This window comes from Oncorhynchus mykiss, chromosome 16 (genome assembly GCF_057628025.1).
Source record: "Oncorhynchus mykiss isolate SJ-2025 chromosome 16, ASM5762802v1, whole genome shotgun sequence".
NCBI lineage: Eukaryota > Metazoa > Chordata > Actinopteri > Salmoniformes > Salmonidae > Oncorhynchus > Oncorhynchus mykiss.
In genome coordinates, this window is record NC_143037.1 from 33659988 (window position 1) to 33720935 (window position 60948).

The 60948-nt window shown below is 42.3% G+C and overlaps 1 protein-coding gene and 1 long non-coding RNA gene across 3 annotated transcripts; both read right to left on the minus strand.

The window, feature by feature from the left end:
* Positions 1 to 20413: 20413 nt before the first annotated feature.
* Positions 20414 to 59703, minus strand: LOC110491822 (beta-citrylglutamate synthase B-like). 2 transcript variants are annotated; one of them, XM_021565612.3, is made up of 5 exons: positions 58179 to 59703; positions 50341 to 50571; positions 42498 to 42584; positions 27418 to 27621; positions 20414 to 25477 (listed from the first exon to the last, which is right to left on the minus strand). In XM_021565612.3, the coding sequence occupies exons 1-5, from the start codon at positions 58339 to 58341 to the stop codon at positions 24966 to 24968; spliced, it is 1197 nt and encodes a 398-aa protein (XP_021421287.2). In that variant the 5' UTR covers positions 58342 to 59703; the 3' UTR covers positions 20414 to 24965. The 2 variants fall into 2 exon arrangements, with proteins under 2 accessions (XP_021421287.2, XP_090058694.1); XM_090202568.1 differs by lacking the exon at positions 58179 to 59703 and adding an exon at positions 57740 to 57908.
* Positions 45254 to 49968, minus strand: LOC110491823 (uncharacterized). The gene is made up of 3 exons (XR_016487224.1): positions 47951 to 49968; positions 47379 to 47481; positions 45254 to 45875 (listed from the first exon to the last, which is right to left on the minus strand). It is a non-coding gene; the product is annotated as an uncharacterized LOC110491823 (long non-coding RNA).
* Positions 59704 to 60948: the final 1245 nt, after the last annotated feature.

The following is a 60948-nucleotide window of genomic DNA, read 5'->3' on the forward strand; positions in this document are numbered from 1 at the left end:
CTTTCTTTGTTTGATAAATCTCTCACTTTTGGGAGAGTAGGCTACTTTCTAATACATGTCCTAGTGCTTGTTGACAGGCTTCCACTTGGCCTGGCCTAAGCTTTAAAGGGATGAGCCATTAAAGCAAGTTATATCCCCCGGCTCTGCCTTTTTAAAATGCATTCCTCCCATGTGATGCAAATGTTATGAATCAATGGAGCATTCTACACATCCTGCAAGTATGCTTCAAAACAAGATAAAAACTAACTCTAGGGCCAGCTGTCTGACTGTCCGGATTAATAGACTTGTTTCCCTGCCAAGTGGTTGCATATGAATGAGAAAGTACAGGTCTGTGTCCTTAGGAGCCCCTTGACTCTTGTGTGAGTGCAGAGTCAGTGCGCCTCGTGAGCCAACCCATACACTGTGTTATTGCCATGACGTAGCTGCACTGCCTTGAATCCAGACCAGTAAAAAAACTGTGGAATGAACAAGCGCCACAGAAATAAACCACGGGGAAACTCAGACAGTTCCAATGCATCGGGAAAATAGCAAGATGCACAAAATTATAGACCTGTTATGTAATGACATACAATTTAGGATGCTTTTAGATGAATTGAAAGATATTGCACATGGCAGAATTCAAGTCATAGGCCTTATTAAAATGTTAGAGATGGCAATGTGACTTTATACATGCACACTGATGTGCATGAGCCTAATATAATCCAGTGTCCCAAAAAAAACGAATCTGTAGACAGACCAACTGAAAGCAAGTAATATGAGCTACTACATTCTGTGTGATTTGCACAGTGGGGTCAGCTAGGACAAAGGGAAGGGAGCCCATTTTTTGAATTGGAATGCAGCCTATATATATTTTTTTCTTCCAGCGACACAGAGCACCAGCAGGCAGACTGGGTACAGATCCATGAGAAGATCTTCCAGCTGCTCATCTCCATCCGCAGCCCAATGCCCTTCCACAGCCTGCAGGTGGACAGAGACCACCACCACGCCCAGATACTGCACAGACAAGTGAGGAACAGACACTCACCGGGGTCTTATTCATTATGGCACTCCGCAGCAATAATTATTTTGTTGTTGTTGAGAAAACGAAAACCAACGGGTCTTATTGGACAAGTCCAGTTTGTCGGAGTCTCTCCCTGTTTCAGTCATTTTCTACTGTTTGCTGTCTAATATGAACCTGGAGATAGTTGGCCCCTTAACCTGTAGTGACGCCCAGCCCGTGAACGGGACCGTTATCATCATCTGACACTAATTAGCATAACGCAACGGACAAAAATCTTCCTAGAAAATATTCCTATTCATGAAAATCACAAGTGAAATATATTGGAACACAGCCTTTTGTTAATCACCCTGTCATCTCAGATTTTCAAAATATGCTTTACAGCCAACGCTAGACAAGCATTTGTGTAAGTTTATCATAGCCTAGCATAGCATTATGCCTTGCTAGCAGCAGGCAAACTTGTCACGGAAATCAGAAAAGCAATCAAATTAAATTGTTTACCTTTGATGAACTTCGGATGTTTTCACTCACGAGACTCTCAGGTAGACAGCCAAAGTTCATTTTTTCCCAAAATATTATTTTTGTTAGCGAAATAGCTCCGTTTGTTCTTCACGTTTGGCTGAGAAATCGCCCGAAAATTGCGGTCACCACAACTCCGAAAAATATTCCAAATTAGCTCCATAATATCGACAGAAACATGGCGAACGTTGTTTAGAATCCATCCTCAAGGTGTTTTTCTAATATCTATTCGATAATATATCAGTCGGGACAATTCGTTTTTCACTCTGACCGATTGGAGTAATGGCTACCTCTGTATTTTACGAGAATCTCTCTCGGAGCCACCATGTGACCACTTACGCAATGTGGCTGCCTACGGCTATTCTTCAACAGAAATGCGTAAAACTACGTCACAATGCTGTAGACACCTTGGGGAATACGTAGAAAGCTTGTTGATGGTACATTCACAGCTGAATAGGGAGTCATTGGAACGCAGCGCTTTCAAAACCTGGGGCACTTCCGGATTGGATTTTTCTCAGGCTTTCGCCTGCAACATCAGTTCTGTTATACTTACAGACAATATCTTTAGAGTTTTGGAAACGTTAGAGTGTTTTCTATCCAAATCTGTCAATTATATGCATATTCTAGCATCTTTTCCTGACAAAATATCCCGTTTAAAACGGGAACGTTTTTTTTCCAAAAATGAAAATACTGCCCCCTAACACCAAGAGTTAATCAAAGTTTTGTCAGAAGAAAGAAAATCAGTATCCCTCGATCTCAAATGATGTTTGAAAAAATGGCTGACCAATGTGATTTTGGGTGGGAACAACTCAAAGAGAATCTGTTTGAGGGGAAGTACCAGCAGTACCAGACTGTCCGCCACCAGCTTCACCGCAACCTGGGTCGCCTCTACACCGCCACGAGGGAGCGCTGTTGCACTTTGCCAATGACATGAGTGTCAAATCAAATCAAAGTTTGTCACATGCGCCTGTTACGTTCCCCAGTTTATGTGTTGTAGTTTGTGTATTTGCATGTGTTTTATTTCAGGAAATGGCTTCCTGAAATCCCTCAAGCAGCTGATTGGTCGACTCCAGGGCTAATTGGAGAGCTGACCCCGCCCCCTCGTCAAGACACAGCTGTCTCCAATTACCCATTCGTTCTGAAGCTATATAAAAGCGAGTGTTCTGTTCAGGAGAGAGAGATTTTGGAGGTAGGGATTACTAAGAGAGATTTGCTTGGAGGTCATTGCAGAGATTTTGCTAGAGGTTGATTTTGCTGGGAGTTCATTGCTGAGAGCTGGTATGTTCTGTGAGTTTGTTGCTCAGGTAGAGCTTATTTGATGTCCTTTGTTTCTTAGTTTGTTTGTGAAATTGTTTAATATTCTGTTTCATTTGTTCCCAGGGGGGAAGGGGAAGGCACCTTGGGAGTGTTTAGGCAAGAGGCCCGCGGGCATACATATACCCGTAGTATATTCATTGTCTAGGCACACTAGGTAAGACCTGGGTGGACCACTCCCTGTATTTTGGTTAGGGCACCAGGTGGTGCTAAATTAGGTAAGTAGTGGGTAGGCAGGTAAGATAGGAGAGGGGGGCGCTTTGAGATTTACTTTCTTTGCTTTGGTTCCGTCCAGCCCCTTTCCCCCATATTATCGTGTAAAGGAATAAAGTCCTTGTAAACGGTACCACATTCTGTCTGTTGTCATTCTTACTCGCACCTACAGTCCATACCTTTTTCACTTCACGGAGAGTTTAGTTGTAGCAGGGTGTTGCGTTCCCTTTTCATAGAGGCATGCGTAACAGCGCCAAATACAATAGATAGACCTTACAGTGAAATGCTTACTACAAAGCCCTAACCAACAGAGAAATTTTTAAGTAATGCAATGCAAATAGTCCGGGTAGCCATTTGAGTACCTGTTCAGGAGTCTTATGGCTTGGGGGTAAAAGCTGTTGAGAAGCCTTTTAGTCTTAGACTTGGCACTCCGGTACTGCTTGCAATGCGGTAGCAGAGAGAACAGTCTGACTAGAGTGGCTGGGGTCTTTGACAATTTCTAGGGCCTTCCTCTGTCACTGGGCTGTACACACTACCCTCTGTAGTGCCTTGCGGTCGGAGGCCGAGCAGTGTCCATACCAGGCAGTGATGCAACCCGTCAGGATGCTCTCGATGGTGCAGCTGTAGAACCTTTTTGAGGATCTGAGGACCATGCCAAATCTTTTCAGTCTCCTGAGGGGGAATAGGTTTTGTCGTGCTCTCTTCACAACCTTCTTGGTGTGCTTAGACCATGTTAGTTTGTTGGTGATGTGGACACCAAGGAACATGAAGCTCAACAACCTGAGGTTGTTGTCCTGGCACAACACGGCCAGGTCTCTGACCTCCTCCCTATAGGCTGTCTCGTCATTGTCGGTGATCAGGCCTACCACTGTTGTGTCATCGGCAAACTTAATGATGGTGTTGGAGTCATGCCTGGCCATGCAGTCATGAGTGAACAGGGAGGACAGGAGGGGACTGAGCACGGGCCCCTGTGTTGAGGATCAGCGTGGCCGATGTGTTGTTACCTACCCTTATCACCTGGGGGTGGCCGGTCAGGAAGTCCAGGATCCAGTTGCAGAGGGAGGTGTTTAGTCCCAGGGTCCTTAGCTTATTGATGAGCTTTGAGGGCACTATGGTGTTGAACTCTGAGCTGTAGTCAATTAATAGCATTCTCACATAGGTGTTCCTTTTATTCAGGTGGGAAAGGGCAGTGTGGAGTGCAATAGAGATTGAATCATCTGTGGCTCTGTTAGGGCGGTAGGCAAATTGGAGTGGGTGTAGGGTTTCTTGGATAATGGTGTTGATGTGAGCCATGACCAGCCTTTCAAAGCACTTCATGGCTAAAGACGTGAGTTCTACGGGTTACCTTACTTTTGTTGGGTACAGGGACTATGGTGGTCTGCTTAAAACATGTTGGTATTACAGACTTGGACAGGGAGAGGTTGAACATGTCAGTGAAGACATTTGCCCGCAGCGTATGCCCGCAGTACACGTCCTGGTAAGCCGTCTGGCCCTGCGGCCTTGTGAAAGTTGACTTGTTTGAAGGTCTTACTCACATCAGCTGCGGAGAGTGTGATCACATAGTCGTTCAGAACAGCTGGTGCTCTCATGCATGTTTCAGTGTTATTTGCCTCGAAGCAAGCATAGAAGTGTCACTGGGCAGCTCTCAGCTGTGCTTCCCTTTTGTAGTCTGTAATGGTTTGCAATCCCTGCCACATCCGACGAGAGTCGGAGCCGGTGTACTACAATTCGATCTTAGTTCTGTATTGACGCTACGCCTGTTTGGTGGTTCATCGGAGGACACAGCGGGATTTCTTCTAAGCTTCGGGTTAGAGTCCCACTCCTTTAAAGCGGTAGCTCAAGCAGTTAGCTCAGTGCGGATGTTGCCTGTAATCCATGGCTTCTAGTTGGGTTATGTACGTACGGTTACGATGGGTACAACTTCATCGATGCACTTATTGATGAAGACAATGACTGATGTGGTGTACTCAATGCCATCGGAAGAATCCCGGAACATATTCCAATCTGTGCTAGCAAAACAGTCATGTAGCTTAGCATCTGCTTCATCTGACCACTTTTTTATTGACCAAGTCACTGGTACTTCCTGCTTTAATTTTGGCTTGTAAGCAGGAATCAGGAGGATAGAATTATGGTCAAATTTGCCAAATGGAGGGCGAGGGAGAACTTTGTATGCTTCTCTGTGTGTGGAGTAAAGGTGGTCTAGTGTTTTCCCCCTCTGGTTCCCTCTGGTTGCTGATAGAAATTTGGGAAACAGATTTAAGTTTCCCTGAATTAAAGACCCTGGCCACTAGGCCACTAGGAGTGCAGCCTCTGTTCTATCCTGCCGGTACAGCGTATAACCAGCCAGCTGTATGTTGCTAATGTCGTGGTTCAGCCACGACTCCGTGAAACATAAGATATTACAGTTTTTAATGTCCCGTTGGTAGTTTAATCTTTCTCGTAGGTCGTCGATTTTTTTATTATCCTATGATTGCTTGTTAGCTAGTAGAATGGAAGGCAGTGGGGGTTTATTTGATCGCCTACGAATTCTCAGAAGGCAGCCCGATATCCGTGCTCTTTTTCTCCGTCTCTTCACGCAAATGACGGGGATTCAGTTCTGTTCCCGGGAAAGCAGTATGTCCTTCACATCGGGCTCGTCGGATTAGTTAAAGGGAAAAAAAGCTTCTGCGAGTTTGTGGTAAGTAATCGCTGTTCTGATGTCCAGAAGTGATTTTCAGTCATAAGAGACGGTAGCAGCAACATTATGTACAGAATAATAAAAAAACAAGTTACAAAAAACACATTTGGTTAGGAGCACGTAAAACGTCAGCCATCTTCTCCGGTGCTATGATACAGTGAGTGTGCATGTGGGTGTGCTTGTGTGTGGTTTGTTTTGACCCCCATGCAGATGAAGCTCAGCATATGAAGCGGGCCAGATGCTTGGGGCCATGCTGGAGGTTCAGGAGAGCAGCCTCAGGCAGGATATGGCCCAGAACGCCCTAGTGGCCCACTCTCTGGCAATGCTGTGGTTCCTGGGTTGATCCCCAGACAAGGTGAGGTGTGATGATGACAAGTGCACTGGATCTGGTGGTAACTGGTGACACCCTGACATTTCCCTGTTTCCCTCCACTGTGTGCTACCAATGAAGCGCTGTCTAGAGATGGGATTTGCTTCTAATTTGTAAAGCCTTAAACACTATAGCTCTTGCGGGATTTATCAGGACTTGATGCCACTGCCCTGATACTCTAATTCCCCTCCCCGGGGAAATTCTCTCTGATCTCGCAAAATAATAGGGCTTAGTGGGGGAATTTGGGTGTTTGCTCCTGTAATTTTGGGCAGGCCTGGCCATGTAGTGCCCATATCTATGAGAAAGGAGAAAGGGCATACGAATGGAGAGAATTATTTTCAAGGTGGAGTTTAATTGGTGACCTAGTGAAGGGTGTGTGTGTGTGTGTGTGTGCGTGTGTATGTGTGGCTCTGTCATACAGTACACTTGACATTTTTCTTGTCATAGGCTATCTAGCTAAAATGCTTGCTAGCCTGACTTCCTCGAATGAGAAACACTGAACCAGCTAAGTTAGATAGCTAGTTGATGTGAACCTACTAGGCTCCATCTAGGCTACTTGAACTTCAATTGTCTCATATTCGCTGATGGTTAGATCAGAATCGCCGTCATAATCATTGGACTGTACAGAGAATTAAGTCAAAACCCCTGTCTCCATCCATGGTTTAGGAAAGGACTGATTTAAGCAAGAATAGCTACTGCAGGACATCAACACAAGCACACCATAAACAGACAGGTTATTCTGAAAATAATTTTTTGGAAAGGAAGTGATTTGATTGGTCTGAAGCCAAATCAAAACTGGCCTCCCTTGGGGGATGTTTTGCTGCACCAGGATGACCCACAGTTGAGCTTAGATCAACATTGATTGTCCAGTTATTTTATAGAAAAATACTTAAGGGAGGCCAAATGCTTGCTGACATCAGTCAATCAAACACTACGACAGCGACATGTTTGGACTCTTTTGGTCCAGACAGCATCAGATACATGGGCTACACATACCGTGCATTCGGAAAGTATTCAGACCTCTTGGCTTTTTCCACATTTTTTTACGTTACAGCCTTATTCTAAAATTGATTAAATCGTTTTTTTTCTTCATCAATCTAAACACAATACACAATTATTTTTTATTTTTTTTGCAAATGTGTAAAAAATAATAAACTGAAATATTACATTTGCATAAGTATTCAGACCCTTTACTCAGTACTTTGAAGCACCTGTGGCGTACAGCAGGTCAGCCACCAGGGGGAGAATCATTGAGGCCTGGTGACAGATGAAGTCGACATCACGAGGCGATGGCTCCCTCTGCTGGACGTGCCAGGTCTCGACGGCCTCTCCGGCCAGGACTAATTGGATCTGATTGTGGTTGGTGAGTAATCAAGGGGCTGATTGCTCACCAGCTGGACGAGTCCCATAAAGCTGCCAGAAGGGCAGCACACAGAGAGGGGACTGGGGGAAGAGAGGTTACTCCCGTGTAGTCGTGCTCAGTCCCAGGGATAACGGAGGGAGTTCAGTTTTGTTCCCCACAGGATACAGCAAGACCCGGAGCCAAGAAGATGGTATCCCGGAGAGGGACTCCTGGGGGAGACCTATTCTTTTTGTGGGTTATTTAAATAAACATCCTTGGATCCGAGCTAATCCAACCCTGCCCGTGTCTGATCTGTGTAAAACGTTTTGACCAAACCCTCTGGTCTGCCACACACCTTTGGAGCACCTTTGCCTCGAGTCTTCTTGGGTATGACGCTTCAAGTTTCTCCCATTCCTCTCAAGCTCTGTCAGGTTGAATAGGGAGTATTGTTGCACAGCTATTTTCAGGTGTCTCCAAAAATGTTTGAATGGGTTCAAGTCCGGGCTCTGGCTGGGCCACTCAAGGACATTCAGAGACTTGTCCCAAAGCCACTCCTGCGTTGTCTTGGCTGTGTGCTTAGGGTTGTTGTCCTGTTGGAAGGTGAACCTTCGCCCCCAGTCTGAGGTCCTGAGTGCTCTGGAGCAGGTTTTCATCATGGATCTCTCTGTACTTTGCTCCGTTCATCTTTCCCTCTATCGTGACTAGTCTCCCAGTCCCTGCCGCTGAAAAACATCCCCACAGTATGATGCTGCCACCACCATGCGTAAACCTTAGGGATGGTGCTAGGTTTCATCACTTTCATGGTCAGAGTCCTTTAGGTGCTTTAGGTTTACCAAGGAGTGGCTTCTGTCTGGCCACTCTTCCATTAAGGCCTAATTGGTGGAGTGCTGTATTGATGGTTGTCCTTTTTTATTTTTTTTATTTTTTTATTTCACCTTTATTTAACCAGGTAGGCTAGTTGAGAACAAGTTCTCATTTGCAACTGCGACCTGGCCAAGATAAAGCATAGCAGTATGAGCAGACAACACAGAGTTACACATGGAGTAAACAATTAACAAGTCAATAACACAGTAGAAAACAAAGGGGGAGTCTATATACAATGTGTGCAAAAGGCATGAGGTAGGCGAATAATTACAATTTTGCAGATTAACACTGGAGTGATAAATGATCAGATGGTCATGTACAGGTAGAGATATTGGTGTGCAAAAGAGCAGAAAAGTAAATAAATAAATAAAAACAGTATGGGGATGAGGTAGGTGAAAATGGGTGGGCTATTTACCAATAGACTATGTACAGCTGCAGCGATCGGTTAGCTGCTCAGATAGCTGATGTTTGAAGTTGGTGAGGGAGATAAAAGTCTCCAACTTCAGCGATTTTTGCAATTCGTTCCAGTCACAGGCAGCAGAGTACTGGAACGAAAGGCGGCCAAATGAGGTGTTGGCTTTAGGGATGATCAGTGAGATACACCTGCTGGAGCGCGTGCTACGGATGGGTGTTGCCATCGTGACCAGTGAGCTGAGATAAGGCGGAGCTTTACCTAGCATGGACTTGTAGATGACCTGGAGCCAGTGGGTCTGGCGACGAATATGTAGCGAGGGCCAGCCGACTAGAGCATACAAGTCGCAGTGGTGGGTGGTATAAGGTGCTTTAGTGACAAAACGGATGGCACTGTGATAGACTGCATCCAGTTTGCTGAGTAGAGTGTTGGAGGCCATTTTGTAGATGACATCGCCGAAGTCGAGGATCGGTAGGATAGTCAGTTTTACTAGGGTAAGCTTGGCGGCGTGAGTGAAGGAGGCTTTGTTGCGGAATAGAAAGCCGACTGATTTGATTTTCGATTGGAGATGTTTGATATGAGTCTGGAAGGAGAGTTTGCAGTCTAGCCAGACACCTAGGTACTTATAGATGTCCACATATTCTAGGTCGGAACCATCCAGGGTGGTGATGCTAGGCGGGCATGCGGGTGCAGGCAGCGATCGGTTGAAAAGCATGCATTTGGTTTTACTAGCGTTTAAGAGCAGTCGGAGGCCACGGAAGGAGTGTTGTATGGCATTGAAGCTTGTTTGGAGGTTAGATAGCACAGTGTCCAATGACGGGCCGAAAGTATATAGAATGGTGTCGTCTGCGTAGAGGTGGATCAGGGAATCGCCCGCAGCAAGAGCAACATCATTGATGTATACAGAGAAAAGAGTCGGCCCGAGAATTGAACCCTGTGGCACCCCCATAGAGACTGCCAGAGGACCGGACAGCATGCCCTCCGATTTGACACACTGAACTCTGTCTGCAAAGTAATTGGTGAACCAGGCAAGGCAGTCATCCGAAAAACCGAGGCTACTGAGTCTGCCGATAAGAATATGGTGATTGACAGAGTCGAAAGCCTTGGCAAGGTCGATGAAGACGGCTGCACAGTACTGTCTTTTATCGATGGCGGTCATGATATCGTTTAGTACCTTGAGTGTGGCTGAGGTGCACCCGTGACAGGCTCGGAAACCAGATTGCACAGCGGAGAAGGTACAGTGGGATTCGAGATGGTCAGTGACCTGTTTGTTGACTTGGCTTTCGAAGACCTTAGATAGGCAGGGCAGGATGTATATAGGTCTGTAACAGTTTGGGTCCAGGGTGTCTCCCCCTTTGAAGAGGGGGATGACTGCGGCAGCTTTCCAATCCTTGGGGATCTCAGACGATATGAAAGAGAGGTTGAACAGGCTGGTAATAGGGGTTGCGACAATGGTGGCGGATAGTTTCAGAAATAGAGGGTCCAGATTGTCAAGCCCAGCTGATTTGTACGGGTCCAGGTTTTGCAGCTCTTTCAGAACATCTGCTATCTGGATTTGGGTAAAGGAGAACCTGGAGAGGCTTGGGCGAGGAGCAGCGGGGGGGGCGGGGCTGTTGGCCGAGGTTGAAGTAGCCAGGCTACTGGCCAGCCGTTGAGAAATGCTTATTGAAGTTTTCGATAATCATGGATTTATCGGTGGTGACCGTGTTACTTAGCCTCAGTGCAGTGGGCAGCTGGGAGGAGGTGCTCTTGTTCTCCATTGACTTCACAGTGTCCCAGAACTTTTTGGAGTTGGAGCTACAGGATGCAAACTTCTGCCTGAAGAAGCTGGCCTTAGCTTTCCTGACTGACTGCGTGTATTGGTTCCGGACTTCCCTGAACAGTTGCATATCACGGGGACTATTCGATGCTATTGCAGTCCGCCACAGGATGTTTTTGTGCTGGTCGAGGGCAGTCAGGTCTGGGGTGAACCAAGGGCTGTATCTGTTCTTAGTTCTGCATTTTTTGAACGGAGCATGCTTATCTAAAATGGTGAGGAAGTTACTTTTAAAGAATGACCAGGCATCCTCAACTGACGGGATGAGGTCAATGTCCTTCCAGGATACCCGGGCCAGGTCGATTAGAAAGGCCTGCTCACAGAAGTGTTTTAGGGAGCGTTTGACAGTGATGAGGGGTGGTCGTTTGACTGCGGCTCCGTAGCGGATACAGGCAATGAGGCAGTGATCGCTGAGATCCTGGTTGAAGACAGCGGAGGTGTATTTGGAGGGCCAGTTGGTCAGGATGACGTCTATGAGGGTGCCCTTGTTTACAGAGTTAGGGTTGTACCTGGTGGGTTCCTTGATGATTTGTGTGAGATTGAGGGCATCTAGCTTTGATTGTAGGACTGCCGGGGTGTTAAGCATATCCCAGTTTAGGTCACCTAACAGAACAAACTCTGAAGCTAGATGGGGGGGCGATCAATTCACAAATGGTGTCCAGGGCACAGCTGGGAGCTGAGGGAGGTCGGTAGCAGGCGGCAACAGTGAGAGACTTATTTCTGGAGAGAGTAATTTTCAAAATTAGTAGCTCGAACTGTTTGGGTATGGACCTGGAAAGTATGACATTACTTTGCAGGCTATCTCTGCAGTAGACTGCAACTCCTCCCCCTTTGGCAGTTCTATCTTGACGGAAGATGTTATAGTTGGGTATGGAAATCTCTGAATTTTTGGTGGCCTTCCTGAGCCAGGATTCAGACACAGCAAGGACATCAGGGTTAGCAGAGTGTGCTAAAGCAGTGAGTAAAACAAACTTAGGGAGGAGGCTTCTGATGTTGACATGCATGAAACCAAGGCTTTTTCGATCACAGAAGTCAACAAATGAGGGTGCCTGGGGACATCCAGGGCCTGGGTTTACCTCCACATCACCCGCGGAACAGAGAAGGAGTAGTATGAGAGTGCGGCTAAAGGCTATCAAAACTGGTCGCCTAGAGCGTTGGGGACAGAGAATAAGAGGAGCAGGTTTCTGGGCATGGTAGAATATATTCAGGGCATAATGCGCAGACAGGGGTATGGTGGGGTGCGGGTACAGCGGAGGTAAGCCCAGGCACTGGGTGATGATGAGAGAGGTTGTATCTCTGGACATGCTGGTTGTAATGGGTGAGGTCACCGCATGTGTGGGAGGTGGGACAAAGGAGTTATCAGGGGTATGAAGAGTGGAACTAGGGGCTCCATTGTGAACTAAAACAATGATAACTAACCTGAACAACAGTATACAAGGCATATTGACACTTGAGAGAGACATACAGCGAGGCATACAGTAATCACAGGTGTTGAGTTGGGAAAGCTAGCTAAAACAGTAGGTGAGACAACAGCTAATCAGCTAGCACAACAACAGCAGGTAAAATGGCGTTGACTAGGCAACGGGGCCAACAGATAAAACAAACAAGCAGAATGGAGTACCGTGATTAATGGACAGTCCAGCGTGCATCAGCTATGTAGCCAAGAGATCAGTGTCCAGGGGGCAGCGGTGGATGGGGCAGGGAAGCTGGACTGGCGAGTGTTATCCAGGTTAAAAAAAAAAAACTAACAATGACTAAATAGCTTGTAGCTGGTTAGCTTCTGGGGGTTCTTGAGTGTGTACTAAAAATTAAAAATAATAGTGATTCCGTATCACATTGGGTGAGGCAGGTTTCCGGAAGGTATAAACAAGTTAAAAATCAAAAAGAGATAGAAAGTAAATATGGATCCAGTGAGTGTTTGGGACGCGGCGATTCAGACGGTTAGCCTGTGCTAACAAGCTAACAGTTTGTAGGCCCGGGCTAAACAAGGTAGCAGTTAGCGGACCGGAGCTGGACAAGCTAGCAGTTAGCAGGCCGAATTAGCAAGCAGGGAGATAGCGAGGGCTAGAGAGTTAGCCTTTGGGGGACGTCGCGATGGGGTGAGTCTGTTTATTCCTCTTCATGCGGTGACATCGATAGACCGGTCGTGGGCCCGGGTATTGTAGCCCAGGAGTATGCTACCTTCTGGAAAGTTATCCCATCTCCTTGAGGAACTCTGGCGCTCTGTCAGAGTGACCATTGGGTTCTTGGTCACCTCCCTGACCAAGTCCCTTCTCCCCTGATTGCTCAGTTTGGCCTGGTGGCCAGCTCTAGGAAGCGTCTTGGTGGTTCCAAACTTCTTCCATTTAAGAATGATGGAGGCCACTGTGTTCTTGGGAACCTTCAATGCTTCAGAAATGTTTTGGTACCCTTCCGCAGATCTGTGCCTCGACACAATCCTGTCTTGGAGCTCTATGAACAATTCCTTCAACCTTATTGCTTGGTTTTTGCTCTGACATGCACTGTCAACTATGGGACCTTATATAGACAAGTGTGTGCCTTTCTAAATCACGTCCAATCAATTGAATTTACCACAGGTAGACACCAAGTTGTAGTAACATCTCGAAGATGATCAATGGAAACAGGATGCACCTGAGCTCAATTTCGAGTCTCATAGCAGAGGGACTGAACATTTATGTAAATAGGGTATTTCAGTTTTTTATTTTCGTACATTTGCAAAAAAAAATCAAAAACCTGTTTTCGCTTTGTCGTTAGGGGGTATTATGTGTAGATTACGATAAAAAAAAAAAATCAATTTTAGAATTAGGCTGTAACGTAACAAAATGTGGAAAAAGTCAAAGGTTGTGAATACTTTCTGAATGCGCTATAGCGTAATATAATATTAACTCCTGCAGAATTATACAAACATTTTAATTTTGTATAATTTTGGAGAAATAATTTTGGATTTTTTTTTTTTTGAAAATGTAAGGTTCAGTGTAATGTGTTAACTTTGAACACTGTTCTGCAAGCAGACAGTATTTCAACCACATAAAATATGCACCTAAGATGAACTGAAGTCTTCATGCTTTCAAACCACTTGAGCCATGGACTACAAATAAGTGTCATTATGTTGGAAAAATTGCACACAACATTGCACAGGTCTTAATTTCACGATCTGGACATTAATTTGCTTTCCAGATCTAATAAACATGTGGAAATGTGAGCAGCATTTTGTATTCCTAGTTGAATTAGTTAGGGAGTGTAATCAAAGTACAAACTTTTTTTACATTTGAATTTCAATAGCTCATTGGTCATGTGACCTACTTGTCTCAAACAAGGTCCATAATGTCCACTGACTACCCTACTATATTGCACACCCTTTAGTTTGTCCATTTTCATCTCACAAGATTTTACATGATTTTTAAAAAATGTACAATTTCAATAGCTACTTGGTCATGTGACCTAGTGACTTCAAAAAAGGCTCAGAATGTCCACTGAGTGGGCCTACATATTGCACCCCTTTAGTTTGTCCATTTTCATCTCACAAGATTTTACGTGAATTTTTCAAAATGTAAAATTTCAATAGCTCCTTGGTCATGTGACCTAGGGACGTCAAGGTTCAGAATGTCCACTGAGTGGGCCTACACATTGCACACCCTTTAGTTTTTCTACTTTCATATCATATGCTATTAGACTTCAATCTGTAAGTTTTGCAGGCCTTCATTTCACATGGGTGTTAAAAAATGTTTTTGAAGTTAACAAATGTTCCAGCCTCGCAATAACTATCTTTCACATGGACACTGAAAAGATCCGCAAATGGCTGTATGTGGTATGGATCAAGGACAGGAGAGGTGTTCGAACAGAGGTGCTTAAAGGAAGGCGCACATGTAGGCCTCATGAAAAACAATGTTTCATATGTTCTTTTTAATCACAGTAATAGCCAGGGATTTGTCAGTCAGAATGAGCTTGATGAAGGTGAAAGAATCCTTTTCACAGCATCACCTTCATATACTGTACATTAAGACAAATCCTTCTACGTTGAGTTTTAGAACTCAGTTTCCATAACCTGATAATGACTTGATATTTGAGTGCGTTCACAACAAGCCACCTACAGGCAATAGTGCATTTGAGGGTTTGTCTTTCTGATGAAAATAGTTATTTGATGCATGGACTACTATTTCTAACTGGGAAAATAAATTCCTACGTCTTTTGTGAGTAAAATCCTTTTTCTAAAATTGATTTAGGTAAATTTTTGTGAAGAGGTATGAGGGTTGTGATATGGGTCATTTAATAGCAAAACCATTTAATGGATCAATACATTTCTATATTGCTTCCCCAGTATCTGCATGAACCATCAGGCCAAGTGTTTTTGGTTGACCCTGCTGGACAGAAAGAGGAGGAGGAATCGGAACACGCTGCATTCAAATTCAGGTCTTAGTTATTCCATTGTACTGGATCTAATATATATTAGCATTCATAGGTGTAATAATATTTTATGACATACTGTCAAATCTCTTGGCTCTGTCACTTTCAGACATGCATAGAGCAGACTGAAAGGGGAAGGGTAGCTCTTGACTTGAACTACAGGGGTTCTCTGTAAAGAGAGAGTAATCCAAAAGGCACAGACACACCCCTTGATTTTCAATTGGCACCCTTGACCTGTATGTATTCTCTCCTGATTGACAGAATGTGCACCACAGAGCCAGTCTGACTAAAGTGCCAGAGGTATGAGGAGAGACATCCTCCTTTGTATTTATGGAACCAAATATTTCCTAACAGTTTGGATCCTATTCTTGGACAGTTGGAAGACACAATGCATCAATGCAAAAAATATACAGTATATACTAATTACTGTCCATGAGCGACCAACCTGTCCTCTAAATACACCTCTGCTGTCTTCAACTAGGATCTCAGCAATCACTGCCTCATTGCCTGAGTCCGTAATGGGTCCGTGGTCAAACGACCACCCCTCATCACAGTCAAACGCTCCCTAAAACACTTCAGCCAGTAAGCCTTTCTAATCAACCTGGCCCGGCTATCCTGGAAAGGTATTGTCCTCGTTCCGTCAGTAGAGGATGCCTGGTTATCTTTAAATAAGCATGCCCTGTTCAAAAAATGTAGGACCAGGAACAGATATAGCCCTTGGTTCACTCCAGAACTGCCTGCCCTTGACCAGCACAAAAACATCCTGTGGTGTACTGCATTAGCATCAAATAGCCCCCGCGATATGCAACTTTTCTGGGAAGTTAGGAACTTACCGGCAGTCTCAACAGCCTTGGTTTCTCAAATGACTGTCTCGCCTGGTTCACCAACTACTTCTCAGATAGAGTTCAGTGTGTCAAATTGGAAGGCCTGTTGTCTGGACCTCTGGCAGTCTCTAGGTGGGTGCCACAGGGTTCAATTCTCGGGTCGACTCCTTTCTCTGTATATATCAAAGATGTTGCTCTTGCGGCTGGTGATTCTCTGATCCACTTATACGCAGACGACACCATTCTGTATACCTCTGGCCCTTCTTTGGACACTGTGTTAATTAACTAACCATACAATTCTCCTTCCGTGGCCTCCAACTGCTCTTAAATGCAAGTAAAACTAAATGCATACTCTTCAACTGATCGCTGCCTGCACCTGCCCGCCCGCCTAGCATCACTACACTGGACGGTTCTGACTTAGGATATGTGGACAACTACAAATACCTAGGTGTCTGGCTAGACTGTAAACTCTCCTTCCAGACTCATATTAAGCATCTCCAATCCAAAATTAAATCTAGAATCGGCATCCTTCACTCATGCTGACAAACATACCCTCGTAAAACTGACTATCCTACCGATCCTTGACTTCGTCAATGTCATTTACAAAATAGCCTCCAACACTCTACTCAGCAAATTGGATGCAGTCTATCACAGTGTCATCCGTTTCGTCACCAAAGCCCCATATACTACCCACCACTGCGACCTGTATGCTCTCGTTGGCTGGCCCTTGATTCATATTCGTCGCCAAACCCACTGGCTCCAGTTCATCTATAAGTCATTGCTAGGTAAAGCCCTGCCTTATCTCAGCTCACTGGTCACCATAGCAATACCCCCCCGAAGTACGTGCTCCAGCAGGTATATTTCACTGGTTACCCCAAAGCCAACACCTCCTTTGGCCGCCTTTCCTTCCAGTTCTCTGCTGCCAATGACTGGAACGAATTGCAAAAATCACTGAAGCTGGAGTCTCATATCTCCCTCACTATCTTTAAGCATCACCTATCAGAGCATCTTACAGATCATTGCACCTGTACACAGCCCATCTGTAAATAGCCCATCCAACTACCTCATCCCAATATTATTCATTTTATTTATATATATATATTTTTTGCTCCTTTGCACCGCAGGATCTCCACTTGCACATTAATCTTCTGCACATCTATTACTCCAGTGTTTATTTGTGAAATTGTTATTATTTCGTCACTACGGCCTATTTATTTATTGCCTTATCTCCCTAATCTTTCTCAATTTGCACACACTGTACACACCTTTCTATTGTGTTATTGACTGTATGTTTGTTTATTCCGTGTGTTACTCTGTTGTTTGTGTCACACAGCTTTGCTTTATATTGGCTAGGTCGCAGTTGTAAATGAGAACTTGTTCTCAACTGGCTTACCTGGTTGAATAAGGTGAAGTAAAAATAAAATAAATAAAAAAAATACTGTATGTGGGAATGTCTTATGTTCTACATGTAGTGTTGGTACATGTACTATTACTCAACTGCACATATCATAAATTGCTATTGCAAATCGAAGTATTATGTTCAACAACTGACATTTTCAGATATTATTTTGACAAACACACTTTGGTGCTTACAATTCATTGGTGCTTACACACTTTGGTGCTTACAACTCTATTGTCATAGATTTGGTGGGCATTGTCATCTGTGAACTTTGTGATATGACTTTCTTAAAGCACGTACTGATGAAACTGTCACTTAATATTTATTTCTTAAAGTCTACAAATGCTCGACATTTATTCACTCTTTGGATCCTATATGCTACTTTTATTATTGTCCTGTAAATGGTTCAGTGCCTATAATTTACGCTGTGTGTAGAATGGGGCATAAAGGAATTTACCTCTACTACCAGATTATAGTGATAAGGAAAACAGCATACCAATTTGGCTTGTGTATTCATTTGCCTATAACTAATCAGAATTCCATTATGTTTACATAAAAAAGAGAATACTTCAAAATGTGAAGATCCTGCCATGGAAAAGACTAGTTGGACATAAAGTGGAAAGGAGGGGAAATAACTCACACCATGCAGCAGGACACCTTCAGCTGCGGGGTCTTTGATAGCAGGTTTGATAGTTATATTTTCAATAATTAATGGTTAGCTGTTATGTGACAATTAGGTCAAAAATATATATTTTTGGTGTAGATGGTCAAGGCCATAGAACTTCCCCAACATCCCCTACCAAATTGATATGGAACCTTCAAAAACACATGGAGCAACTGCAAAAAGAAATGGCTGAGGATATAATAAAAATGTCTGGTATGTAATGACATTTAATTCAAAGCAAATGTAGATTCTTTATTTTTATGTAGTGTCGGACAGCCATATGTTCAGTTCATGCCTATGATTTCAGAGTTCAACAAAGCCAATAACTGGGTTAGTAACTTTATTTAACATGTTTATATTCTTTTGACAACAGTGACGGCATGCAAGACAATTTATGATATAACACAATGGATGGCTAATTCGTCATTCTGCATTGATATTTGATATAATTTATAACGTGTTATGCTTTGTTTTGTTTAAGATTGAATGTTTTGCATGCCAACGGTGGTTCCATGTGCTGTAACTGGGAATTAAGACAAAATAATTCAACTAACTGGAAGTGCAGTCTTTGTTGTTGAAAATGCATGCTATACCCCATCCACACTGAAGAGGCTCTGAAATGTACATCAACCATGGATAAAGAGAAAGTTAACACTGTGAAATGTTTCATACTTATCTGAAGTGTCTGTTGACATGTTGGAAAAGATTAAAGGTCTACAATTTCTGTTTAATTTGTCAATATTACATTTTTATTAATTGATTTACTGGCCACCATTACTGTGGTTAAATGTTCAGTATATGTATTGACCAGCAAACCCACTGCAGCCTACCTCACTAGCTCACTCTCCATCCCTGCTTTGGACAATTAATAGCATGACTCTCGTACTTTGCCGTTTTCCTTTATGGTTGATATTAACGACGAAAGGAGATACCATCTGTCTCTCTCCTATTGTGTACCGCTGTTAAATACTGTAGAAAAATAAAAAAACAGGGACAATAAGTACTTAGAACTACCAATTATTATAGATAAATATTAAAGAAAAGGGTAAACACAACACTGGACTGAACCCCCTAATTGTCAAATTAATCTTAATGTACAACAATATAGAGGTTATGCAATATGGGTGTATATCCACTGCACGCTTCTTAGGTGTGTAATTGACATGACCAAGGAGCTATTGAAATGTGAAACTATGAAGAAATGTACATTACACCGCATGATTTTACAGTACACAAACAAGAGTGTGCAATATAGAAGGGTACATTCTGCACCATGTTTGAAATCAGGTCACATGTAAAATCTTGTGAGATGAAAATGGACAAATTAAAGGGTGTGCAATGTGTAGGCCCACTGAGTGAACATTCTGAACCTTGTTTGAAGTCACTAGGTCACATGAGCAAGGAGCTATTGTCATTCTAAATTTAGAAAAATTCATGTGAGATGAAAATGGACAAACTAAAGGGTGTGCAATATAGAAGGGTAGTCAGTGGACATTCTGTACCTTGTTTGAAGTCCCTAGGTCACATGACCATACAACTATTGAAATTTTACATTTTGAATGATTCATGTAAAATCATGTGAGATGAAAATGGACGATCTAATGTGTAGGCCCACTCAGTGGACATGCTAAACCTTGTTTGAAGTCCCTAGGTTACATGATCAAGGAGCTATTGAAATTTTACATTTAGAAAAATTCATGTAAAATCATGTGAGATGAAAATGGACAAGCTAAAGGGTGTGCAATGTGTAGGCCCACTGAGTGGACATTCTGAGCCTTGTTTGAAGTCATTAGGTCACATGACCATGGAGCTATTGAAATGTTACAATTTCAAAAATGAATGTAAATCTTGTGAGATGAAAATGGACCTAACTAAAGGGTGTGCAATATAGAAGGTTAGTCAGTGGACATTCTGAACCTTGTTTGAGTCCCGTAGGTCACATGACCAATGAGCTATTGAAATTAAAAATAATAATAATTTAAAATAGTGCGAGATGTAAATCGACAAAAAATAAATGTGTGCAATGTGTGTCTATGCCATCGGGTTAGCTAGAACCCATTTTGAAAGTTTTAGGAGTAATGGTTAAATAGCAATTGAAATTTGAAAAATGTGATTTGTCATTATGTTGACGGTCCCTAACTGCTGTTGGTGGACGTAAGGAAGACTACAGGCGAATATCCATCGAATTTCCAACCTGAAACTGTATTTACCTCTGTGCGGAAACCACGAAAAATAACAGTAAACGGGATAAGATGTTTACATGTCACAGTATCCCATCTAAGATCAGCATATCCCAGACATCTTATCCTGGTTTCGTATAACCGGGATACATGCTTTTTCGGGTTATTGTAAACGGGATATGATGTTTATATGCCTCAACTCAAAAACAGAATACTTGAGTATCCCGAACAATAATGGGATATTAGTGTGCATGTAAACGTGGTCACCGATTGACCCTGTTTCTTCAAACTAAATTCTTGCATGACTGTAGCCTGCAGACTAGGGGCATGACATTAGCATTCCATAACGTCATATCCTTTTAGATTCTTTCATTTAAGTTTTTAATATTTCATCACACACAGATGGTTTGAAGGGGACATTTCTTGTGTTATGGAATATATTTAATTAGTATTTTAACCCACAAAGTTGAATTAGATCATGAACAAATGTGGTATAACAGAAGCAGTTTTTTTATTGATCAATTTAATATATCAATCAATATTGTAAACCTTAGAGCAAACATCAGGTTCATTTCTGAACACATTGATGGATGAAATGAAGGACTCTTTCAAGTCCTACATATGTACAAGTCATGTCTTTATATCAAAACACAAAGAATCAATGTTCATAATTTCACTACTAGTATTATTAGTGTTGATTTTTACATCCATGATTGTTTTTGGCATTCAGATTAATTACCAGGTGTTGAGAGACTGATAAACTCAGAAACACATTGGATTCCTTAATTGAGCCAAATATACATTAGCAGCAATTCAGAAATAAATAGTAACTTTGAATTGTGTTGTTGTTGTGTATGGTCACAGACCCTTCACTCACCACAGGTGAACTAGGAAACTCGGAAATGTATGATTTGCTAACTGGTTTAACACGGCATATGTATAACTACAACTAGTTAGCAAGTCGGAAGTTTACGAGTTTCCTTGTTCCGACTAGCACGTTAACATCAGTACAGAACAGGCTGGAGTGCTACATCATCAAACCAGGACCATGTCATTACTTACCAATTACTAGCTTTAGCCATGTCATATATAGAATAGGCAGTGTAACCTGTTCTCGTCAATTGGTTCTTTGTCTCCTTCCTATGGTGGACACTGATCAGAAAAGACCAGATAGATGAAATCAAAGCTAAAAACATTTTTCATGCCTTACAACGCCAACCACATTTTTCAAAGAAGTTTCCAATTCTGTGCATATTTGTGAATAAAAAGAGTGTGTAGGGGGGGCTGTTTTTGTCAGTCAAATTTGAATCATTCAGTGTTTCCCTATCAGTTTCCACAAAGTAAATGGGATAAGGCATTTAAAGTTATTTTGGACACACATACTAAACCATAGAGTAAATTAACCTAGATATGCTTTGTAGGTTATATGAATGTAGTAATTAGGACTATTATTATTATTTCAACAATGCATATGTTGGAGAAAATGGTAATCCCTTCATTCTTTCCAATGGCTGGTAATTAAGGTCTAGACCAGGGGTGCGCAAACTTTTTGGCTCAAGGGCCACATCGGGATTTTGAATTTCAATGGAGGGACGCATTTCTTGTGGGACCAATTGTTTGTTAAAATCAAATTGCGGTGGCTTCCCAAGAGTGTTGCAGCGGTCTAAGGCACTGCATTGCTGTGCATTAGACGTCACTACAGACCCGGGTTCGATCCCAGGCTGTGTCACAGCATGCCGTGACTGGGAGACCCATGAGGCGGAACACAATTGGCCCAGCATCGTCCGGGTTAGGAGAGGGTTTGGCAGGCCGAGATTCCTTGTCCCATCGTGCTCTAGAGACTCCTATGGTGGGCCGGGCGCATGCACGCTGACGAGGTCGGCAGGTGTTCGGCGTTTCCTCTGATACATTGGTGCAGCTGGCTTCCGGGTTAAGCGGGCATTGTGTCAAGAAGCAGTGCAGCTTGGCTGGGTCGTGTTTCGGAGAGCGCACGGCTCTCGACCTTTGCCACTCCCTGTACGGGAGTCTGTACCGGAATTGCAGCGATGTAACTACCAATTGGATACCACGAAATTGGGGAGAAAAAAGGGGTCTCGCGGGACGGATTGAAGTGCCCGGCGGGCCGTACTTTGCCCCCTGGTCTAGACTCTAGGATGTCTTCTCTTTACATTATTTAAAAAAAAAGTATACATGTGGAATGACACAGGCTTGATATACAGGACAACACATCAAACGTAACCTTTGGGAAAATAAAAGGGACAACAACAATTGTAGACCAGTCACCCAGAAACTGTGGAAGCAGGGTGACTTAGACTTATTGATGATCAGACCCCCTGGCCCTATTTCAAGTACAGGGGATTCAGTTTACTCAAATAGATATTTCATAATGTTGGACAAATCACAGTACTGTAAATGGTGTTACCTCCCGGTTGAGCTTGCTGAAATACTTGACTGCATTGTCCCTAAAACTTTCCCAAAAATGATTTGCCGTGTTCACATTTGGCATACTCGTGATATCTTCCCCATGGAGACCCATTAGATTCCAGCTGGTTAGTAAATCGCCCCCCACAAAAACCATGCTTCACAGCGGCCTCACTTTATTTGAGACGAGATAAGTGCACACAAACCACATCCTTAAAAAATACCAGAAATGAATTAGTGGAAAAAACACTGAACATTATAAAACAAGTAAGGAAAAAAAGTGAGTGTTAACCTTAATGGCACAACGCATCTTTTAATAGTTACAAATCCTTTTTTGTTTGTCATCAATACACATTTTAGGCAGATCTGTAGCTAGGATGGATATGTCACATGCCTTAGGAGTGGGGATGAGATCAAGGCTGCTTCCCTGAGTTATGTTAGAGTCAACGGTTTGACATCGAAGCCTTTTACATATGGGTTATTCGCCTCAACACTATGCTGTAGCTAGTCACTAAGTGGCACAAAGTAGAGTGGCTTGTGCTTTGGATGATTACAGCGAATGCTTTTTGGTTGATGATGGATGCCCCAAAGTTAATACCTAGAGGATAGGTATTTTTTGAAGGCTGAGTGGTAGATTTACCGCAAGTAACCAACAGATATCCCTGGAGAAGTTTTCCTTTTGAGGAATAAAAAAAGTAACATTCTATCAAACACACTGTAAAAAAAAGTAAGTATTGTTTTGCATTTTATTTGTACAACAGGTTTATGAAGATTACCTCACTTGAGTTGAATAAACAGTAATTCATCACCGGCCAAAACGTTGGGCTGATTAAACACATTTAGCCAAATCCACAGAAACGTTAGCACTTGTGTTTTTTGTAAAACATTTATTTCTGACATTGCAGTTCTGTACAAACCAATCTTTTCTACACAAGTTTACCAAAATGTTTAAGTTGAGAAAGTTATTTCAGCCCTTATGGTTTTCATATCAGCCAGACTAGTAAGCATGAACACTTCTAAAATTATTATTTACAAAAAATGTACTTGACTACAGTATATCTACACCCTATGTATCAAGGGAGGGACATCTTGTAAAGTCAAGGATGCTGGCTGATATGTATGACTCAAAGTAGTTTATTCTATGGCAGTGAGAAGTTTTCTGTATTGAGGTATATTTTTCTTGTAGGTGTAGTGACAGCTTCCGCACTGTTTCTAGACGGATTGAACTTGCCTCCAAAGTATCAGGTTAGAGTTTTTCGTCATGAATATTGTTCTGGAGGCAGCTCTGCAGAATGGTCACTAGCTAGCACAGCCACAAAATCATAACATCTCTAATCCTAAATTGAGACCAAAAAGCACATTTTACTTTTCATGAATTTTTACAATATTGACAAATTTGACTTTGCAGCTAGCCTATCTAAGGGGAAATAACTCAGTTCTGCCTCCAGGACAACCCTCATGACAATAAACGTCAACCTGCTCCCGAGTATGCAGTTCCACCACGCAATTCATCGGTTTATCTTAAAGTGCTTTATTTCAGATGAAGAGAAAGAGTCGCTGTTTGACTATTGTTCTTGTAAAATCCTAATAAAAACAAGCCGCTAAAAACATTAACTTGAAAACCAAGTGACAGTAGCGCTCGATTTTAGAGTTTCAGGGTCAATTGTGCTTGACCTATGCTTATGCATTTCTAGATGGAATCTCTTGAGAGGGTATCGTGTAGTGTTGTTACTATACAAGGTGCCTCTTGGCAATGGTGCTAGGTCAGTTTTGTTATTCTAATGATCCCGTGTTTAGGGGCTCCTTGTCAGCATTGGGTGGTAAGTCCCATTTTGATTACAGACAATTTGTGAATTTAATACGAATGAAATGTGACAGTGATTTTTTTATTTGTCAATTTCAATCATCCCATTTCCAGATTTAACTGAGGTAGAAAATGGAATTGACCCCAATCTGCACTTAATAGTCCCTGTGACGGTGAACCAGGTCTGTCCTCTGCTACATGGAGCTGGTGGGCAGTCTAACTAGTCCTCTGTATGTACCCCTCGCCCAGTTATGGAGAAAATCACTTGAAAAACACTTCATTTCACCACCAGTAAATCAAGCCTGGCTACTTCCTCAGTGGTTGATCTATAACGACGACCACGCATCATTCTCATTCTCCAAAATACACAATGCAATTGAAAACAAAAAGATTCAGTAATTCATCTAACCTTCTGTATCCCACTTCTGCCACCACCTGCGGTTGTAAAACTGGGTTGTTCGCAGTTGGGGAGAAGAGCAGTAGAGTCAGGGGAGCAGCCTCAGATCTCTATGTGTTTATGGGGGGAGTTAGTAAGAGAATGTTCGTAATGTCAGTTTCTGTGGTCATGGCATTTTTCATTTCATTTTTGTTTGTTCAGCTCATGCTTTTGCATGTAACATCCTGCCTGTATAATGTGTATAGGAGTTTGTGTGTGTGCTCTGTAACAGGAATGTCCATCGCCATGTGTTCAGGTGTGTGTGTGTCTGTGTGTGTAAGTGTGCATGTGTGCCGTGGCTGTATTCGGCTCACTCAGTCAATAGTTTGATCTCGTTGGCGAGGAGGGTGTTGAAGTTGTAGGCCGGGTCAGGGAGGTTGGGCAGGACCGGGCTGGGGCCAACTTGGCGGCTCGTGGGCTGCGGGGTGGTATCGGCCAGCTCGGGGTCGCTCTCACTAGAAGTGGACCCCACGCTCATGTTGCACACGGCCTCGGGCAGTACGTTACTGGGCGCCGGGCACACCTCAGGCTCGCTGCTAGTCTCGCTGGCACTGGACACCACCGAGAGCAGCGACATCTTGCGTGTCAGGCGGCTAGGCAGCAGTGAGAGGGCGTAGTCAGCCACGATGCCCGCCACGTCCATGCCGCACGCCTGATCGAAGGCAATGAAGCCCACATTGGCGTTGGCCTCGCACACCACAAACGAGCCGTCGTTGAGCTGCAGCAGGTCAATGCCGCACACGTCCATGCCAAGGATGTTGGACACCTGAACCGCCAGCTGCTTGCCCTGCTCACTCAGTGGGCACATCATCCCCACGCCACCTGCGGGAGAGGAGGGCACAATGGAAAGACCGGTATGTCAGTACCACAGACACGCCTGTAACTGCGATCTGTGGACTGTTCACTGTGTGCCTTACATTCACATTCTCTGCGGTCTCTATGGCAAGGAATGACAGGACAGAGAAAACAGCGACCAACTCCCAGGGCAACTATTTCTTAATGTATTGTGAAATGTGGAATTATTTGTATTTATTTTAGAACAATAGATAGAAATAGGATGGACAAACAAATAAATCATATACAGTGCCTTGCGAAAGTATTCGGCCCCCTTGAACTTTGCGACCTTTTGCCACATTTCAGGCTTCAAACATAAAGATAAAACTGTATTTTTTTGTGAAGAATCAACAACAAGTGGGACACAATCATGAAGTGGAACGACATTTATTGGATATTTCAAACTTTTTTAACAAATCAAAAACTGAAAAATTGGGTGTGCAAAATTATTCAGCCCCCTTAAGTTAATACTTTGTAGCGCCACCTTTTCCTGCGATTACAGCTGTAAGTCGCTTGGGGTATGTCTCTATCAGTTTTGCACATCGAGAGACTGAATTTTTTTCCCATTCCTCCTTGCAAAACAGCTCGAGCTCAGTGAGGTTGGATGGAGAGCATTTGTGAACAGCAGTTTTCAGTTCTTTCCACAGATTGTCGATTGGATTCAGGTCTGGACTTTGACTTGGCCATTCTAACACCTGGATATGTTTATTTTTGAACCATTCCATTGTAGATTTTGCTTTATGTTTTGGATCATTGTCTTGTTGGATGACAAATCTCCGTCCCAGTCTCAGGTCTTTTGCAGACTCCATCAGGTTTTTTCCAGAATGGTCCTGTATTTGGCTCCATCCATCTTCCCATCAATTTTAACCATCTTCCCTGTCCCTGCTGAAGAAAAGCAGGCCCAAACCATGATGCTGCCACCACCATGTTTGACAGTGGGGATGGTGTGTTCAGCTGTGTTGCTTTTACGCCAAACATAAGGTTTTGCATTGTTGCCAAAAAGTTCAATTTTGGTTTCATCTGACCAGAGCACCTTCTTCCACATGTTTGGTGTGTCTCCCAGGTGGCTTGTGGCAAACTTTAACTGACACTTTTTATGGATATCTTTAAGAAATGGCTTTCTTCTTGCCACTCTTCCATAAAGGCTAGATTTGTGCAATATACGACTGATTGTTGTCCTATGGACAGAGTCTCCCACCTCAGCTGTAGATCTCTGCAGTTCATCCAGAGTGATCCTGGGCCTCTTGGCTGCATCTCTGATCAGTCTTCTCCTTGTATGAGCTGAAAATTTAGAGGGACGGCCAGGTCTTGGTAGATTTGCAGTGGTCTGATACTCCTTCCATTTCAATATTATCGCTTGCACAGTGCTCCTTGGGATGTTTAAAGCTTGGGAAATCTTTTTGTATCCAAATCCGGCTTTAAACTTCTTCACAACAGTATCTCGGACCTGCCTGGTGTGTTCCTTGTTCTTCATGATGCTCTCTGCGCTTTTAACGGACCTCTGATACTATCACAGTGCAGGTGCATTTATACGGAGACTTGATTACACACAGGTGGATTGTATTTATCATCATTAGTCATTTAGGTCAACATTGGATCATTCAGAGATCCTCACTGAACTTCTGGAGAGAGTTTGCTGCACTGAAAGTAAAGGGGCTGAATAATTTTGCACGCCCAATTTTTCAGTTTTTGATTTGTTAAAAAAGTTTGAAATATCCAATAAATGTCGTTCCACTTCATGATTGTGTCCCACTTGTTGTTGATTCTTCACAAAAAAATACAGTTTTATATCTTTATGTTTGAAGCCTGAAATGTGGCAAAAGGTCGCAAAGTTCAAGGGGGCCGAATACTTTCGCAAGGCACTGTATATCCTATTGTCCTCCAAGAGTGACCAAATATCCTCCTCTCCTCTTTCCAGCATCACTCACCCAGGGAGCAGTTGCTTTGCATGCGTCCATCGGTGGAGCAGCGCAGCATGGAGCCAATGACGCGGCCGCCCACCAGCACCACCCGGACGTCGCGGCCGTGAGACTCCTTCACGTACTCCTGGAAGAGGTAGGGAGCGTCGTGGCGAATCAGGTGGCTCAGGTCGGCCAGGTGGTGCTTGTCCCTGGCCAGGAACACCGCCTTTCCTGTGGGTGAGACAGAGTGAAGAGAATGATTTCATTTATACATAATTTTTCATTACATGAAGACGCGTTAAAAATAAAAAGAAACTTTGGCTATTGATGGTTCGTGGCATGGAGAGTGAATGAGAAAAGCAGAATGAGGAAAATCACGTGAACAATAAAAAAATTCACATGTTTATTTTTCACGTTGTTTTTCCCTCGTGAATGTTATTTTTTCTTTTCACATTATTATTTTTTACCACTTCCAGCTACATCTGAACTTCCATCAGAGGCAAAGCAGCAGTGGGATGTAAGGTGCTATGTTGCTGGAATGAATGTGCCAAAACTTCCCACTTAACCAAAGACAAGGAAAATTGCAGGAAAGAGGGAGGCGTTTTATTTAATTGCGTTATCATTTATTTTTATCACTGATTTTGTTGTATCCATTTACAATTGATTTGCTCTGCATAAAAAAACAATCTGTGCAATATTTTGTTTTGCTATCAATAATTTTGAATTTGTTTTGCTTTCAATATCATATTTTTTGTTCTCGACTTCAGAAGTTTTGCATGATATTAAAGCAGTGCTTCTCAATTATTTTCTGTTATGCCCCCCATAGGAAGAAGTAAACATTTCGCGCCCCCCAACTCTCCGCCACGACTGTAAATAGTATAATTTGTCTATAAAATTGTTACAAGTACACCTCTGCATAACATTGTATCCTTATTAACATTAAAGAAAAAAGAAAGAAATATAGATCAAAGAATAACTTTATTAACATTGTTTTTTAGTCTGTAACAGAAAAGACTTAAAGTGCATCAATTTGCCTGAAATTTCAAAAAAAAATTAAATCCTTATTTAAACTGTAAATTTTTTTGACCATTTGATACTGAAAAATAAAATAAAATATTATCAATAAATAATAAAAACATTCAAATTGATCAGCAACATTAACTCAGGAGCACAATATATGAAACACTTTGACCAATAAAACAAAAATTAATAAAACAATTTGTGCTGATTTTTTTTTTTATCAAAATGAGGAAGTCAGGATTAATGGCTACAATGAGCACGTTTTGCAGAGCACAGCTTTTCGAAGCGGGGTTTGAAGCATAATACTGCAACTCTCAGCTCCTGCTCAATGTTTAGCTGGGACCTGTACTTGGTCTTCAGTGCAGCAACAGCAGAGAAGCCAGTCTCACAAAGATAAGAAGAATGCCCATGGCCCTCTGCCCTAAGAGTGGATACTGCCTCTCACTCAGCCAGAATTCACTCAGTGTCTGTGATGTGAACCTCAGTCTCAATGTGGAGTCAGACGTCATATCAATGAACTGGTCCTCCTCTGCAGAGCTGAAACCAGTTGGAGCTGGTGCATTGAAAGGATCTCTCACCCAGTCATATTGGGAACTGCTTTCAGGGAAGTACTTTTTAAAGAATCCCATCAGTGATGAAATATGCTCCTTAATCATAGTCAGTAGTGTCAACAAATTCATGCAGGTTCTCGAATGAATCAGTATTACCTTCATCAAGTGGCCTGCCCCACATTGCAAGCTTTTGAGTGAAAGAGCTGATCTTGTCTGTGACCTGAGGGAGGTGTTTATCTTTCCCTTGAAGCTGTAGATTTAGTTAATTTAGCTTTCCAAATATGTCACTCAGGTAGGCCAGTTTTGCCAGGAAGTTCTCATCACTACATTTTTCTGCGAGGTCATACTTGTGCTCCTGCTCCGAAAACATTCTTATCTGCTCTCTGAGCTCAAAAACTCAGGACAAGACTTTTCCTCATGACAGCCACCTTGCTTCACTGTGAAACAGCACAGTCTGTCTGTAAACAATTGTTGGAAAAATTACTTGTCATGCACAAAGTAGATATCCTATCCGACTTGCCAAAATTATAGTTTGTTAACAAGACGAAAAACGAGTTTTAATGACTCCAACCTAAGTGTATGTAAACTTCCGACTTCAACTGTATATATATATTTTTAAATAGTTATGTTTAGATAGAGTCAAGGATATGTTTTGCAAAATTCTACAAAGTCCTGGAAAAACACTTAGGCCTATAGCCTATTCTCGTTTCCCTCACAATAAAAACATTACAGTGTAATCCATTTGATCATCTTTGTAGATTCGATTAGTAATTAATAAAGTCCAGCTTCATTTGAAAAAGTAGAAATGAAAAATATAATAAAACCAGCTAGGTGAAATAATTTGCAGCATTCCTAAACAAAAGCACCAGTGCATGAACAATTGTAAAGGATGAAATGCATAAATAAAAAACGTAAAATTAAAATATGCTAATATTACAAGTTTTTGCTTCGTAGCCAGAGCAACGCTGCCGCGCGATTGGTCATGTGCTGAATGCATGGACAGCACGGATATTCTTGGAAAAAGTTCAATCTGCACCTCTTGAATTATGAGAGTTATTTGACAAAGGTAAGTGTAATAGAAACTGGAAATATGCTCTTTCTGATACTATATAGAAATCACAATGTTTTACCTGCATAATGCCTATGAAGGATGATTTGATGAAGTGATGATCCTTTCCATGCATCTGTAAATTACAAGTAAGCCCATCTCTTCATGTACAATTTGACCGTTGGCCTAATATTGTCACTCATCAGATTATTGTCAACTTAAATATTGTCTATAAGCTAACTCTTATTATGTGTGAAATTAGTTTCGGTATAGTTTAGGTGTAGTTTCAGGCTGTGCAGGCTGACCGGCATTGTTTGTTTCCTGCTCATCAAGTTCGATAGAGTCAAGGATATGTTTTGCATTATTCTAAAGGCCTACTGCAACACATAGCATGTTTTCCTTTCTCTTACAATATATTCAATTAGTAATAAAGTAAGTAAAACAGTCCCATAACTGCTTCTTTATACAATGTAAAAGAGAATGGTATCAACCTGCAAGGTCAAATGATTAAACATGAGCACCAACGGTGATAAATAGGCATAACACAAACTCATCTTTACACTATTGTCTTTCTGAATTAAGTCAACCTCTTCACCCTCATTTCACCCTCCAGTTTGGCTTAATTTAAATTTGATTGTGAATTATTGCCCATTCCATCCATTTGTCATTCATTCAGTGGGCTGGCATTGTTTGGTTCAATGGATAGAGTCGAGGATATGTTTTGCATTATTCTAAAGGCCTACTGCAATATGTAGAATGTTTTCGTTTTAATAAATTATGACATATGAGCAGTGTAAAATACAAACATTTAGTAAAAGTCAGGGAAGGAGCAGGACATACAGTGCCTTCGGAAAGAATTCAGACCCCTTGAATTTTTCAAAATGTTATGTTACAGCCTTATTCTAAAATGGATTACATATGATATTTTTCTCAGCAATCTACACACAATATCCCGTAATGATAAATAAAAAACATAAATACCTTATAGACATAAGTTTTCTGAGAGTCAAAATTGAGCTCAGGCGCATCCTGTTTCCATTCATCATTCTTGAGATATTTCTACAACTTTATTGGAGTCCACCTGTGGTAAATTCAATTGACTGGACATTATTTGGAAAGGCACATACCTGCCTATTAGAAGGTCCCACAGCTGACTGTGCATGTCAGAGCAAAAACCAAGCCATGAGTTCGAAGGAATTGTCCGTAGTGCTCTGAGACAAGATTGTGTCGAGGAATAGATCTGGGGAAGGGCACCAAAATATTTCTACATCATTGAAGGTCCCCAAGAACATAGTGGAACATCATTCTTAAATGGAACATCATTCTTAAATGGAAGAAGTTTGAAACCACCAAGACTCTTCCTAGAGCTGGCCGCCCGGCCAACTGAGCAATCGGGGGAGAAGGGCCTTGGTCAGGGAAGTGACCAAAAACCCAATGGTCACTCTGACAGAGCTTTAGAGTTCCTCTGTGGAGATGGGAGAACCTTCCAGAAGGACAACCATCTCCACAGCACTCCACCAATCAGGCCATAGTAGAGTGGCCAGACGGAAGCCACTCCTCAGTTAAAGGCACATGACAGCCCGCTTGGAGTTTGCCAAAAGGCACCTAAAGACTCTCAAACCATGAAAAACAAAAGTCTCTGGTCTGATGAAACCAAGATTGAACTACTGTCATTATTGAAAAAGATTGTGATATCTCACATTTCAAAATAGGGCTACTTAATGTTAGACCCCTCACGGCAGTTATAGTCAATGAACTAATCACTGATCATAATCTTGATGTGATTGGTCTGACTGAAACATGACTTAAGCCTGTCCTCCTGGTTACACCAGTGACCATATCCCCCGCGCATCCTGCAAAGGCGGAGGTGTTGCTAACATTTACGACGACAAATTTCAATTTACAAAAAAAAAGACTGCGTTTGTCTTTTGAGCTTTTAGTCATCTATGCAGCCTACTCAATCACTTTTTATAGCTACTGTTTATAGGCCTCCTGGGCCGTATACAGCGTTCCTTACTGAGTTCCCTGAATTCCTATCGGACCTTGTAGTCATGACAGATAATATTCACATGGAAAAGTCCACAGACCTACTCCAAAAGGCTTTCGGAGCCATCATCGACTTTTCATCGGGTTTTGTCTAACATGTCTCCGGAATCACTGCCACAGTCATACTCTGGACCAGTTTTGTCCCGTGGAATAAATATTGTGGATCTTAATGTTTCCTCATAATCCTGGACTATCGGACCACCAATTTATTACGTTTGCAATCACAACAAATAATCTGCTTAAAACCCAACCAAGGATCATCAAAAGCAGTGCTAGAAATTCCCAGACAACTCAAAGATTCCTGATTCCCTTCTAGACTCCCTCCACCTACCCAAGGACATCGGAGTATAACAATTGGTTAACCACCTAACTAAGGAACTAAAGTCTACTTGCGTAATACCCTAGATGCAGTCGCACCCCTAAAAACAAAAAACATTTGTCATAAGAAACTTGCTACCTGGTATACAGAAAATACCCGAGCCCTGAAGATAGCTTCCAGAAAATTGGAACGGAAATGTTGATCCTGTCACGCCCTGGTCTTAGTATTTTGTGTTTTCTTTATTATTTTGGTCAGGCCAGGGTGTGACATGGGTTATTTATATGGTGTGTTTTGTCTAGGGTTTTTCTGTAGATTATGGGATTGTGGTGTAGTATAGTTGTCTAGAAGTCTATGGTTGCCTGGAGTGGTTCTCAATCAGAGGCAGGTGTTTATCGTTGTCTCTGATTGGGAACCATATTAAGGCAGCCATATTCTTTGAGTGTTTCGTGGGTGATTGTTCCTGTCTCTGTGTTTGTTTGCACCAGATAGGGCTGTTTCGGGTTTTTCACGTTACGTTTATTGTTTTTGTATTGTTCGTTATCATCTTTATTAAAGATGTATAAAGATAACCAAGCTGCATTTTGGTCCTCCTCTCTTTCGACAGAAGAAAACCTTAACAGATCCACCCGACTAGCTTGGAAAGACAGTAACGCACAATGTTGAAGAGCCCTCACTGCTGCTCGATTATCCTATTTTTCCAACTTAATTGAGGCGAATAAGAACAATCCCAAATTTATTTTTGATACTGTCGCTAAATAAAAAGCATTTCCATGAGAGGATGGCGTCCACATCACCAACAAACTAACATGAACAAACTAACATGGTCCAAGGCCACCAAGACAGTCGTAAAGAGGGCACGACAAAACCTATTCCCTCTCCAGAGACTGAAAAGATTTGTCATGGGTCCTCAGATCCTCAAAACGTTTTACAGCTGCACCATCGAGAGCATCCTGACGGGTTGCATCACTGCCTGGTATGGCAACTGCTTGGCCTCCGTCTGCAAGGCACAACAGAGGGTAGTGCGTAAGGCCCAAGACATCACCGGGCCAAGCTTCCTGCCATCCAGGACCTCTATACCAGGCAGTGTCAGAGGAAGATCCTAAAAATCCTCAAAGGCTCCAGCCACCCTAGTCCTAGACTGTTCTCTCTGCTACCGCATGGCAAGCAGTAGCAAGTGCCAAGTCTAGGTCCATGAGGCTTCTATAAACAGCTTCTACCACCAAGCTATAAGACTCCTGAACAGCTAAACAAATGGCAACCCAAACTATTTGCCCCCCCCCAAACACCCTCTTTTACGTTGCTGCTACTATCTGTTATCTATGCATAGTCACTTAGTCACTTGCATAGTCACTAATAACTACACCTACAGTGGGGCAAAAAAGTATTTAGTCAGCCACCAATTGTGCAAGTTCCTCCACTGAAAAAGATGAGGCCTGTAATTTTCATCATAGGTACACTTCAACTATGACAGACAGAATGAGGAAAAAAATCCAGAAAATCACATTGTAGGATTTTTAATGAATTTATTTGCAAATTATGGTGGAAAATAAGTATTTGGTCGATTTTATTTTATCTTTATTTAACTAGGCAAGTCAGTTAAGAACAAATTCTTATTTTCAATGACTGCCTAGGAACAGTGGGTTTAACTGCCTGTTCAGGGGCAGAACGACAGATTTGTACCTTGTCAGCTCGGGGGTTTGAACTTGCAACCTTCCGGTTACTAGTCTAACACTCTAACCACTAGGCTACCCTGTTTATCTCAATACTTTGTTATATACCCTTTGTTGGCAATGACAGAGGTCAAACGTTTTCTGTAAGTCTTCACAAGGTTTTCACAAACTGTTATTTTTTGCCCATTCCTCCATGCAGATCTCCTCTAGAGCAGTGATGTTTTGGGGCTGTTGCTGGGCATCCCGGACTTTCAACTCCCTCCAAAGATTTTCTATGGGGTTGAGATTTGGAGACTGGCTAGGCCACTCCAGGACCTTGAAATGCTTCTTACGAAGCCACTCCTTCGTTGCCCGGGCGGTGTGTTTGGGATCATTGTCATGCTGAAAGACCCAGCCACGTTTCAACTCTCAATGCCTTTGCTGATGGAAGGAGGTTTTCACTCAAAATCTCACGATACACGATACGTATCGATACATACGTTGAGTTTTTACCAAAAAGTTATATTTTGGTTTCATCTGACCATATGACATTCTCCCAATCTTCTTCTGGATCATCCAAATGCTCTCTAGCAAACTTCAGACGAGCCTGGACATGTACTGGCTTAAGCAGGGGGACACGTCTGGCACTGCAAGATTTGAGTCCCTGGCGGCGTAGTGTGTTTCTGATGGTAGTCTTTGTTACTTTGGTCCCAGCTCTCTGCAGGTCATTCACTAGGTCCCACCGTGTGGTTCTGAGATTTTTGCTCACCGTTCTTGTGATCATTTTGACCCCACGGGGTGAGATCGAGGGAGATTATCAGTGGTCTTGTATGTCTTCCATTTCCTAATAATTGCTCCCACAGTTGATTTCTTCAAACCAAGCTGCTTACCTATTGCAGATGCAGTCATCCCAGCCTGGTGCAGGTCTACAATTTTGTTTCTGGTGTCCTTTGACAGCTCTTTGGTCTTGGCCATAGTGGAGTTTGGAGTGTGACTGTTTGAGGTTGTGGACAGGTGTCTTTTATACGGATAACAAGTTCAAACATTAATACAGGAGTGGAAGACAGAGGAGCCTCTTAAAGAAGAAGTTACAGGTCTGTGAGAGCCAGAAATCTTGCTTGTTTGTAGGTGACCAAATACTTATTTTCCATCATAATTTGCAAATAAATTCATAAAAAATCCTACAATGTGATTTTCTGGATTTTGTCTGTCATAGTTGAAGTGTACCTATGATGAAAATTACAGGCCTCTCTCATCTTTTTAAGTGGGAGAACTTGCACAATTGGTGGCTGACTAAATACTTTTTTGCCCCACTGTGTATGATGTGTGTGTGTGTGTGTGTGTGTGTATATATATATATATATATATATATATATATATATATATATATATATATATATTCCATGTCAGATATATATATATATTTACCATTTTTTTATTCAAATGGAATGGAGTAGAACAGCAAACACACACATGGCCACTGCGCCTGCTACTCCTCTCTATTTCCATATGAAATAGCTGTTGGGTGCTGTTCGGGGGAGGGCAGGCCCACAATAATGGCCGGAGTTGAATGGAACAGCACTTCACCTTATTGACTGTTCCCTCTGCTCTATACAATACATATCTGTTTATTTTAGGTGATGATAAAAGGCTCATACAATACAATTTTTTTTTAAATGTTTTCTTTCACAGTGATAGCGACTCCGACTGGGAGCCCCCGGTGCCAAGCTGCCCGCTCTACCTCTGCCCCCTCTACTCCTGCCTCCAGTGGTGTTCATATGCCACAGTTCATTACTGCAGGCATGACTGTGCCTCAGGGCCAAAAGGGCACAGCATGGAGGCGTCGTTGTGTTCTGTGTCGCATGACCTGCACCACTGTTCAGTTTGCCTCTGCTTTACATCAGAAAGAGACTGCTATGGGACATGGCACAGGCAGCAAAATATTGTGTAGAGGACTTTCAAAGGGTCTACTGTTTTTTTTTTATATTTATTTTCTAATATATTTTTTTTAATATTTCTATATTTTTTGGTGTGTGTTAGAATTGCTTTTTCATATGTTGTACATAGTTATAGGTAATTTCACCAATTCGGCCACTTGAGTACATTTGGGCAACTTGTGTGGAACACCTGGGTGACTTCATGCTAAATGTCATGTAGCTCACCCATTCCTGAAGTTATCAGTCTGAAACGTTGCACACCTACAGTTGCCCTGTTGTGTTATCCATCAAAATTATCTCCAGCATCCTATCTGACTGTGTGGCTATTCTAGTACATGTGAAAGATGATGCTACAACAATAAAAAACAGAAAACGTATGCTCTTTCTTTCTCTTTTCTTCCACCAGATCTACTGTTAAATTCTCCTACATTCAATTAAGATTTCGATACACTTCAGAATGTTTCCATTCAAATGATATCAAGAATATGCATATCCTTGCCTCTGGGGCTGAGCTACAGGCAGTTAGATTAGGGTATGTCTTTAGGCTGAAATTGAGAACAAGGGATGCAGCCATAAGAGGTTAAACTCGGACAAAACAGAGATGCTAGCTCTAGGTCCCAAAAAACAAAGAGATCTTCTGTTGGATCTGATCTAATCTTGATGGTTGTACAGTCGTCTCAAATAAAACTGTGAAGGACCTCTGCGTTACTCTGGAACCTGATCTCTCTTTTGACAAACATACAGTTGAAGTCGAAAGTTTACATACATCTAGGTTGGAGTCATTAAAACGTGTTTTTCAACCACTCTACATATTTCTTGTTAACAAACTAGTGTCGGCAAGTCGGTTAGGATATCTACTTTGTGCATGACACAAAAAAATGTTTCCAACAATTGTTTACAAACAGATTATTTCACTTATGATTCACTGTATCACAATTCTAGTGGGTCAGAAGTTTACATACACTAAGTTGACTGTGCCTTTAAACAACTTGGAAAATTCCAGAAAATGATGTCATGACTTTAGAAGCTTCTGATAGGCTAATTTACATAATTTGAGTCAATTGGAGGTGTACCTGTGGATGTATTTCAAGGCCTACCTTCAAACTCAGTGCCTCTTTGCTTGACATCATGGGAAAATCAAAAGAAATCAGCCAAAGACTTCAGAAAAAAATTGTAGACCTCCACAAGTCTGGTTCCAAAAGCCTGAAGGTACCATGTTCATCTGTACAAACAATAATACGCAAGTATAAACACCATGGGACCACACAGAAGTCATAACGCTCAGGAAGGAGACGCGTTCTGTCTCCTAGATATTAATGTACTTTGGTTCGAAAAGTGCAAATCAATCCCAGAACAACAGCAAAGGACCTTGTGAAGATGCTGGAGGAAAAAGGTACAAAAGCATCTATATCCACAGTAAAATGAGTCCTATATCAACATAACCTGAAAGGCCGCTCAGCATGGAAGAAGCCACTGCTCCAAAACCACCATAAAAAAGCCAGACTACGGTTTGCAACAGCATGTGGGGAAAAAGATTGTACTTTTCGGAGAAATGTCCTCTGGTCTGATCTGGTCTGGTCTGATGAAACAAAAATAGAACTGTTTGGCCATAATGACCATCATTATGTTTGGAGGAAAAAGGGGGAGGCTACCCGAAATGTTTGGCCCAAGTTAAACAATTTAAAGCAATGCTGCCAAACACTAATTGAGTGTATGTAAACTTTTGACCCCCTGGGAATGTAATGAAAGAAATAAAAGCTGAAATAAATAATTCTCCCTACTATTATTCTGACATTTCACATTCTTAAAATAAAGTGGTGATCCTAACTGACCTAAAACAGGGAATTTATACTAGGATTAAATGTCAGGAACTGTGAAAAAACGGAGTTTAAATGTATTTGGCTAAGGTGTATGTAAACTTCCGATTTCAAATGTATCAAGACTATTTCAATGACAGCTTTTTTCCATGATGCAGAAAAGCTAATCCATGCTTTGTCACTTCTAGATTAGACTACTGCAACGCTCTACTTTCCGGCTACCCGGTTAAAGCAGTAAATAAACTTCAGTTAGTGCTAAACACGGCTGCTAGAATCTTGACTAGAACCCAAAAATGTGATCATATTACTCCAGTGCTAGCCACTCTACACTGGCTTCCTGTAAAGGCTAGGGCTGATTTCAATGTTTTACTGATAACCTACAAAGCATTACATGGGCTTGCTCCTACCTGTCTATCCGATTTGATCCGGCCGTACATACTAGAGGTCGACCGATTAATCGGAATGGCCGATTACATTTGGGCGATTTAAAGTTTTCCTAACAATCGGAAATCGGTATTTTTGGACACCGATTTGGCCAATTTTTTTAAAACACCTTTATTTAACTAGGCAAGTCAGTTAAGAACACATTATTATTTTCAATGACGGCCTAGGAACAGTGGGTTACCTGCCTTTTTCAGGGGCAGAACGACAGATTTTTACTCTGTCAGCTCGGGGATTCAATCTTGCAACCTTCCAGTTAACTAGTCCAAAGCTCTAACCACCTGCCTCTCATTTCACTCCACGAGGAGCCTGCCTGTTACGCGAATGCAGTAAGTCAAGGTAAGTTGCTAGCTAGCATTAAACTTGTCTTATAAAAAAACAATCAATCAATCATAACTAGTGATTAACTACAGATGGTTAATAATATTACTAGTTTATCTAGCGTGTCCTGCGTTGCATATAATCGATGCGGTGCGTATTCGCGAAAAAGGACTGTCCTTGCTCCAATGTGTACCTAACCATAAACATCAATGCCTTTCTTTAAAATCAATATACATTTTTAAACCTGCATATTTAGCTAAAAGAAAACCAAGTTAGCAGGCAATATTAACCAGGTGAAATTGTCACTTCTCTTGCGTTCATTGCACGCAGGGTATATGCAACAGTTTGGGCCGCCTAATTTGCCAGAATTTTACGTAATTATGACAACATTGAAGGTTGTGCAATGTAACAGGAATATTTAGACTTATGGATGCCACCCATTAGATAAAATACGGAACGGTTCCGTATTTCACTGAAAGAATAAACGTCTTGTTTTCGAGATGATAGTTTCCGGATTCGACTATATTAATGACCTAAGGCTCGTATTTCTGTGTGTTATTCTGTTATAATTAAGTCTATGATTTGATAGAGCAGTCTGACTGAGCGATGGTAGGAACCAGCAGGCTCGTAAGCATTCATTCAAACAGCACTTTTGTGTGTTTTGCCAGCAGCTCTTCGTTGTGCTTCAAGCATTGTGCTGTTTATGACTTCAAGCCTATCAACTCCCGAGATTAGGCTTGTGTAATCGATGTGAAATGGCTAGCTAGTTAGCGGGGTGCGCGCTAATAGCGTTTCAAACGTCACTCGCTCTGAGACTTGGAGTAGTTATTCCCCTTGCTCTGCATGGGTAACGATGCTTCGAGGATGGCTGTTGTCGATGTGTTCCTGGTTCGAGCCCAGGTAGAGGCGAGGAGAGGGACGGAAGCTATACTGTTACACTGGCAATACTAAAGTGCCTATAAGAACATCAATAGTCAAAGGTTAATGAAATACAAATGATATAGAGAGAAATAGTCCTATAATAACTACAACCAAAAACTTCTTACCTGGGAATATTGAAGACTCATGTTAAAAAGGAACCACCAGCTTTCATATGTTCTGAGCAAGGAACTTAAACGTTAGCTTTCTTACATGGCACATATTGCACTTTTACTTTTTTTACTTTTACTCCAACACTTTGTTTTTGCATTATTTAAACCAAATTGAACATGTTACATTATTTATTTGAGGCTAAATTGATTTTATTGGTGTAATATATTAAGTTAAAATAAGTGTTCATTCAGTATTGTTGTAATTGTCATTATTACAAATACATTTTTTTTTTTTAAATCGTCCGATTAATCGGTATCGGCTTTTTTTGGTCCTTCAATAATCGGTATTGGCATTGAAAAATCATAATCGGTCGACCTCTAGTACATACCTACACGTATGCTACGGTCACAAGACACAGGCCTCCTTATTGTCCCTAGAATTTCTAAGCAAACAGCTGGAGGCAGGTCTTTCTCCTATAGAGCTCAATTTTTATGGATTGGTCTGCCTATCCATGTGAGAGACGCAGACTCGACCTTTAAGTCTTTATTGAAGACTCATCTCTTTTGTAGGTCCTATGATTGAGTGTATTCTGGTCCAGGGGTGTGAAGGTGAACGGAAAGGCACTGGAGCAATGAACCGCCCTTGCGGTTCCCCTCTCTCCACCAGGATTCTCTGCCTCTAACCCTATTACGGGAGCTGAGCCACTTGCTTACTGGTGCTCTTCCATCCCGTCCCTAGCAGGGGTGCATCACTTGAGTGGGTTGAGTCACTGACATGATCTTCCTGTCCGGGGTTGGCGCCCCCCTCGGGTTCGTGCCGTGGGGGAGATCTTTGTGGGCTATACTCAGCCTTGTCTCGGGTAGTAAGTGATGGTTTGAAGATATTCCTCTAGTGGAGTGGGGGCTGAGCTTTGGCAAAGTGGGTGGGGTTATATCCTGCCTGGTTGGCCCTGTCCAGGGGTATCGTCAGACGGGGCCAGTGTCTCCCGTCCCCTCTTGTCTCAGCCTCCAGTATTTATGCTGCAATAGTTTGTGACTGGGGGCTATGGTCAGTCTGTTATTTTTGGAGTATTTCTTCTGTCTTATCCGGTGTCATGTAGGAATTTAAGTATGCTCCCTCTAATTCTCTCGCTCTCCCTCTCCCTCCCGGAGGACCTGAGCCCTGGGACCATGCTTCAGGACTACCTGGTCTGACGACTCGTTGCTGTTCCCAGTTCACCTGGTCGTGCTGCTGCTCCAGTTTCAACTGTTTTACCTGCGGCTATGGAACCCTGATCTATTCACCGAACGTGCTGTTTTCGACACTCTCTCTCTACCACACCTGCTGTCTCTAACTCTTAATGCTCAACTATGAAAAGCCAACTGACATTTACTCCTGAGGTGCTGACCTGTTGCACCCTCTACAATCACTGTGATTATTATTTGACCCTGCTGGTCATCTATGAACGGTTGAACATCTTGACCATGTACTGTTATAATCTCAACCCGGCACCGCCAGAAAAAGACTGGCCACCCCCTCAGAGCCTGGTTCCTCTCTAGGTTTCATCCTAGGTTCCTGTCTTTCTAGGGAGTTTTTCCTAGCCACCGTGCTTCTACATCTGCATTGCTTGCTGTTTGGGATTTTAGGCTGGGTTTATAGCTCTTTGTGACATTGGCTGATGTAAAAAGGGCTTTATAAATACATTTGATTGATACATTTGATTGATTTAGCCCAAATGCCAAGCGTCACATCTAGAGGAAACCTGGCACCATCCCTACGGTGAAGCAGGATGGTGGCAGCATCATGCTGCGGGGATGTTTTTCAGCGGCAGGGACTGGGAGACTAGTCAGGGTCGAGGCAAAGATTAACGATGAAAACCTGCTCCAGAGTGCTCAGGACCTCAGACTCGGGCGAAGATTCATCTAACAGGACAACGACCCTAAGCACAAAGACAACATAGAACTGGCTACAGGACAAGTCGCTGAATGTCCTTGAGTGGCCCAGCTAGAGCCTGGACTTGAACCCGATCGAACACCTCTGGAGAGACCTGAAAATAGCTGTGCAGCAACAATTCCCATCTAACCTGATAGGATCTGCAGCGAAAAATGGGAGAAACTCCCCAAATACAGGTGTGCCACGCTTGTAACGTCATACCGAAGAAGACTCAAGGCTGTAATTGCTGCCAATGGTGCTTCATCCAAGTTCTTAGTAAAGGGTCTGAATACTTTGTAATTTTTATATATTAGCAAAATAAAAAATAAAATGTACTTTTATGGCGTATTGTGTATAGATTGATAAGGGAAAAAACTATTTTATCAATTTTAGAATATGGCTGTAATGTAACAAAATGTGGAAAAAGTTAAGGGGTCTGAATACTTCCCGAATGCACTGTAGCTTTTTGGGTGGGGCTGATTTGTTTGTATATACAAAAGCAAACTTCAGTGGCCGTTTGCCTATGGCGGTTCTAGCGTTAACAATGCCCTTTCTTGATACTACTATCTAGGCTCTGTCATTACCCAAAGTCTATTGTTATAGACACAGACAATGGGAGACCAATTAAAGTGTCAATGACTATGAATAAAAAGTTGATGGGCCAGAAATAGCTAAGGTTCAATCTCTTTCCTAACTTGACATTAGTCAAAAACTTCTCTGGCAATCCTACTCTAAATGAGAAGGAAAGTTGAAAAATCAGCGAGAATGCTAAAAATGGGTTTAAATAAGCAGTCGATGATTTGTACTATGTGCTTTCCTTTTCACAATGACAATCACTTAGCACCCCTTTGTTAAATTCATTTTATGGGTGGACCGAAGTGCTATTGGTCACGCACACAATGGTGGAAGAGGATTCGAGAAGCAGTTTTGCAAAAAACGAGAGGCCTGGGCTGGTTTTGATATTAAAGAGAGGAGTGAGAGAGGTGAATGGGGGGATGATTGCGGTCAGACTAACCTCTGTGACCACGTGCGTTCTTCACCACCACAGGGTAGCCCAGCGGTTCCGCTTCATCAATCATCTTGCGGAAGTTCTCGTGTCCTCCTACGAATAACACAAGATACACACGTTACAATTTGTCCAATGATCAAAATCTCTCCATTACCATCTGTGTAGCCCAGTCATTTGACTGTGCAAAATGGGGTGTGTTGCTATAGGAACCATGTTCTGACTTGTGAAGCAAGGAATGATTGCCATTGGGTGAGGATTGTTGTGGGTATGTCATTCTTTGTTCAAGGGATATTTCGGTATTTGGGGTAATTTCCTACTTACCCAGAGTCAGATGAACTCACAAATACCATTTTTATGTCTATGCATGCAGTTCTAAGGAAGTTGAAGGCAGCATATCATTAGCTTACCGCAATTGCTGGAAGTCTATGGGTATCTACTAACCATCTCCTGGGAAATAGACCTAACTTCTCCAAATCTGGGTGGTCGATCATTTATAAAAACTTACAAAGCTATACACAGTAATCAATATTTTATAAATTAGAATGTAATTTCTGATGATTATCAGTAAAATTGACTATCAACTTCCTCATTCACGGACTACTTTGGGTTCTTTTTAGTAGCTAGCTCACTTGCTTATTGGCAAATCATCATAATAACATGATGATTTGCCAATAATAATAACATTTGATGAATCATGTCAGACTTTGAGGTAGTAGAAGAACATTTCTATTCAGAGCCATATTTGTTAGAGACAGAATTTAGGAGGGAGGGGGAATCAGCGGAGTCAGTAGACGAGCTAGCAGAAGTTGTGGCGAGACCCTGGTCTGAGGGGGACGGCGGGGTATATCAACCAACAAAGAGTGTTTGTGCTGTGCTGAGTGGGGCTTGATACTCTACATGACCAAAAGTATGTGGAAACTCTTTCAAATTAGTGGACTTGGCTATTTCAGCCACACCCGTTGCTGACAGGTGTATAAAATCGAGCACACAGCAATGCAATCTCCATAGACAAACTTGTCAGTGGAATGGCCTTACTTAAGAGCTCAGTGACTTTCAACGTGGCACGTCATAGGATGCCACTTTTCCAAGTCAGTTTAGAACTGCTCCGGTCAACTGTAAGTGATGTTATTGTGACATGGAAACGTCTAGAAGCAACAACGGCTTAGCTGCAAAGTGGTAGGCCACACAAGCTCACAGAACGGGAACGGGTGTGCTGAAGCGCGTATAAATCGTCTGTCCCTCGGTTGCAACACTCACTACCGAGTTGTAAACTGCCTCTGGAAGCAACGTCAGCACAAGAACTATTCGTTGGGATCTTGATGAAGTGGGTTTCCATGGCCGAGCAGCCTAAGATCACCATGCAAAATGCCAAGCATCGGCCTCAGTGGTGGAAACGCGTTCTCTGGAGTGATGAATCGCGCTTCATCTGGCAGTCCAACGGACGAATCTGGGCTTGGCAGAAGCCAGCAGAACGCTACCTGCCCCAATGCATAGTGCAGACTATAAATTTGGAAGAGGAGGAATAATGGTCTGGTACCGTTTTTCATGGTTCGTGCTAGACCCCTTAGTTCCCGTTAAGGGAAATCTTAATGCTACAGCATACAATGACATTCTAGACGATTCTGTGCTTCCAACATTGTGGCAACAGTTTGGGGAAGGCCCTTTCCTGTTTCAGCATGACAATGCCCCAGTGCAGAAAGTGAGGTCCATACAGAAATGGTTTGTCGAGATCAGTGTGGAAGAATTGACTGGCCTGCACAGTCCTGACCTCAACCCCGTCAAATACTATTGAGATGAATTGGAACGTCGACTGTTAGCCAGGCCTAATCACACATCAGTGCCCGACCTCACTAATGCTCGTGGCTGAATGGAAGAAAGTCCCCGCAGCAATGTTCCAACATCTAGTGGAAAGCCTTTCCCGAAAAGTGGAGGCTGTTATAACAGCAAAATGGGAGGGACCAACTCCACATTAATGTCCATGATTTTTGAATGAGATGTTCGAAGAGCAGGTGTCCACATACTTTTGATCATGTAGTGTATCTACAGCGAAGAGAGCAGCGCACCCAGAGACTAACAAACCGCAAGGACTTTTATGCTTTCATCAAACCTGGATTCTTCTGTCCCAAAAATAAACTGGAAAAAGTAGCCCATACCTGCTGGACCACTGTCTATCGAGTAAGTGACAATACTCTTGCTTGTCCCAGCACACAGTAACAAAATATAAAAGATCTATTAACTTTTGTTTTATAATTTCATTCTGATCAAATTAAATTATTTCCTGTTATTACATTTTGGCTCTAGCTACTCACAAATAACAACTTAGTTGTTCTTAGTCAATACAGGCTGGTTGCATATCAACTGGTGTTGGAGTAGGCACTGAAGGGCTATAGACTGGGACCAGAAGTCATGCATTCACGTGTTGCTTCTGCCATTCGCCTCAAATATCCCTCGCCCACATGAGTCTACATGGGATTCAAGAAGAGGATGTAATGGGCCTGTTGTAATTACACTCTGATGATTTAGCTTCACAGACAGATATTGCCAAACTAATTTAGACAAATCACTTTAATAAATGCTGTTTGAACCAGTACAACTTATTTCGTTCCAATTCTGTCAAATCACTGCCATTTTAGTTAATATCTACTATAAGTGATTCATTACAGTATGAGATAGTTGTGTGAATGAAATATAGGAGTCAAGTCAATGTTTCAGTAACATTTGAATATTAAAGGTAGAGACCTATGTAATGACATGACAATCGATGAACCGGCAATTATTTATTTTATACAACACAATACAGATCACTGCACATAATGTACAATACACAGTATAGACAAGACATTCACACAATTCACAGCAATAAAAAGTAAATATACAATAAAATAGACAGTACAAAGTAGGTATAGCAGTAGTCTAAAGTGAATGGATTTTCTTTTCATGCTAAAGATGCAGACAGATAATGACCAGAGGCTAACAAATGATGTTACAATAAGTGTGTTTGTATTAGGTAGTAGTGCAAGGAGGACCATGTCAGTTGGGGGTGTCAGAATAGCCCCAAGTGTACTTGAATCTTGATGTGTGTGCTGCAATTGTCTATCAGAGTGTTTTGTTACTTGTCGTGTTTATGTGGACCCAAGGAAGAATGGCTAATGGAGATACCAGTAATGACCTCCTCCTTGCTGGGTTTTTGCATGGGGTTATGTTGGCAGCCAAACGACAGCCTCTTCCACAGGATTTGTTTGGGCTCCAAGTATTTGTCCATTCGTCTCTGCAGGGTGATCTCCATCAGGTCATCCCTGAATCTTTGAGCGGTGGGTTGATATATCAGCCGTGCAATCCACTGTTTTGATTGTTTTGGGTAGACAACGTTGGATCTTGGAGTGCCTGAAATGAGGCAAGAGAAGACGATAAACCAGTGAATACAATCTAAACACAAGGAAGTTGTCGTACATATAAAAAATAACATATGGGACACATCTTGCTTTGCTACATTGCAATCAGGCTGGATGCAGTTGATCAGATTAGTGTAGTGATTGACGTAGTGTATATCCACTACATATACAAAAGTATGTGGACACCCCTTCAAATTAGTGGGTTCGGCTATTTCAGCCACACCCGTTGCTGAAAGGCGTATAAAAATCGAGCACACATCCATGCAATCCCCATAGACAAACATTGGCAGGAAAATGGCTCAGTGACTTTCAACATGGAACCGTCAAATTTCTGCCCTGCTAGAGCTGCTCCAGTCAACTGTAAGTGCTGTTATTGTGAAGTGGAAACATCTAGGAGCAACCATTGGCTCAGGCTACAAGATCACAGAACGGGACCGCCAAGTGCTGAAGCTCGTAGTGCATAAAAATCGTTAGTCCTCGGTTACAACACTCGCTACAGAGTTTCAAACTGCCTCTGGAAGCAACGTCAGCACAATAACTGTTCGTCGGGATCTTCATGAAATGAGTTTTCATGGCCAAGCAGCCGCACACAAGCCTAAGATCACCCCGTGCAATGCCAAGCGCCAGCTGGAGTGGTGTAAAGCTCCCCACCATTGGACTCTGGAGCAGTGGAAACGCGTTCTCTGGAGTGATGAATCACGTTTCACCATCTGGCAGTCTGACGGACGAATCTGGGTTTGGCGGATGCCAGGACGCGACCTTCCCGAATGCATAGTGCCACCTGTAAAGTTTGGAGGGGGAATAATGGTCTGAGGCTGTTTTTCAAGGTTCGGGCTAGGCCACATTTGTTCCAGTGAAGGGATATCTTAAAGCTACAGCATACAAGCACATTCTAGACGATTCTGTTTTTCTAACTTTGTGGCAACAGTTTGGGGAAGGCACTTTCCTGTTTCAGCATGACAATGGTTTGTCGAGATCGGCGTGGAAGAACTTGACTGCACAGAGCCCTGACCTCAACCCCATCAAACACCTTTGGGATGAATTGGAACGCCGACTGCTAGCCGGGCCTAATCACCGAACATCAGTGCCTGACCTCACTAATGCTCTGGTGGCTGAATGGAAGCAAGTCCCCGCAGCAATGTTCCCACATCTAGTGGAAAGCCTTCCCAGAAGAGTGGAGGCTGTTATAGCAGCAAAAAAGAGGGAACCAACTACATATTAACTCCCATGATTTTGGAATTAGATTTTCATACTTTTGGTCATGTCGCACACTAGAAAAGGGGAGCCTCTGAGCACACTTGAAAGGGAGCACCATCCCCCAGAGAAACCCCCCCACGTTCCCCAAATCAACCAAACTATCCTGGAGGAGCTACCTGTCCTTTTGTTAGAATAAATCTGTCTAGACAGGCCAATGATTGCATTACCATCCCAATATGACAAAAGAAGTGCCAAAAAGTGTAAACCAGAACATTGATGGCATATTTTGAGTACCTACCAACAACTGTTGAGGCTTGTCCTCTATTCTGGTTTTGAATGCGATGTTACTTCAGCAGACATGGAGTCCGTTCCTTGTGGACAGTCCACAGCAGTCACGTCATCTATCTCAACGTTAGTTAAAAATAAAGGAAAAGGGTACAGGAAATGTTGGTATTCATAAGCAAACGAGAACACATTTGAAGAAAGCCATAATAGCTGTTTTGTTATTGTGGCATGCTGTCACCTATTACATAGCTAACACCATAAAGTCAAGCCAATTTATTTGTTTCTAAAGCATGTGGAAATTGTATAATTAGGTGGAAAGTGTTTAAATCAATTTGAATAATGATTAAAATAATGGCACCACACAATTTTTTATAATGAAAGGACATCACATAGTTTTGTGAATTTTAAGTTGTTTTGTTGTACTCAGCTATACTTTGGCTTTGAGAGGAGGGCATTCCATTAAATGTAATGGATGACATGGACAGTTTATCCACAAGACAATTGACAGGCCTATCACATTTTATCATGAGAACAGCTAGCTCCTACTCAATCAATCACATACTGTTAGATCATCATCACACTTACCCCATTCTACTTTGTTCTGGCGTGCGTAGAATGACCACTGTATGCGTCAGGAAACGTCTCATCTTATGGCTCGTCAGTTCATCCTCTAAAAAAATAGCTACAACCTTTCTGAGGTCCTTGGTCAGCGTTGTCTATATTCACGGCAACTAGCCATAGTTTAAATTAGTCCGGATTATTCAATGGAAGTTTGTGAAAGATTATAGCCGACCACTTCCTTGGTTTGTTATTGCAAACTTTTACAGCATACCAACAAACCATTTTCAATATTGGACTAGTCCGTTGATGTAACCCAAGTCTCACCACACTCTACTACATGTGCTAGCTAGCTGTCAAGGTAACGTAAACTAGCCAATAGCGTGAAAATACTTCCAGCAGTGTCAAGAATATTCACAGTCATGGCTGCTACTATAGTTTTGGACTGTTGATGTACTCTTGTTCTTCTGTGGGTTTTACAATTGATGTTCTCTTCTCACACGTTGCCTACTTGATATCTAGCTAGCAAACTTGTTCAAAACTGCCGCTGTCCCGACGTCTCAGCTGGCCAGCTCACACACAGCCCATCCTTGCCCACCGTCACAGCGGATTAATAAAATGCGTAGTTAGGAGAAAATAGTTCCAAAAATAAATAACTATAATTTAAATTTTACAATTTCATATATACTTAGAGTACAAAGTGCTAATTTCCCTGCTTTTAAGAGAAGATAGCTAGTAGATATCCATAGACTTCCAGCAATTGCGCTAAAATAACGATATGCTACCTTCAACTTGCACGCATACACATAACAATGGTATCCATGAGTTAGTCTTTCTCTCCGTAAATAGGAAATTATCCAAAATACCGACGTATACTTTTAATACTTGGTTGTTCTGCCGTCTCTGACTTTTCATATGACTATATCTAGTAATACGTCAAATTCAATTGACCAGCAGGACAATTTCTGACATTTAAACGCTATCTGGAGAGCGAAATCTGCTTAGTTTTGCTGTCTGGGCCTGAACTAATGTGGAATATTGAACACTGCAATTTTTGGGTGCTCTCTGTCTGTGGTCTGGCCTTTTGACAGAAGACCAGATGTGAGCTGCCCTGCACATGCCTTCTCCAAAAAGCACACATCCACACTCTGCTGTGAGACAGAGCGAAAGAGAGCAGCAGCAAATGTCAGGCCCAGCTCTACCACGTCACCGGCTGCTACGGCAGGAGAGCCAGAGGAGGTTAGGGGCAGCAGGGAGGGATTTTTTTATTGTCCAAGTCATGATGGTTGGTGGAGGGGCGCGTTACATAAACACTCCGGCCTCTTTGTAGTCTGAGGAGTGTTAGGTTGCCCTCACCAAAATACAAAGCACTAGATTTCTGCAGTGGCACTAAATATATTAAAATACACCTTTCCTCTCTGCTTTGGTTTGGTCTTAAAACAAAATAAAAACACAGCAAGTGTGGTTTTGGCGTACAGGCCTCGTTGCCTGCCTGTATTATTCCACATCCTGCTTTGTCCAAAGTAGAGAAGTCAGAGATTCCAGGCAAAATGTGACAAATATTTTTTTTAGAGTGTTTGAGAAAGTGATGATGACAGAGGGGACTGGATGGGTCAAATGCTTTTTCTTTTATGATGCATTCTTAAGATCAACTAGTGTTAGCATATTTGCTAGCTACATGGCCATGTGAAGAAGGGTGCTGAGACATTTGGGGGGGGGGCTAATAAAGGCCCAGTGGACCACTTTTTTGAAAAAATATGTTTTTCTTTCATTTATAATGATTTGTCAGGGGGTGCTGTAGCACCCTCAGCACCCCTACTTCACATGGATATGGCTAGCTAGCTAAGGAGTGCTTAAGTGGTTAGCTAGCTTGGAAGAAGTATTTAGTGTTGTGCGCATTGGGTCTGTGCACTTAGCTAACTACCATCCCATAGCCTACATTGCATATGAAGTGTGACTGGTTCACCATGGATTTACGGAGAAAATGCCCTCTTTTCTCATTTTATTTTTTTGGCTACCCCAAGTGGGGTTTGTGCTCTCTGATTGGATCAAAGTCAAGTTTTTGGCCACTGACGAGCCTTGCTAGGTTCGTCTCTACCGGGTCGGCCCACAGCAGGTACCGCTTTTGTTCAAGCAAGAGAAGGAACGGCCTCCCACTGTGATAAGTACTTTTCTGCAGTCTATCAGCAGTGAGATTCTCGGTGTGTTTCATACTTTACCCACTCGACCAGACTCCGGTCTCTTGGGTGACTTAAGTTAATCCTGGTTGTAGAACTTGGTAAGGACACTCTCAGACCAACTCAAGTGCATTCAAAAGCATGATTGGCATATATCCAATACAAGAATACACCGAATTCATACACTGGATTTTCTAAGCTCAGGAATCAGGAATAATATGACCAAGCTTAGTAGCTCACCGTAGGAGAAGGTGTCAGGGAGTGGGACCCCATGGCCGGCCAGCTCCTGGAAGGTCCAGAACTTGTTGACGCAGTTGAGGATGGCCTGGGGCCGGTTGACCAGCCGGCAGCCCATCTTTTCCAGGTGGCGTAGCACTGTGATGTCGCTGTCCGACTGCACCCAGGGGGTGGGGACTCGCACCACCGCCACCTGAGGGTAGGACGTCACCACCTCCTGCTCGACCCGCAGACCTGGAGAGGGAATGAGAGAGAGTGAGAGGAGAGAGAGACAAAATAGGTTTTTAGCGTGAAATATTCCAAATGTCACATTTCACATACCGTAAAGATTTAAATGAAATGCAGTCTCAAATTTCCGCCTGTCCCTTTTTATTAGCCGGGCAACGGCACACTTTTCATCAAACAAGAGACTGTTTCAAATAAACAAGGTTTAATAATGTTACATATTTAAATATTTGTTACATTAAATAATTCAGTAATGACTTAAAAAAATATGAAAATCATCTGTTTTTATCGCCATTAGCTGCTAACAGCTGAGAACGGCTAGCTAACTTGCAAGCACAAAAACAGTCACAACTTCGGAAGTACGGAACCCTAGAAATCAGATGATCGCCCTTTTGTGGTCACTTTAACAATGTTTACATATCTTACATTACTCATCTCATATGTATATACTGTGTTCTATACTATCTACTGTATCTTAGTCTATGCCGCTCTGACATTGCTCATCCATATATTTATATATTCTGAATTCCATTCCTTTACTTAGATTAGTGTGTATTTGGGATTTGTTGGGAAGTTGTTAGGTATTACTTGTTAGATATTGCTGCATTGTCGGAACTAGAATCACAAGCATTTCGCTACACCCGCAACAACATCTGCTAAACACCTTGTATGTGACAAATACATTTTGATTTGAAGTAAGAATTGACAAAAATGTACAGTCAGAGGAGAATAATTATGGTCAAGAAAAGTTTGATATTTTTTAATAGAGGCATACTAATACAAAAGAAACATGACCGCGTGTAAATGATAACACATTAGTGCACGAAATGAAGAAATGTATTAAAATGCTGGAAGTGAAGGCTGGAATTAAACAATTAACTATGCAAATTAGTAAAAACTGTGCACATTAAAGAAATAGATGCCTGGCTCAAATAGAAGCCTGTCTCTAATAAGCGCTTGTTGTGTTCAATGATTTAAGTAAATAAACGCCCTGGCTATTAATTTAAGTTTTATGGTAGTTTCATATAGACATCATTGGATATTATTGATTAATCATATGAACAGTCTACACTTTCACTAATGTCAAGAGGACATATTTCATTGATAACATTTTGCAGAGCAACTCTGGTAGCTACAGTGGCTTGCATGTATCGCACAACAACCAGACAACCTAAAAGTAGCGTCTGTTTAGAACGTTCTTGCCACCAGTCCCTCCCATCAGTCCCTCCCATCAGTCCCTCCCATCAGTCCCTCCCATGTCACATTAGCATCCCACAAACAACCCCAGAAATCTGTTCCCACAGCACCAACACGTAGGCCTAGACAAGTTGTGAGTGGATCCTGCTGTGTTTGATAATGACGCAGGGCCAGTCATTATCGAGCTGCTCTGGATGTGTGAGCTCTGAGCTGGCCCTGTGTAGCAGAGGTGTGGGTCCAGGCAGGGTAGCCTAGTGGTGTTAGTGCTTCAGTTGGACTGGGTCCGGCCCGTGTCGCTCACTCACATCACACCCTGCTCACATCCACATGCTCCCTGTGGCACTGCCAACTTCTCTGGCCTCAAGGCCAAGAGTCATCGCCCCCAGAGGAGCACAGATCCCCAGCAGTATACTTAATACAGCTTATAGTTCAGTGCTTTCTCCCAATATAGGAAAGGTATAAGCACATTTATTTCAACAGGGAGTCCCATTGAGACAAATGCCCAGCATTTTACACATTAGAATACAAACAACAGTTAAAATACACAATCTAAAACACAATCATAGATACCATCTACATCTCTCAGCTACCAGATCTATAGTAAATACCTTAAAATGCCTGAGCGGCACCAGAACACCCAATTTCAACAAGCTATGCAGAACCAACCCTGCAAACATGTTTTATAACTCATGTAGCCAGTCTTAAGCCTGGGAGATTGACTGAACCTAAATACACATAAGAGCTCTCTACAATCATACACGCAAGAGGTGCTACCAGCACCTATTCTCTGATAGATTTTGCACCAAATTTGTTTAAAGTATACAAGAGATTGGCTATAAATAGTTATCTATAGATTGCATACATATGTGTATTGATATTGACATAGTTTGCGTGTTTGAACGTTGTTATGCTCAAGGTTACATTCTCACTGTGAGATTTTAACATGGCCGATTTATTAAGGCCGATTTCAAGTGTTCATAACAAATCGGTAATCTGCATTTTTGGATGCCGATTGTGGCCGATTACATTGCATTCCACGAGGAAACTGCGTGGCAGGCTGACCACCTGTTACGCGAGTGCAGCTAGGAGCCAAGGTAAGTTGCTAGCTAGCATTAAACTTAACTTATAAAAATTAATGACCAAAGGCTCGTATTTCTGTGTTTATTATATTATAATTAAGTCTATGATTTGATAGAGCAGTCTGACTGAGCGGTGGTAGACGGCAGCAGGCTCGTAAGCATTCATTCAAACTTCAAACTGATGCTTGAGAAGTCACAGAAAGAAGGAAGGAGATGGGCCATTTTTGGTTCAAACGATGGTCAGAGATAAATGCAGCAGGACAATAGAAAAGGATGGAGATGTATGCATAAAGAACTGCAGGGGAGGTGGGGAGAAGTGTGTGTATGTGGCAGGGGATGAGTCAGAAGTGGAAAGTGTTTGTTTAGGAATAACCCTGCCTGTCCCCCCCTCCTCTCACTCTCAGTATTCAATTGGGGAATTCACTCACTGCATGCACCCCCCCCCCCCCCCCCCATTCATACTGGTTTGATTGTGCAGCCGTTGAGCGAGCCATGCTACAATGAAGTATCAAAGGACACTGGCCAAGACAGTATTCGGTGTCCACATCACTTGTGTCGGTTTCCAAGGCAACTACACAGGTCACATGGAAAAACCCTGAGGAATCTGTTCGCATCCAGTGCGCTCATAGTAGTGTCACAGACAGTCATTTTGAAAACATTTACAAAATGTTCTTATAACCCTCTATTCCCTTTTGCAGAAGGACCATTCGGGAATATAGTGTTTCCAATTTCTAGTGACAAAATGATGTTTACGGCCAACTAATCTACCAGTCATCTTTCCGTGTGCAGGGCCTTCCGTCCCCACGGGTGTTGAACTGTGTGTTATTTTCGTTGTGTCTGACAGGGCTGACTGGCTCCATAACTGCTGAGTGGGGGGCTCCCATCCCGCTCTGGCATTCTGTGCATTCCGCCGTGATGTCACAATACGGCTGGGCTGACATGCCAACACTCAACGAGCTTTGCCAGCCCTGGCCACAGCATTGGCACGGGCCAGGCGGGCACCACTTCCTCTGGGGAAAGGGTGGGTGACTGGCTGGCTGGACACTGGTCTGTCTTGTCTAGCGACAATACAGCCACGTAGCCGACACAAACACACACACACACACACATTAAACTGTGATTTTCAGCTGTTGTCAGATGGTGTGTGGACTTTTTCAATGTTTATGTGAGAAATTACCATGCATTGGTGCATTCCAAATATGTAGGGACTGGGCCTATTAAGCAATTGTATACAATCATTTAGAGAATAACCTATTGAGTTATTCCTTGCAAGAGTCTGTCTCTTGTTAGAACTACTATGTGATTTGCTCATCTCCAATAATAATCAACATCTCAGTTGATGTTCTTTATCACAATATGTGCTATAGTAGGTTATTTATTGTACTTCAGGTCTATTTAGCTGAAAACGCCCTCAATCACACACTGTGATTAGGCTGCTACTGAATGTGCTGCTGCTGGCCCTGTCAGCAAGGATCAAGCTGGACCAAAGGAAGTGTGCAGAACTGTTTTGCTCGCAAGGGGAGGGGTATGGATGTGGGTACGCAGAACCATGAGCCTCTTTTTTGTGGCCCCTATCCCCATCAAAATTGCCCATCCCTAATGTTACCCAACCAATACCATACTAATGCATCAGTTGATGGCGTACGGTGTATGTCATTTAATTTCATGGGCCAGGTTTCAATCCTAACTGGTTGGTATTGACAACAACGCCTCATGTGTTCTTAGGCAGGATTTGAAGTGACATTAAGATGTGTTTTGTGACACACAGGGACGGCTTCGCCTATGCACTGTCTGATTGATTGGAGAGGACAGCATCCATGAGGTAGTGAGTGTTTCCCTTGGTATAATAACCATTAATGCCCTGCGGCCTCATATCTATCTAGAACTATGTAAACTGCTTTGCCAAATACAGAGTCCTAATATGCAAATGCACCTTTTCCCATCACTTGAGAGCAAGCAAATGAGTTGTCGTGACACAGCTCGCTACAGTGGGAGAGAAATGATCAGTCTTTGACCGCCAGGGCGTTATTACATCACGAGATAAAAAAAAAGAAACTCATAAAAACTGATAATCTCTCCCTGACCTGCCATGTCAACTAGCATACGACCTTAGTGTACCCTTCAACACTTTATTAAATAGGCTAAAAGTGTTGTAAACAAAAAGATAACATGAAAGTAGCTTATTTATTTCTATATCTGTTTATAAAGGAAGGATTAAACACATATCAACCTATATGCATTTCACTTCCAAATTCAGAAAATGGGGATCATTACCCAAGCTAAATACAGCCGAATGCTGACATTATATTGGGAGACATGTGAATTATCCATTCAACTTCAGCCATAGGCTAATAAAAAGAGGTGAAATGCTACACTGACTTCTCTGTTCCCTTCTAAAAACCAGCTGAACCTATTCTTCAGGCGACTTGGTGTTTCCTCACACTTTGCTCTTTGCCATTTCCAAGGCACGTTTGTCCTTCATTGAATACAAAATTTTACAGCTGACAATGTCTAGGGAAATAGGCTATTCCTATTTATCAAATTATTTTAGTTTAAGCTAAAACAATTGAGCTAAAACGGCCTTGTCAAAAGCAGAAGTGTTCATATGCCCACATGGGAAAGCTGTTATAGTTCAGCATAGTTTGTCAATTGGGAGTCTTTCCTCAGTGTTCGATGCCAAGATTAGGATTAAAGAAAGATAGGGAATTCCATCCTTGGTCTATTAATGATGCATCTTGTCTCACATCATATGACTGCTGGTGGAAAATCACAATGTGTTAAATTGGCCATCGCTCATGAGATCCTATGTCCTATTGCCTTTTCTATAATATTATGGACATGTTATATTTGTCTAGCATTGACAAGTGTGTTTGTGTGGCCTCCACAAGGAAGGCCAAATAATAATTAATCAATTCATAACCTGTCTTCCTCGTGCACAACTCTTTATTTCTGAATCATGGGATGTGAGATTCCTTTGGATGACCATTGGGTTTGGCAGTGGACATAATAATAATAATTTGGTGGGTGCTTCTATATGTACCATTTCCATATATTTGTCCTATTTGGAAATGTGTTTTTTGCATATCCCAACTCCCCCTGAGACACCCTAGGACAGTGGGGTCAAGGCCAGAGTCTGCCGTTATCAACGTCAATGTCAGAGGAAGGCCCAAAACATTGTCAAAGTTTCCAGCCACCCAAGCCACAGACTGTTCTCTCTGCTACTTAATTTAGTTTTATAATAATCTCATAATGATCCACCTGAACTGTGGGTTTCACAGGGTTGATGGGATTGGTTGAATGGCTTAGTGTGAAAAATGGTTTAGTGTGACCTAAAGCTGCCATTATGGCCAAACTCTCCAATGGCCGTTAATCTGTGATGTCAACACTAACGACTAAAGCCATATATGTAGATCTGGGGCCAGCTGGGATTAGAGGGCAGGCCCTACAGGATACAACCCTGCTCCAGTTGTAGCTCTGGCTAACCTAGACAGCTGTCTATTTCCCTACCTATCTAGGCCAATAGTCCTACCCTCCCTTCCTCCTGGGTTTCTCACAGATTATCCAGCATTGAAGACGATCTACCAATTAGGCCATTGTTGAAGTGGGTGTCTGACTCCTTGCCAATGACAAACTGAGTGGTTTTGACCATTTTTGTAAGATAAGTGATGTAGGTTGTGTACATCGTTAGCCTATCTCGTTTAAACTGTTGTAGAGTAGCACAATCGACACGTAGCCTACGTGGAGGATTAGGAGAGAGTACACTGGTTAACAGATTGGAAGTGCTCCATTACAGGTGAAGAAAATGCTTTGGATTTGGATGCCATTCCCAATCTCACTGCCACATTTCAAAGAGACAGCTCCCCCTCCCCACCTCCAGGTCTGAGTCAGCTTGCCCCCTCCCCCTCTCCAGTCAATGCCAAAATGTAAGATGTGCTATAAAACAGTCTGCCACTTCATTGAGCTAAATGCCCCCCTCCCAAGCTCCTGTCTCACTACAAAATGCCAAGGGTCTCTTGTTCTTCCAATATGAACCTTCATAACTACAAATCAAACAAAGCTCATTGAATCAACCAACCCAGGATATGACAATTAAAGCGCCGTCTTTGGACAAGGATTCTAATATTCTTGTCCAAAAAGACTCCACCCATTTACATTTCCACATTGTTCACATAAAACACATGTATTTTATTATTTATTTAACTAGGCAAGTCAATTGTGTGCCGCCCTATAGGACTCCCGTTCATGGCCGGTTGTGATACAGCCCGGGATCAAACCAGGGTCTGTAGTGACACCTCTAGCACTTAGATGCAGTGCCTTGGAGCCCCAAAATTCAAAGAATAAAAGCATAAATTAGTTTGTGTATGCTAAACTGCTTATATTAATGATGCCCAATAGTTTGTTTTATTATCAGTTAGTGATAAACTTGTAACTATTGTTTTACTTGTTCCACCAGCCATCAGTGCTCCAGTCTGTGTTCTGATGCCTCTGTGCCTGTTGTCCCTGCATGCAAATGCCTCGTAACAAACCCAATTTCTACTATTTATTAGCAACTGTTGGCTCGTGCATGACAAAAGAGAAGGCAGCTAAGAATTAAACAATCAAGCTAGCTAAACCCACTACAAACGTCACTTAGCTAATTACAAATCATTGAAAAGTGCACTACGTCCTCTGCTAAAGTTACAGCTTAAATGCTTCCGTTTAATTCGGGAGAGTTAGCATAGCTTTGCTGGCCCATGAAGAATAGCCTGTATAGCCCTAGCCTACATTGCTAGCTAGCCACTCTCTTTGTATTGCGATGCGCTTTTCACAACAACTATCTAGCATAACGTTAGCTGGCCAATTATTCTACGGCCTCCTGTACATAGATAGCTATGTAGCTAGCAAAGTACTGTACATCTCACCTCCGGATTTGATATCGTGGAGTTGAGTATGGCTTTGTATATAGCCAATATTATCGCAGTGTTTACTCCTACGCATATTTCCTATTTGATAAAGTAGCTATTCCATGTAGCTATTGTTTTGCCTTGGCATCATTCATGCAGTATCCCCGTGTGAGTGACAACTCAAGGCTGTCTGGAAACTGGGTTAGGCGGTCACCGTCACACTGTTAGCTAGCTAACCAGCAGCTCGCGCTGGGAAGCTGTGTGTGTGCTGCTTGCCCGAACAATACCGTCTACTGCAAAACTTGGATACACTAACGTAACACTGAAACACATCCAATAATAGACAACAAAAATACACGATTCAACCCCAATTCAAAACAGTAAATCGTATATATAACTATATATGACTATTGTCTTACGCTAGTGCATGTACAACTTCAAATCTAGTGATACTTGCCTAATTGTCCCTCGCTGATGGTGAGCACGATTTGGTCCATGAGAAGAGAGCGGAATTCAACATCCTCCTCGGAGCATCGCTGTTTCAGAGCCCGAAGGATCTGAACTTGCGGATACTCCTGATGGATACGCCGGTCAGTCACAAACCAAACTCGAGAACACATGTTTATATCGAACTGTGCCGTGCCGATTAAAAAAATTGTAGTTAATACACAGCTGTGGCCGATGGGGCGGCGGGCGAGCTAGCAGGATCCTGGTCAGAGCGAAGGGAATAATAAAGATGCTCACACAATAGAGTGCAGCTACACGAACAAGCAATGTGGAGGGGGAAAAGCAAATACCACGATTGAGTCTGTTCGTTTAAATGGAGTCGACTAATTACTCGATTTCTACTTGCGTCCCTTCATTTGCAGGCCGTTATTCCTGGTCCCATCCGATCCAACATCCCGCTGAATCATAAGCACCACAAGACAAAGGCTGTGTAACTCCACTACACTGTTTATAAGGGCGTTCTCATCTATATCAGCATGTATTATCTTCTACAAACAATACTTGTAGCAGTATTAGCTATGGCTCCTTGCACTTGCAGCCCTTTAGGGCAAACAAAGCTTGTGCAGTATTGCTTCGAATCCTCCGCTCATCGAATTCAACAGCTAGGCCTGGTATCCAGTGAACGTGGGAGCCGCTTGGCTGAATAACACAATTGTGGTAGCTGTATGATTATCGAAAAAAAGAAGGCTGCTGCTTGTATACCCACGCTTGTTTGGTCTGATTGATTAGCTGTTGGCGGAATGGACCTGTACGGCTATCCACGAGGATCGGGTGCTGAAAAGGTGCACGTTTGTTTCCAGTTCTGCGTTTTTCTTCAAGCACGCGCTTCGCTTACAACAAAATTGTCCGCGTTCCCCGAAAATAGATGGAGAATGATAATCGAGTTTATGTCATCATACCGACCAATCGCAGCTTGTCAACCAACGGGCGCATTAATAGGTGCATTCGTTTTAGCTCGCTCATGACACTGAATGGGCCGAGTTCGTGTATTTTAGACAATTGGATTGGTTCTAAAATGAACCCCGGGGCGCCGGACGAAAACGAATGTACCCGGGGTTATTGTCCAATCAGGAGGCTGATGCTGCGGAGGCTCGCAAAGCATGTGTGCGGGTGAGAATGCGTGACTTAACATAGGGGTGTGACCAACGAGGGCGCGCGGATGCGGTGATACACTGCATGTCAAGAGGGGGGAGTAGCACGAGATCGCGCATAACCCAAACCGGTTCATACCGGGTGCTGCGTGGAGGTTTGGTCAAACTAACGGCTCCGTCTTCATGTTGTGATGCTGAAATAAATGCCAGAAATTATAACATATCTTAAACAATCGTATGGCCAAAATGGGTTTCTTAGCCTGTAGCCTAATCGAAACATTGATCGACAGCCTACATTATAACGGTCCGCAACATATTTAGCTCCGCAAAAGCAATGTAATATCCGAAGAAGGGCGTGTATACCGTTGTGAAGCAGGCAAGAATAACTAGGAACTTCCTGTTCACGGATTTTTGGAATTAGCAATATAAATAATAATAATTTATTCAATTTATATAGTGCTTTTCAAATAATCTCAAAGCACACAAAAAATACATGTAATTTAGAAAAACAACACCACAACATCATGAGATGGGCAGTCATTAGAAAGTTCATGGCTTGAGTAGTCAAGCGAGAAGAGAAAGTCTGGGAGGCAGGTCTCATCGAGGTGTCTCGCTGTCTCTGGCTTTTCTGTAGTAGAGCTCATTCAGATGATAAATTAATAAATAGGGCAAAATGATGGAAAATGTACACAATTATCTATATATTTTATAGTAATTATCATACAAACAATAAATGTATTTCTATAATAAATCTTATGTGATTTGTTTATTTATAAAAAAAAAATGGTGTATGTACTCCTATCATTTATTGGACTGTACATAATTGCCTGTATGTTGTGTCGAAGTAAAAGGTGGGTGCAGTCTACTCAGGAGCACATGTACTTTCCAAATGGAAAGACAGCGGCCAATCAGCTTAAATGCAGTATGTTTATCATATTGGATATATATATATAGATGCATTTAAGCTGATTGGCCGCTGTCTTTCCATTTGGAAAGTACATGTGCTCCTGAGTAGACTGCACCCACCTTTTACTTCGACACAACATACAGGCAATTATGTACAGTCCAATAAATGATAGGAGTACATACACAAAACATTTTTTAATAAATAAACAAATATAATGGTATATATATATTCAACAGCAGGCCTAGCTGTTGAATTCAATAGATATATAATTATATTATATATATATATTTGCCTGTATGTTGTGTCGCAGGAAAAACTTAAATGCAGTATGTTTTACATTTTTTGTGGCTGTTATTTGTATTATTGTATTACTGTTGTTATCATAATAACTATCTAGTAGTCAAACAATATTGTCAATGCTATAATATTAATTGTGCCACTAAGGTTATTAACTAAAAAAAATCTAAATCTGCTAACATTTTCAAATCAAATGTAAAAAAATGTTGACCATTTGTTTTATTTTACACCATCTTCATTGCAGGGCTTTTATTTTGAAAGGAAATCGCCAAGGTCACAGTCTTATTTCTTGCTAGGTCTTGCTTTTTCTTGCTGGCTTCTCAGAGGTGGTGTGTATAATATGGTCAAAGATGGTGGAAATATGAAGTTCACTCAGGCTGTTGACCATAGAAAAAAATTGTCAGTTCCGATCTACTTAACCCGTA

Coding starts and splice junctions, on each gene's coding strand:
- LOC110491822 (XM_021565612.3), bottom strand. CDS start 58,341: ATGTGTTCTCGAGTTTGGTTTGTGACTGACCGGCGTATCCATCAGGAG. Junction 50,572..58,178: donor CATCAGCGAGGGACAATTAG/GCAAGTATCACT, acceptor TTCCCTCTCCAG/GTCTGCGGGTCGAGCAGGAG. Junction 25,478..27,417: donor GCAAAGCAACTGCTCCCTGG/GTGAGTGATGCT, acceptor CCTCTCCCGCAG/GTGGCGTGGGGATGATGTGC.